The 72,089-nt window shown below is 43.5% G+C and overlaps 2 protein-coding genes across 2 annotated transcripts in view; both read left to right on the top strand.

Annotated features, from left to right (window-relative positions):
- LOC115641516 (butyrophilin-like protein 2) overlaps window positions 1-2,445 on the top strand; it is an 11,101-nt gene extending 8,656 nt beyond the window's left edge. The window contains exons 4-5 of the mRNA XM_030544721.1: window positions 1,560-1,988; window positions 2,396-2,445. Of these exons, the coding sequence (XP_030400581.1) occupies window positions 1,560-1,988; window positions 2,396-2,445 (479 nt within the window). The remainder of the gene's footprint in view (window positions 1-1,559; window positions 1,989-2,395) is intronic.
- A 3,505-nt stretch (window positions 2,446-5,950) lies between these two features.
- LOC115641759 (butyrophilin subfamily 1 member A1-like) lies at window positions 5,951-56,734 on the top strand. Its single transcript, XM_030545125.1, has 24 exons — window positions 5,951-5,963; window positions 10,818-10,838; window positions 15,552-15,617; window positions 19,895-19,951; window positions 23,308-23,328; window positions 23,907-23,927; window positions 27,993-28,013; window positions 29,262-29,282; window positions 29,874-29,894; window positions 32,385-32,405; window positions 35,675-35,695; window positions 36,280-36,300; window positions 38,189-38,209; window positions 38,797-38,817; window positions 40,672-40,692; window positions 41,275-41,295; window positions 43,173-43,193; window positions 43,778-43,798; window positions 45,674-45,694; window positions 46,308-46,328; window positions 48,537-48,557; window positions 52,616-52,636; window positions 53,746-53,772; window positions 56,112-56,734. Exons 5-24 carry the CDS (start codon window positions 23,313-23,315, stop codon window positions 56,636-56,638), a joined length of 927 nt encoding a protein of 308 aa, XP_030400985.1. The 5' UTR covers window positions 5,951-5,963; window positions 10,818-10,838; window positions 15,552-15,617; window positions 19,895-19,951; window positions 23,308-23,312; the 3' UTR covers window positions 56,639-56,734.
- Window positions 56,735-72,089: the final 15,355 nt, after the last annotated feature.

The following is a 72,089-nucleotide window of genomic DNA, read 5'->3' on the forward strand; positions in this document are numbered from 1 at the left end:
CCCTCTGTATACTATCCCTACCCTCCAGAGTATCTACCACTCCTCCCAGTTTAGTGTTGTCTGAAGACTTGCTGAGGGTACAATCCACACCAACTTCTAGATCCTTAATGAAGATATTAAACAAAACCAGCCCCAGGACCGATCCTTGGGGCACTCCACTTGATACGTGGAGCCACTGATCACTACCCATTGAGCCCGACAATCTAGACAGCTTTCTATCCACCTTATAGTCCGTTCATCCAGCCCATACTTCATTAACTTGCTGGCAAAAATACTGTGGGAGACCGTATCAAAAGCTTTGCTAAAGTCAAGGAATAACACGTCCACTGCTTTCTCCTTTTCATTGTGGCTAGTTCTCTGAAATCATCCACTCAATATGCAGCGGCAGTCAAAAAAGTGAACAGAATGTTGGAAATCCTCAAGAAAAGGATGCATAATAAGAAAGAAAATATTCTATTGCCTCCATATACATCCATGTTACCCCCACACCTTGAATACTGCATTAAGATGTGGTCGCTCCATCTCAAAAAAAAGATATATTGGAATTGGAAAAAGTTCCAAAAAAGGCAGTAAAAATGAAAAGGCATATAGAATGGCTTCTATATGAGAAGAGATTAATAAGACTGGGACTCTTCAGCTTGGAAAAGAGGCAACTAAGGGGAGATATGATAGAGGTCTGTAAGATTATGACTGGTGTAGAGAAAGTAAATAAGGAAGTGTTATTTACTCCTTCTCATAATACAAAAACAAGGGATTACCAAATGAAATTAATTGGCAGCACGTTTAAAACAAACACAAGTACGTATTTTTTCACGCAACACACTTTCAACCTCTGGAACTCCTTGCCAGAGGGTTTTGTGATGGCAAATACTGTAACGGGGTTCAAATACTATAACGGGAGCCAGATAAATTCATGGAGGATAGGTCCATCAATGGCTATTAGCCAGGATGGGCAATAATGGTGTCCCTAGCCTCTGTTTGTGAGAAGCTGAGATTGGGTGACAGGGTATTGATCATTTGATGAGAACCTGTCTGTTCATTCCCTTTGGGGCACCTGGCATTGACTATTGTCAGAGGACAGGAAATTAGGCTTGATGGACCTTTGGTCTGACCCACTATGGTTGTTCTTATGTTAACAGTAATGCAGAAAAGCACACTAGGGATCTTTTAGTGTGCATTGTCAAGGTCTACACAGACCAATTAATGTACAACACACTGGTGCATTTTATTAATCACTCTCCCATAGTGCACATTACCCCACTGTGTAGACAAGCCTTTGGTGCAGCATAGTGAAGACTTGTACCACTCAGCATTTCTTTTCAAATACTATTTTTTAGATCACCATAGATGTAAAAGATAGTATAGCTCTGATTCTTTTTTTCTTATCTGTGTGTATATTAGGAGTGAATCCCCTGAAGCTATTGAATTTACACTATTATAAAAAGAGTATAAATAAAGGAGAATTAGGTCTATTCTCTTTTTCACTCACTCTTCCTTACACATTAATATGAGTCATTATGTGCTGCTTGTGCAATTATAACCCTCTGAACATTTTTCAGGTTTCTTTGATGTGGAGGCAGAACATGACGTCATTACCACTGTAATTGGAGAGAATGCCATTCTTCCCTGCCGGCTGATTACGAAACATCTGCCCCCCAGCATGGAGCTGCAATGGAGGAAAGTTGGACCTGGGAAGGATAAGACAATCTATCTCTACCTCTATGATGAAAGCAGCCCCCTGGTTAATTCTTATCCACAGGATGACAAATGCTCAGTGGGTTATTTGTCTCCAAATGGAGTCAACAGCAGAGAATGGGTCAGGAAGAAATATGAAAAAAGAGCAGAAGTTTTTAAAGGAAAGGAGTTTGGGAAAGGAAATATTTCTCTGAAACTGAACAATGTTCAGATGGAAGATGCAGGGAAATATGAATGTTCTGTCACAGCCAACTCATTTCACAGAGAGATCATCACTGAAGTCTTGGTTAAAGGTAAGAAAGGTCTAGAATTGGGAAAAAGCCAATTTATCAAACTCTTATTCTGTCTCCCCAGGAGCCAGCACAGGCTTGTCCCTTCTCCACAGCACATTTTATTGCTTTATCTATTATTGTTTTAAAACTCCCAAATGATGGAATCTCCACTTCTTCCATTGGGTAGCTATTAGATAGTCTAATGCATGTCACTGTGAGATCAGTTTCTTGATTTCAGAAGTGATTTCAGACTGTCTGCTGTTAGAAAAGATACCAATAATAATCACTTTCCCCTTCATTTGCTTTTAAAATACCAATTTTTGGAGCTGTATTATTAAATCTATCTTCTAAAAATTAAAGTGATGTTAGAATGTAATTGAAACTACTTTTTAATATGCCCTTTTGAAGCATTCTTAATTTTATAACAGAATTTGTTAGCATCCTAAGAACAGGACATTCTTCAGCCATAATGACATAGAATCAAAGAAATGTGGGACTGGAAGGGACCTCAAAAACTTTGTGAGAGTTATTATGGCAGCAATTTGTTTACAACAGAGAACAGATATTTTTCTTTCCACACTCAGATTGAAAAAAATACATTTTATTCCACAAGGATAACATTTTCAAAAGTAATAAAATGATTTAGGATCTTGACTCCCATTTTCAAAAGTTACTGAGTTGTTGTCTACACAGAAAAACTCTGGAAAATTAATTCGAATTAACTGAAGTTTGAATGTCAAGTGGATTAGTTAAATTTCATTAACCTGCTGAGTGGACTTCCTTATTTAGACTTTAAGTTGCCTGTATTTGATTTCAGAGTAGCAGCCATGTTAGTCTGTATCCGCAAATAGAACAGGAGTACTTGTGGCACCTTAGAGACTAACAAATTTATTTCAGCATGAGCTTTCGTGAAATAAATTTGTTAGTCTCTAAGGTGCCACAAGTACTCCTGGGTTTTTTTTGCATTTGATTTGTTAACTTAGCTAAATGAAATTAAGGCCACTTTGATTCTGAATAAGAATGTCCACATTGTTTACTGTGGTTTAACTAATCTATTTTATAAGTTGATGCAGATTAACTTTCCTGAGTATCCCCATGGAGACAAGTCCTTAGATCCTTTGGAGACTAAGTCCTGTTAACTTTCCAGGAAATTTAAGATTATGTCTACACTACAGATCTACGTCAGTATAACAACGTCACACAGGGGTATTGAAAATCCACACCCCTGAGCGACGTAGTTATACTGACCTAACACCTAGTGTAGAACGTGGAATGTGGGTGTTTCTTCATTTTGCTAGGGCTCCCAGCTCCCTTAAAAGGGAGGGGTACCTCCGCCTGATTGCAGCCTGGGTTCAGAATCAAATCTAGCAGGGGAATTCCCCATTGCCTGCAGTCCTTGACTTCCTGCCGATTTTGTTGTAGCTCACAGGAGTCAGAGCCTCCTTCAGCCCCTCCCTGATGCACAGGAGTGGCGCTAGGGTTTTTGGTGCCCTAGGCGGGGGTCCTTCCGTGCTCCCAGTCGGCGGCAATTCTGCTGCCGGGGGGGTCCTTCTGCGCTCCCTGTCTTTGGGGCACTTCAGCGGCTGGTCCCGGAGCGAGTGAAGGACCCACCGCAGAATTGCTGCTGAAGACCCGCAGCGCGGGAGGACCCCCCCCCGCCGCCAAATTGCCACTGCGGGCAGCAAAATGCCACCCTCCCAAATCCTGGCACCCTAGGCGACTGCCTAGGTTGCCTAAATGGAAGCGCCGGCCCTGCTGCTGCAGAGACAGCCCTCTGAAGGAAATGCTAATATTGCATATCATGTATTTCATGTAGCGTCCTCCCCCCCTCGCCCCACCTTGTGGCTTAAGCCTCTTCCCTGCTGCTTGCCAATCAGAGTGGCTTGTCTTCCCTCCTAGCATGCATTGGGTCCTGGGTTCTTCATTTCAGCGCCTGTGCTTGGGACATACAGATGCTGTCTCTTTGGAAAATGGCTAATACTACTTATCTATTTACAAGAAATATAACCCGGCACACAAACAACCCAATACTTTAATGTCCCTGCCCCTTTTACTTCCCTGTCGGTGGCCCTGCCAGTATGGACTGCTGATGGGGGGAAGGGGCAGTGACGTTAAAGCGGTCCTTTGCCATGGCAGTGCTTTGAGGATTCGTCCTCTGGCCCCTGTCGGCGGCCCTGCCGGTACGGACCCTACTGGCAGGGCTGCCGACAGGGGATACAAAAGAGGCAGAGACATTAAAGTGCTTATAGACTTCTATCATTTCCCACATTAGTCATCTCTTTTCTATGCTGAACAGTCCCAGTCTTTTTAATCTCTCCTCATATGGAAGCTGTTCCATGCCTCTAATCATTTTCTTTGCCCTTCTCTCTACTTTTTCCAATTCTAATCTATCTTTTTTGAGATAAGGTGACCAGAACTGCACGCAGTATTCAAGGTGTGGGAGTATCATAGGTTTATATAGTGGCATTATGATATTTTCTTCTTCTTATCTATTCCTTGCCTAATGATTCCTAACATTCTGTTAGCTGTTTTGACTGTCACTGCACATTGAGTGGATGTTTTCTGAGAACTATCCACAATAACACTAAAATTTCTTTCTTGAGTGGAAACCCCATCATTTTGTATGTGTATTTGGTATTATGTTTTCCAATGTTCATTGCTTTTCATTTATCAACCTTAAATTTCATCTGCCAATTTGTTTCCGACTCATCCAGCTTTGTCAGATCCCTCTGTAACTGGGCTAATCATTTTCTTTGCCCTTCTCTCTACTTTTTCCAATTCTAATCTATCTTTTTTGAGATAAGGTGACCAGAACTGCACGCAGTATTCAAGGTGTGGGAGTATCATAGGTTTACATAGTGGCATTATGATATTTTCTTCTTCTTATCTATTCCTTGCCTAATGATTCCTAACATTCTGTTAGCTGTTTTGACTGTCACTGCACATTGAGTGGATGTTTTCTGAGAACTATCCACAATAACACTAAAATTTCTTTCTTGAGTGGAAACCCCATCATTTTGTATGTGTATTTGGTATTATGTTTTCCAATGTTCATTGCTTTTCATTTATCAACCTTAAATTTCATCTGCCAATTTGTTTCCGACTCATCCAGCTTTGTCAGATCCCTCTGTAACTGGGCTATGGGGTAACTTGGGACAAGCACACCTCCTTTCTTTCGTGCAGCCCTCAATCTGTTGTCCAACTCTAACCAAGGCTATGAGATCAAGTCCTCTGGCAGGATAGGCAGGGAGACGCCTATTTTGTGAATACCACTTTCTGGCTGCTGGGGATTACACGTGAGTGAGACTCCCAGCTGCTCATTAGCTGTAGAGCTGCATCAAGATTTAGTTGGCTTTGTGCCTGCTGACCAGAGAAATGTAGACACCATGCGGACTTCTGTCACCTATGGGGTCAGTTGGTAAATGAGATTTCGGTTTGAGAATGTCAGTGATGCCTCAATGCTGGATTTAGGCACCTAAAGAGGCACTGAGATGGCTACATTTTTCTGTGAATCTGGTGTCAAGTGACTGATTCAGAATCCAGTGAAGTGAATGGAAAGTCTGCCATTGACTTCAGTGAATTTGGATCTGGTCCTAGGCCTGCACTGATTTTGTATCACTATAACATGTATGAGGGAGGTTTCCTGTGTCTTCCTTGAGGCCTCTCCCTTCTGGGACAGAATCACATGTGCAAACCCTTGTGTCTGTGTCAGAGAACAGAACCAGGGGAAAACACGAACTTTACAATCACACATTTGAAAGTATATCCGGTTGTGCTCTTGCCAGAGAATTATAATTACATAATCGAGGGCCCAGTTCTTCTCCCAATGAAATCAGTGAAAAGATTTACATGAGAAGGAGCAGGATTAGGCTCCTTATCAGATCATACAGTGAATATAAAGAGAAATGTTTGTGTCTTTGCTAACAGGGGCTGCTAACAGGGAGTTTCGAGATGGGGTTCTCCAGGTGAAGGAGGAGCAAATACAGAATCCTTGGGGTAAGTGGCTGTCTGTAGTGTGTGTTTGTGTTTGGGGTTTACTTGTTGTGTGCTGAGCTTGTGTTTCTCTGTCTGTTACTTTGTTTGTTTGTTTGAAGGACCGTGTGCTGTGGCCGGCAGTTGGAAGCTGTGAGCTTCTAACCAAGGTTTGAAATCTAGAAGCCTCTGTTCATTGGCTGAACCTTAGTCAGAGGGTGGGGCTATCAGGAAGGCCAGGGCTTTATAAAGCAGTGAGCAAGTGACCAGGGAGCTTTGCGAATAGGGGCCACTAACAGGGATTTTTGATAGGGAGTTTGGAAGGGGAGTGGGAAGGGGGCGGGGTATACTTGCAATTCTTTAAAACCTTTAACTTAAACTATAATCAAACTTTGTGATTTAAACAATAACCCTGTCATTAACCTAGGCAGCTGTAGGAGAGAATGCAGGCAGAAGCCCGGCAGCAGAGTGGGGGCTATCCAGTTTATTTCGCTCAGTATAGCATGTATGATTACCTGCCCTGTGGGTGGGTGGCATGTGTGTTCATTTGGTGAAAGGAGCTCCTGGCCCTCAGAGACCATGTACGGCCTTTGGAGGCCAGGGTGGCAGAACTGGAGGAGCTAAGGGAGGTAGAGAGGTATGTTGATGAGGCTTTCTGGGACACTGTAGAATTGTCCCACTTCTGGACAGACAGTCCCTGCATTGTTAAGGAGGATGAAAGGCCCAGGGAAGCAGAGCAGTCAACGGGAGCAGAAGGAAACCTTCCCATAGTTGGGACCCTCATTCCTGATGATGTTGGGGTATCCTCTTGCACTGAGGTTACCTGTCTGGGGGAGGGAAGTCCAGTCATTAGGAAAAGGCAGGTGTTAGTAATGGGAGATTCGATCATTAGAAACATAGATAGCTGAGTTTGTGATCACCGGGAGAACTGTATGGTGACTTGCCTGCCTGGTGCAAAGTCTGTGGATCTCTCGAGGCATCTAGATAGACTTATGTGTAGTGCTGGGGTAGAGCTGGTGGTCATGGTACATGTAGGTACCAGTGAAATAGGGAAGGGTAGGAGAGACGTCCTGGAGGCCAAATTTAGGCTGCCAGAAAAGAGACTGAAATCCAGGACTTCTATGGTGGCATTCTCAGAAATGCTTCCAGTTCCATGCACAGGGCCAGGTAGGCAGGCAGAGCTTCAGAGTCTCAATGCATGGATGAGATGATGGTGTAGAGAGGAGGGGTTTAGATTTATTAGGAAATGGGGAAACTTTTGGGATGGGGGAACCTATACAGGAAGGATGGGCTCCACCTAAACCAAAGTGGATCCAGACTGCTGGCACTTAACTAATGTTGCACAGCAGTTTTTAACAGATGGAGGGAAGCTGATTTCTGCAGCGGAGCACGTGGATCAGACAGAGACTTCTCTTAGAGGAAAGTCTATTGACAGAGATTCTCTAGGTTCTAATCAGGAGGAGAGGATAGAAGAGGATACAGTATGGGCCACATCAGACAAGAAACAGTCACATAAAAAAGAATCTGACACGTCAGAAAAGGGCAGACAATTAAACAGTGACAAGTTTTTAAAGTGCTTGTATACAAATGCTAGAAACCTAAATAATAAGATGGGTGAACTACAGTGCCTTGTGTTAAAGGAGAATATTGATATAATAAGCATCACAGAAATCTGGTGAAGTGGGGACAATCAATGGGACACAATCATTCCGGGGTATAAAATATATTGGAAGGACAGAACATGTTGTGCGGGATGGGGGAGTAGCACTATATATGAAAGAAAATGTAGTATCAAATGAAGTAAAAATTTGAAATGAATCCATATGTTCCATAGAATCTCTATGGATAGAAATTCCATGCTCTAATAAGAATATAACAATAGGGATCTATTATCAGCCACCTGACCAGGACAGTGATAGTAACAATGAAATGACAAGGAAGATTAGAGAGGCTATCAAATTAAGAACTCAATAATAGTGCGGGATTTCAATTATCCCCATATTGACTGGGAGCATGTCACCTCAAGACGAAATGCAGAGACAACATTTCTTGATACTTTAAATGACTGCTTCTTGGAGCACACAGGAACCCACAAGGGGAGAGGCAATTCTTGATTTAGTCCTGAGTGGAGTTCAGGAGCTGGTCCAAGATGTAACTATAACAGGATTGCTTGGAAATAGTGACCATAATATAATAACATTTAACATTGACTGGGAGCATGTCACCTCAAGACGAAATGCAGAGACAACATTTCTTGATACTTTAAATGACTGCTTCTTGGAGCACACAGGAACCCACAAGGGGAGAGGCAATTCTTAATTTAGTCCTGAGTGGAGTTCAGGAGCTGGTCCAAGATGTAACTATAACAGGATTGCTTGGAAATAGTGACCATAATATAATAACATTTAACATCCCTGTGGTGGGAAGAACACCTCAACAGCCCAACACTGTGGCATTTAATTTCAGAAAGGGGAACTATGCAAAAATGAGGGAGTTAGTTAAACATAAATCAAAGGGTACAGTGACTAGAGTGAAATCCCTGCAAGCTGCATGGACACTTTTCAAAGACACCATAATAGAGGATCAACTTAAATGTATACCCCAAATTAAAAAACACAGTAAAAGAACTAAAAAAGAGCCACCATGGCTTAACAGCCATGTAAAAGAAGCAGTGAGAAATAAAAAGGCTTTTTTTTAAAAAGTGGAATTCAAATTCTAGAAAGGTAAATAGAAAGGAGCATAAACCCTGCCAAATTAAGTGTAAAAATGTAATAAGAAATGCCAAAAAGGAGTTTGAAGAACAGCTAGCTAAAAAGTCAAAAGGTAATAACAAAATGTTTTTTAAGTACATCAGAAGCAGGAAGCCTGCTAAACAACCAATGGAGCCCCTGGATGATCGAGATACAAAAGGAGCTCTTAAAGACAATAGTGTTTGCAAAGAAACTAAATGAATTCTTTGCTTCAGTCTTCACAACTGAGGATGTTAGGGAGATTCCCAAACCTGAGCTATCTTTTGTAGGTGACAAATCTGAAGAATTCTCACAGATTGAAGTGTTAGTAGAGGAGGTTTTGGAATTAATTGATAAACTTAACAGTAACAAGTCACTGGGACCAGATGGCATTCACCCAAAAGTTCTGAAAGAACTCAAATGTGAAATTGAGGAACTATTTTAACTATGGTTTGTAACCTGTCCTTTAAATCGGCTTCTGTAACCAATGACTGAAAGATAGCTAATGTAATGCCAATATTTACAAACGGCTCTAGAGGTGATCCCGGCAATTACAGATCGGTAAATCTAACGTTGGTACTGGGCAAATTAGTTGAAAAAATAGTAAAGAATAAAAGTGTCAGACACATAGGGGAACATAACTTGTTGGGCAAAAGTCAACATAGTTTCTGTAAAGGGAAATCATTTCTTACTAATCTATTAGAGTTCTTTGAAGGAGTCAACAAACGTGGACAAGGGGGATCCAGTGGACATAGTGTATTTAGATTTTCAGAAAGCCTTTGACAAGGTCCCTTACCAAAGGCACTTATGTAAATTAAGTTGTCATGGGATAAGAGGGAAGATTCTTTCATGGACTAAGAACTGGTTAAAAGACAGGGAACAAAGGATAGGAATAAATGGTAAATTTTCAGAATGGAGAGCGGTAACTAGTGGTGTTCCGCAAGGGTCAGTCCTAGGACCAATCCTATTCAACTTACTCATAAATGAGCTAGAGAAAGGGGTAAATAGCGAGGTGGCAAAGTTTGCAGACTATACTAAAGTGCTCAAGATAGTTAAGACCAAAGCAGACTGAAGAACTTCAAAAAGATCTCACAAAACTAAGTGATTGGGCAACAAAATGGCAAATGAAATTTAATGTTGATAAATGTAAAGTAATGCACATTGGAAAAAAATAACCCCAACTATGCATACGATATGATGAGGGCTAATTTAGCTACGCATAATCAGGAAAGAGATCTTGGAGTCATAGCGGACCGTTCTCTGAAGACGTTCATGCAGTGTGCAGAGGCGGTCAAAAAAGCAAACAGGATGTTAGGATTCATTAAAAAAGGGATAGAGAATAAGATGGAAATTATTTTAGTGCCTTTATATAAATCCATGGTACTCCCGCATCTTGAATACTGTGTACAGATGTGGTGTCCTCATCTCAAAAAAGATATATTGGCATAAGAAAAGGTTCAGAGAAAGGCAACTAAAATCATTAGCAAAAATAACAGGAGTACTTGTGGCACCTTAGAGACTAACAAATCTAAGGTGCCACAAATACTCCTGTTCTTTTTGCGGATACAGACTAACACGGCTGCTACTCTGAGACCTAAAATGATTAGGGGTTTGGAAAGGGTCCCATATGAGGAGAGATTAAAGAGGCTAGGACTTTTCAGCTTGGAAAAGAGGAGACTAAGGGTGGATATGATAGAGGTGTATAAAATCATAAGTGGTGTGGAGAAAATGAACAAGGAAAAGTTATTTACTTGTTCCCATAATATAAGAACTAGAGGCCACCAAATGAGCAGCAGGTTTAAAACAAATAAAACACACAGCACACAATCAATCTGTGGAACTGCTTGCTTGAGGAGGTTTTGAATGCTAGGTTTATAACAGGGTTTAAAAGAGAACTAGATAAATTCATGGAGGTTAAGTCCATTAATGACTATTAGCCAGGATGGGTAAGGAATAGTGTCCCTAGCCTCTGTTTGTCAGAGGGTGGAGATGGATGGCAGGAGAGAGATCACTTGATCATTACTTGTTAGGTTTACTCCCTCTAGAGCACCTGGCATTGGCTACTGTCGATAGACAGGATACTGGGCTGGATGAACCTTTGATGTGATGAGTAGGGCCATTCTTATGTTCTTATGCTTTTTTTCCCCAGATCATCCAGGGGATGACAAACGTAAGTTTTCTCCGATGGCTGCAGTTTGAAGGGGAAGGGCCTGACATTTCCTCAGTGAGGGAAGCGTGGTAGGCAGGGTCCCTTCAACTGAGTGAGGGATCAGGACCTTTGAGCTTTTGCTGCGAGGGGGAGGAAGGTACATATTTGCTGTTGGGACTCGAGACAGTTTGGACATTTTCACTGGCAGGTTGTTTCTCTACTCGGGCAGGGTCAGGGTTTCAGACCAGGACTTCTCAGAGGAAAGATGTGTTTGTTAAGCCAATCTGAAGAAAAAACAAAGACAAAAGGAGTGACACATTGAGAAGTGTCTGCCTTTGCTAAACAATGGCTGGAAGGCATGGCTGAAGTTGCTTTGATTGCAGAGACAATCACACAGAGTGAGATTTCATTATAGAAATGTTCAGCAGTGAGGTCTAGCTTCCACAACACAACTTCCTATACAACTTTAGTATAAATACCTTCTTTCTGACAAGGAGAATAATTTCTACTGAAGGGCCCAATCATCCCCTTTTATGGGAAATCTCTGCTGGGAGCTCCAGGAACCTCTCCCAGGGATGTTTCCTTGGTATCCAGAGAGTTCTCACCCCACAAAGTGGAGAGTAAAGCAGACAGAAATTTCCATAGAGCCAAAGATTGATGGGAAATGAGGCCTCATGCTCATGAGTCTTGGGCTTTGTATACAAGGAGGCTCTTTTTCCAGAGCAGTTTCCTATCCTCCCTCGTCTCTGGCAGCCTCCTATTCTTGAGTTCTACAACCAAAAGTTCATATTCTGTGCGCCTCTCTGCTTCTTCACCATACACCACTCACGGTGGTTGTCCTTGGTCAGTGAGGACCCAGGGTTGAGAGGTGCATCTGTGTGAGTTCACCTCCCATCCGGGAAAAAAGGCACCTTGCTTGCTCCGCTATCTGAGCACTTGCTCTGGCTGGCTGTCCCACCTGTCGCTGTTCCTTCCCCGCTGGCCTCCCTACCAGCCGCTGTTCCTCCCCTGCTGGCCACCTCACCAGCTGCTTGTTCTGCTCGCCAGTCACCTTCTGCCACCTGCCTCTCTGCTGTGACCTCTGCTGGTCAGTGTCTTGAGTCTCTTAGCAGGCTGGGCAGAAAGGCTGTCCCACCACAAGTGATTTCATCTCTTATTGAGCACTTAAAATAACAAAAGACTCCTAATGGAGTGGGGAGGAACAGATTAAGCCAGACTGAGGTAGCCACTGACAGACCACGTCTGAAAGTGCAGCCAGATATTTCTTCTGCTAGCTGCAAAAGGTTGCCACTGCCAGGAAATGTTAACTTTTAATTGTGTGCTCCTCTGTCAGCTCAGTTAATTCTCAGGTCTTCAAAAATGTATCCTCTGCTGACAGGTTTTTTCAGAAGATTTTGATATATTTCCTTGCACACATGTGTGGGTGAGATGGCATGTAAGAAATGGGTGAGATGGCATGTAATCTGTGATATAAGGTGCGAGCAGCAGAGACAGCAGGATGTGGTGAAATACACAAATAGATAACTGTGTCCAATTCTGATGTGCCAACTTGAAGAACAAAGTTGATATATTGGAGATGGGGTCAGAGAAGAACCACGAGAATGATTAAGGTAGCAGAAAACGTACTTTATATTGATAGACTCCAGAGCTCAATCTGTTTAGTTTCCCAAAGCAAAGGAGTGACTTAATCACACTTTATAAGTACATACCTGGAGGGAGCCTTGACCAAGGACATATTAGTAGAGGAGCAGCATGTGTCATATTTGCCTCTTACAGTCCAAACTAACAGCCCCGACTGCAGCAGGGATTCTCTCATTGCATGGCTTTTGAGTCTCGGAAGAGGAGGGTTCATATAGGGGACTCTGGACTCATGTATGTCATGGAGCTGAGACCTCACCAGCAATTTTCAATGAAGGTCCGAACAAGACAGGTTGAAGGAGAGTCAGAAATGAGCAGAAACATGTACAAGCTCCAGGACTTTAACATATTTCCTGTCGGACTAAGCTGTGAATGTAGGGAGCAGCAGGACAGTGTTGCTAAAGCTGGTCTGAGCTGTTGCTGAGGCCATGCTGACACCCTACCGGCTGCCTCAGAGATTGGAGGAGAAATGTGTTCCACAAAAAGCTTCCTGCAAACTCAGAACCCACGCCCTGTGCAGAACACAGAGGAGGCATGTTGAATTCGCCTGAAAAGGAAGTGGTGATAGTTACACAGGAATGTTTTCTAGAGCAAGTCATAGAACCCAGATATTCTGGTCTCTGGCCCAGTGTATTCACTACCAAATGAAAGGATTTTCAGAAACTTTCCAAAAACTTTTGTATTTTGATAAAAAAAATTATTTAGAGGTTTGTTGTTAAGTGCTGAAGGGTGTAATGTTGTTGCATCGGTAACGCTGTTCAGGCTGCTCAGTGCTTCTGTCCATGGAGCTCTGGTGTTAGGAGCATTAGCAGATAATGTAGCCTGCTAATTCTGCATACCTCAGAGTTAACCATACACAGGTACAGTTCAGTGACTAAGGCACTCAGCCAAGTTTATTGCCCTGAAGGCACAGTCTCAGCACCCTGGCTCCATGGTTACTGGTACACTAACAGATGAATGTCCAGTGGCAAGGAGCCACTCAGTCAATAGCGGGACTTTGTGCTGTTCCCCAGGCTACACAAAGGGTTAAGGCGAGGTACCTTGATATTAATAAACTGAGACAAACAACTGGTAAAACAACTTATGTGTTTCATGACATCTTCTTCCTGGTATCTTGAACAAAACATCCCCATTTATTGTTCTCTGAAACCATCTTATTGTATATTAAATTGCGATGTATCTATAGTAAGTTGAATGTATTTACATAAATATTTTGTGCATACAAGCAACAACTGTGCCAAGTTCATGTAGTGGACAGTGAACGTGTAAACATCTACATTAATACATGGCCTGACTTGGGTCACAGTCTCTGGTTCAGGCCTCAGGAATGGCACCAAGCCCCATGCTCCAGGCTCGCTCTGTCTACTACTGGGTGTGGGAAGGAGTCGAGGGGGGAGAAAAAGAAAGCAACAAATTGTTCAGTGAAGTCAAAACCTTTTGTTTCCATCATGATAAAATGGAACATTTTGATTTTTTTTTTCATTTTGAAATTACTTTTTATTTATTTTTTGAGACAATGACCCTCACTGACACCTATGCTCCACTGGAGCCTGGACATTGTGAGCCAATAGGGGAGTGCTTGTGAGACAGACCATTAAACTGCATGGAAGCTGGATTCAGACTACAGATCTCAATTCTGCACAAAACCAGAATGGTCCAAACCTCTCAGGTTTCCCAGCTACATTCAAAACCCACCTCTTTGATTCTACTTTTTCCAATTGCTCCCAACCCCAGTATATTTAGTGTCACGTACCTTATAATGTCCTGAAAGTTTTAGTCTAAAAAATAAAGTACAATTATTTCCTGAAAAATAAGCATTTTGAGGTCATAGTAACATTTCATGTTCAGAAGCAAATGAAGAAGTCTGCACTGACTTTGTGTCCTTTACACTCACATACATGAGTAACCCGTTCATGAAACATATGCTGACCCTGTGCCTCTTTCACAGAACAAATTCCTGAAGAAATTGTTAAGGTTCCATTTAAGTACACAATCACGTGGGGGCAGAGAGGTGATTAGTTCAATTAGGGAGGATGAGGCCCTCTTCTAGCATATGAGGTGTGAACACCCAGGGAGGAGAAACTGCTTTTGTAGTTGGCTAGCCATTCACAGTCTTTGTGTAATCCTGAGTTGATGGTGTCAAATTTGCAAATGAGCTGAAGTTCAGCAATTTCCTCCCTGATTGAACTAACCTCATTATCTCTAGACTGATTCTTGGCTGCATATTTATACCTGCCTCTAGAAATTTCCACTGCATGTGTCTGATGAAGTGGGTGTTCACTCATGAAAGTTTATGCTCCAATATATCTGTTAGGCTATAAGGCACCACAGGAACCTCTGTCGCTTTTTACAAATAGGTGATATGTAAGGCTTTATCTCTTTATGCAAACAATGGCAGGAGAGCAAGAATGAGTTCTGTGCCCCACTTTGCTCCTTCACCATACCCCACTCACAGTGATTGCCCTAGATGAGGATCCAGGGTTCATAGCTCCCCCTGCCTGAGTTCACCTCCCATCTGGGGAAGAAGGCACCTTGCTTGCTCCACCATCTGAGCACTTGATCTGGCTAGCTGCCCCACCAGTCGCTGTTCTTCCCTACTGCCCTGTCTGCCAGTCGTGATTTCTCCCCTGATGGCTGCCCTACCAGCCTTTATTCCTTGCCCTCTTGTTCCACTCGCCGGTCACCTATTGCCACCTGCCTCTCTGCTATGACCTCTGCAGATCAGTCTCTTGAGAGTCCCCCCAACTCTTAGTGATTGTCAGCTCTTAGTGACTTTTAGCTCTTAGCAGGCTGGGCAGAAACGCTGTCCCACCACAACTGATTTCAGCTCTTATTGAGCACTTGAAATAACAAAAGACTCCTAATGGAGCCTATTTTGCTCTGTCTTTGAACAGTGGGGAGGAACAGGTAAAACCAGACTCTGGACCCTTAGACAGAGTCCACACCTCCTGGCAGGGACATTGGTTCATATGGCATCATTGTTCATAGCCCATCAAAAGTCCAGCATTCTTTAGATCCAAAACTGTAACAATTAGAAATACCTCCCATGTCTGAGGCTACATGGTGGTGATAGTAACATGTTCTATCTTTCCGTAGGTGCCTTAAACAATTTCTTGCAGACTATTGATGAGACCGTCATCCTTTTTCTTGGAAAATACAAAAGTAAGTTGACTTAATTTTCTTTCGTTTAATTTACATAAGGTGTACATTTTTAATAATAAGGGTGATTAACCATTGGAACAATTTACCAAGGGTTGCAGTGGTGTCTCCAAACCTGACAATTTCTAAATCAAGATTGGATATTTTTTGTAAAAAAAAAAAACCTAGGAATTATTTTGGGGCAGTTCTCTGGCTTGTGTTCTAGAGGCGATTAGACTAAATGAATAGACAAGTGTATTCTTTCACATCTTGTTCACATATCAAAAACCTCCCTAAAATAGAGCTTCTTTGCGTCTCCTCTAGGAAAGAAAAAAGAGCATTCTGAAGAATGTATGTTTTCCCATATACCCGTTAAGCCATCAGCAAGGGGTACATTTCACCCAGTCATAAAGCTAGAGCACACATGAAAATATGATTCATTATTTCATTCACCAAGAAACACTCTAGGAGTGTATGAAGCTTTTGCTCTTCCCACAGTAGTTAACTGGATAAAGAGTATGATTGCTTCCATTGATTTCAGTGGGAATTAGATAGGACTGAATTAGACCTTCTGCCTGCCTTTCTCTCAGTGCTATGAACACTGAGAGCTAGATTAGCTAAGAGGAGTGTATTTCCATATATTTCTAGTAAATGCAGTAATTCACTGATCTTAAAACTATTGTACATCACAGCTCATATGGCAGTCACCTTTCTCGAGAAAGAGGATATGGCCTTTCCATGATAAAACTCTACTATTATCAGTTCCTCATAATTTAGTGAAATAACCACAGTTGGAGTTGCACGTGTTCAGTCACTGCCTTTCCTGAAATGCAATGATTTTGTTTTTCTTCTGGAAAGTTTAAACAAAAACTTGTCTTCCATTTTTAACAAAAGTATGAATAATGAGTGTTTCTTCATTGTGCTAGGGCTCCAAGCTCCCTTAAAAGGGAGAGGCATCTCTGTCTGATTGCAGCCTGGGTTCAGAATCAAACCTGTCTGTCCCCGAGAGCAGGGGAATTCCCCATTCCCTGCAGTCCCTGACTCCCTGCCAATTTTGTTGTGCCTCACAGGAGTCAGAGGCTACTGCAGCCCTCACTGCAGCGGAGACAGCTCTCTGAGGGAAATGCTAACATTGAATTTAATGTACCCCCTTCCCTCCCACTCCACATGTGGCTTAAGCCTCCTCCCTGCTGCTTGCTAATCAGAGTGTCTTGTCTTCCCTCTTGTCATGCATTGGGTCCTGGGTTCTTTATTTCAGCACCTGGTGCCTCCACCCAAGGTAATTCCTGTCTCTGCTTCGGACACTGGGGTGCTGTCCTTGGGATAATGATTAATGCTACTTATCTATTTACAAGAAATATAACCCAGCACATTAACAACACAATACACCAATACAAGTCCCAACAAATGAAAGGCCACACTCAAAAATAACACTATAACACAGGGCACTTTACTGGGGACACGGAACAAAGGCTCTAGGGAAGCAACATAAGAACAGCCATACTGTGTCAGACCAACAATCCATCCAGCCCAGTATCCTGTCTTCTGACACTGGCCAGTGCCTGATGCATCAGAGGGAATGAACAGAAGGGGAATTTCTCTAATGATCCATTCCCTGTCATCCAGTCCCACCTTCTGATAGTCAAAGGCTTAGGGACACCAAAAGCACTGGCTTGCATCCCTGACCATCTTGGGTAATAACCATTGAAGGAGCTATCCTCCATAAACGAATCTTATTTATTATTATTTGTTTGAACCCCATTAACTTTTTGGCCTTCACAACATCCTATGGGAACAAGTTTCCCCTACTATACCCATTCCCCCAAGACCTGACCCCTGCCCAAACTCTTCCCGTTCCCACTCTGCTTCTTCATAGCCCGTTACACCCCCTCTCCTATGAACAATGTTGTTCCGCCTCTTCCTTCCCCTACTCCTCCCCCCTCAGTGTCTCTTGCCCTCGGCAGAAGAGCTGATCAGTGGTGGGCAGGAGACGCAAGGTTGGAGGGAGAGGAGTTGATTGGTGGGGTCTGCTGGTGAGTACAATTTCTGTACCCCGTTCACTGAAGCTCCCACAAGCCCTTCAGTAGGAAAATGTTCAATTTTCAGAAAAGAATGACGCCAAATAGGTGATATGTATCAGAGGGGTAGTCATGTTAGTCGGGATCTGTAAAAAGCAACAAAGGTTCCTGTGGCACCTTATAGCCTAACAGATGTATTGGAGCATAAGTATTGGTGGGTGAGTACGCACTTAGTCAGACGCATGTAATGGAAATTTCTAAAGGCAAGTATAAATATGCAGGCAAGAATCAGTCTAGAGATAATGAGGTTAGTTCATTCAGGGAGAATGAGGCCCTCTTCTAGCAGATGAGGTGTGAACACCCAGGGAGGAGAAACTGCTTTTTTAGTTGGCTAGCCATTCACAGTCTTTGTTTAATCTTGAGCTGATGGTGTCAAATTTGCAAATGAACTGAAGTTCAGCAATTTCCTCCCTGATTGAACTAACCTCATTATCACTAGACTGATTCTTACCTGCATATTTATACCTGCCTCTGGACATTTCCACTACATGCGTCTGACTAAGTGGGTACTCACCCACGAAAGCTTATGCTTCAATACGTCTGTTAGGTTATAAGGCACCACAGGAACCTCTGTTGCTTTTTACAGATAGGTGATATGTAAGGCTTTATCTCTTTATGCAAACAGTGGCAGGAGAGCAAGAATGAGCTTGTGCTGATTTCTGTGGTGATCACACAGAGTGGCATTTTATCATGGAAATATTTAGCAGCCAGCTCTAGAATGCACCCAGCATATCATGGTAAGTCTTCAACATCTCTGTAGGGATACATATAGTGCCCCGAGGGGGAACTCTTGATATTGAAAGGCAAGAGCACTACCATCCCCTTGGATGAGAAACTTCAGGGGCCTTTAACTGCATCTCGCTTCATGAGAAGGAGCAGGATAACAGTTAAAGGTTAAAGTTGTGCGGTATTGTCCTGTCTGTGCAATCATAGGGTGTAGGAAGGGGAACAATGTACATTATCCCCACTTCCCCCACACCAGTCCCTCCAGCATTTGCAGTTGTATGGATCCCAGGACCAGCTAAAGGGTTTTCTGACATCCTGGTGAAAGGCCATAGCATAGTGGTCAGTCTGAACCCTCCTCTTCCCTGGGGGAGAAAAACTTAGTGTGGAGGGGTTTAGTTTAGCCGAGGCTCACTGGAGCATGTAAGAGACACTCAACAGGAAGAGGAGATCACCAGCATGGCTAATATTTATTCTATTGTAACCCTTCTGCCAGGTGGAGTTGGCAGCAGCCAGGGCTGGGTTCAATATCTAGGTGTTTCTTTTCAACAATACAACACAAAACTGGCTTGAGCCCATGCCCAGTAACACACCCTGGAGTGCCTCTGAGAGGCAATACTTCCCCATTCACAAGCACAGAGTCTGAGTGTAGGAAAGAAACTTTTAATGAAAAGAGAGAAGTGACCCAGCATTAACTGGGGAAAATGCCACAAGCAGGTTTGATAAAGATAAAGTTATGAGCAGGACACCAACTCTAGAGTGCATGGGTCAGAGTCTTCTGCCTCCTGTTCTTGAGTTCTACAACCAAAACTTCCTTTTCTATGCTACACTCTGCTCCTTCACCATACCCCACTCACAGTGATTGCCCTTGGTGAGGACCCAAGGTTCACAGGTGTATATGTGTGAGTTCAGCTCCCTTCTGGGAAAGAAGGCACCTTGCTTACTCCGCCGTCTGAGCACTTGCTCTGGCTGGCTGCCCCACCAGTCGCTGTTCCTCCCCTGCTGGCCTCCCTGCCAGCCGCAGTTTCTCCCCTGCTGGCCTCCCTACCAGATATTATTTCTCCACCACTTGTTCCAGTTGCCGGTCACTTCTACCACCTGCCTCCCTGCTGTGACCTCTGCCGGTCAGTATCTTAAGAGTCCACCCAGCTCTTAGTGATTATCAGCTCGTAGTGACTTTTAGCTCTTAGCAGGCTGGGCAGAAACGCTGTCCCACCACACATGATGTCATCTCTTATTGAGCAATTAAAATAACAAAAGACTCCTAATGGAGCCTATTTCACGCTGTCTTTGAATGCTGGGGAGGAACAGGTAAAACCAGACAGGGGACCCTTAGGTAGAGTCCCCACCTCCTGGCAGGTACATCTGTTCTTATCCCATCATTGTTCATATTCCATCAAAAGTCCATCATTGTTTAGGTCCAAAACTGTAACTCATAGAAATACCTCCCATGTTTGAGGCTACATGGTGGTGATAGTAACATGTTCTATCTTTCCATAGGTGCCTTAATCTGTTTATTGCTGTTTATTGCTGTGATTTTTCTTGGAAAATGCAAAAGTAAGTTAACTTAATTTTCTTTTGTTTAATTTGCGTAAGTTGTATATTTTTAATAGTGAGGGTGATTAACCATTGGAACAATTTACCAAGGGTTGCAGTGGTGTCTCCAACCCTGGCAATTTCTAAATCAAGATTGAATTAAAAAAAAACAAAAAACAAACAAACAATCTCTACTCTAGGAATTATTTTAGGGCATATCTCTGCCCTGTGTTTTCGAGGTGATCAGACTAGATGATCACAATGGTCCCTTTTGGCCTGAGAATGATTGAAAAAACTGTTATATTGCAAGTGAATGAGGTTAATTTTGCTTCAAAGAAATGATGGAGAAGCTGACTGACAGCAGCAGAGAGAACACAATACTGGTCAAATTTACTGATAGCCAGGGGTGAAAGTAACTTACACGACTTACCAGTACTGCTGGAGTCTTGAGGGGGCGTGGCCTCATCTGGAAAAGGCGTGGCCTCAACCAGAAGAGGTGGGGCCTCTCAAGATTTAAAGGCCCTGAGGCACCGACTGTGGCTGGGAGCCCCAGGGCCTTTAAATCTACCCGGGGCTCCCAGCTGCAGGGGTGGCTGGGAGCCCCTGAGCAAATTAAAGAACCCGGGCCCCGGCCACTGCGGAGCTCTGGGCCCTTTAAAGCCCCACCACAGCTCCAGTCGCGGGGAGCCCCAAGCCTTGCCGGGCTGGGGCTGGGATTTAAAGGACCCGGAGCTCACGCGGCCGTGGAAAGCCCAGAGCCCTTTAAATCCTGGCCCCAGTCTGGCCGCCAAAGCTGCAGGGGGGATTTAAAGAGCTCTGGGCTCCCTGCAGTGGTGGGAGCTCTGGGCCCTTTTAATCCTGGCCGCTGAAGCCGGTGCTGTCCAGCACGGCATACTGGCTCTTGCTGGTACACCGTACCGGACCATACCGGCTTACTTTCACTTCTGCTAATAGCAAATGTATCGGATTCAAATATTTGTCCACATGAACCTCACTGAAGTTGGCTAATTTATGATGTTGAAGCTCTTTAAAATACAATTAGCGAATTTTAATGTCTCCTAGCAATGAATTCCATAGGTTGTCTGTGTGTTGTGTGAAAAATACTTTCTGTTATTTGTTTGCTTGTTTTAAACCTATTAATTTAATCAAGTAACCCCTAGTTCTTGTGTTATGCAAATAGGTAAATAATGTTTCCTTTTTTCCTTTTCTCTTCCTCCACAGCATTCATATTTTCATAGATCTCAGTCATATTCCCCCTTTGTCATTTCTTTTCCAAGCTGAACAGTCCTAGTATTTTAAATCTCTTCTCGTATGGGAGCTGTTCCATACCCTTAATAATTTTTGTTGCCCTTCTCTATACTTTTGCCAATTCTAACATACATTTTTTTTAGATGGGGTGTCCTGAGCTGCACACAGTATTCAAGTTGTGGGCACACCATGGATTCATAAAGTGGAATTATGTTATTTTCTATCTTATTATCTATCTCTGTCCTAGTGGTTCCTAACATTGTGTTAGCGTTTTTGACTGCTGATGCACGTTGAGTGGATGTTTTCCGAGAACTATCTACACTTTTGAGAATTTTACCTGAGTTACATCTGAATAAGATTTACGGATTTGGCTAAATTTGAATTGAGGATGCTCAGTACTTCACAGAAGCAGGCAGCCTGGGTTCAGAATCAAACCTGTCTGTCACTGGCAGCAGGAGAATTCCTCATCCCCTGCAGTCCCTGACTCCCTGCCAATTTTATTGTGCCTCACAAGAGTCAGAGGCTCCTTTACCCTTTGGCAGAGACAGCTCTCTGAGGGAAATGCTAACATTATGTTTCATGTAACCCATTTCCCACCCACCTTGTGGCTTAAGCCTCTTCCCTGCTGCTTGCTAATCAGAGTGGCTTGTTTTGCCTCATGGCATGCATTGGGTCCTGGGTTCTTTATTTCAGGAGGAAGATAATATTCAACAAATGAAAGGCCGCACTCAAAAATAACAGTATAACACAGGAAACTTTACTGGGGACAGGGATTAAAGGCTCTAGGGAAATAACATAAGAACAGCCAAATTGTGTCAGAACAATAATCCAGCCAGCCCAGTATCCTGTATTCTGACAGTGGCCAGTGCCTGATTCATCACCGGGAATGAACAGAACGGGAATTTTTCTAATGATCCATTTCCTCACATCCAGTCCCAGCTTCTGATAGTCAGAGGCTTAGCACATCCAGTGCACTGGCTTGCATCTCTGCCCACCTTGGTTAATAATTACTGAAGGAGACATCTTCCATGAATTTATATTCTTTTTTTTTTTGAAGCCCATTATATTTATGGCCTTCACACACAACATCCTTTGGAAACAAATTACCCCTAATATATCCCTTCCCCTAAGGCCCCACCCATACCCTGCCTCTTCCCATTCCCATTTTGCCTCTTCCTGCCCTGTTCCCCCTCTCCAAGATTGCCCCACCCTTGTTCCACATCTTCCTTCCTCAGCTCCTCCCCCCACTCAATGCCTTCTGCCCTCTCCAGAAGAGCTGGTCAGTGGTGAGCAAGAAGCACTGCGGTGGAGGGAGAGGAGCTGATTGGTGGGGCCTGACTGTGAGTGTAATTTCTGTCTCAGAAAAAGGGGACCTCTTTCACTGGAGCTCACACAAGCCCTTCAGTAGGAAAGTGTTCTCTAGGCCCCAAACCAGAGGGCATGGGGATGATTTTAATTAGGACTCTAGAAGTTATATTAGCTCAGTACCTGGCTCGGTTGCAGGAAAATGGAGTGAAGTTCCGGTGTCCCCAGCAGAAGAAAGAAGTTGTCAAACTGAAGAGGGTTTTTAGAAAAGGACCAGAATGATTAAAGGATTAGATAACATGTGCTCTAGTGATAGACTCAAAGAGCTCAATCTATTTAGCTCACCAAAGAAAAGGGGTGACTTGGTTACACTCTAGCTGTATGTAGACAGAGAACATACAGTGACAATGGGCTCTTTACTCTAGCAGAGAGTAGTCTACCAAAATTCAATGGCTGGAAACTGAAACTAGGAAAGTCAGACTAGAGGTAAGGTATACATTTTGAAGAGTGAGGGTGACTAGCCTTTCTAACAATTTACAGAGGGTTGTGGTGGATCCTCCATCACTGGACATTTTTTTTCTAAAGGTGCTGCTCTAATTCAAACATGAATTGTTTGGGGGAAGTTCTCTGACGCACTCAATAGATGATGAGAGTGTCTCCTTCTGGCCTTCGACAGTATGATGTTCATTGTGTCACTTGCTCCCTCACAGATATTCTACAATAAATACAGCTTTTGTTATTTTAACTATTAGTTACCTTTGTTCTTCGTCATATATTACAAAAGGTGCTATTGTTATATTTAAATATATGTCTCTCTTTTTTAGGAGAAATGGGAAAGACAATAAGTAAGTCTGTGTCCTTTCTCTTCCATGTGCTCTACTCTTCTTTTTGATAGAGCGGATGACTTGGCTAATTTTATCAACAACAGATAAGAGCACATGCTGGTTCTGATCAGTGCTGCTCATAAATTGCTGAAATTTAAATAGACTCACCCACTATTTGTTTGTATTCTCCAAGAACCATAACACTCTTGCAGAGGCCCACTATGAAAGGCAATGTACACATTGAAAGGACTCTGCATAGAAATAAGCAAATGGAATTCATCTCATGATGTATATGGTGTTACTGCTCCTTTCATAGCAGAACCCGTATTAGCAGAGGAGCGTAGTGTTTCATACTCACCTTTTGCTAGTTACCTGTGGCCATGAAGCTTCTTTTTAAATTGATTAAAACAAGAATATAATCTCCTCTATCTACTATATAGTGGGATAGGAATGGGGCTAAGATTGAACTGCTAGTTCTCTACCCCTGGCCAATATTTATGCTTATCAGCAAAGAAACCATCTCATTCACCCTCTTCAATTCATATGTCAATGGACATACACTGAACTGTTTCCATCTCCTCTCCATTGTTCCCTTGCAGAGGAACTCCAGGAAGAAAAGGGTGAGTTTGCCTACTTTACTAAATAGTTACAGTCAACGGACCAAACTTTGTGTGCCCTGTATTGTTGCAACAACTTCAATGCAGTAGGGACACTGTCATTGCATGCCCCTTAGATTTGGGAAGTGGGGGGGTCTGTGTAGATTACTATTGAATTGTGGTATGTCATTGAGCCGAGACCTCAACAGCACTTTTCAAAGAAAGTCAGAGGAGCAGAGGTTCAAGAGCAGCCGGACATGTGAGAAAAAACATCCACATGCTACAAGAACTGAATATATCCATTTAATGAAAAAGATCTGGAGAGGGGGTGAGGCAGGACCGAACTGCTAGTGTTGTGCTTGACATTGTAGTAACTGGGACCAGGGAGACACTCCACCCTGTGGTCAGGGATGGAGGAAGAAGTGTCTTCCCCAAAGAGCTTCCCCCAAACTGGGAACCCACATCCCTTGCAGAGCACCCAGGGTAGGCTCTTTACAATCCTCCTGCAAAGGAAGTGCTGATAGTCACACAGGAATGTTTACTAGAATAGGAAATAGAATCTAGATATTCCGTCTTCTGGTCCCATTTATTCCTTAGGAGAGCAATGTGTTGGCAGAAATTTTCATCGGAGTATGTTTATTTCAGGAAAAAAACTACTGTTTGGAATAAAAAAAAATAACGAGAAAGATGTAAAACCATCTCATTAGAGTCAAAAGTTTCTATTTCCTTCATATTAAAAAGGAATATTCTGATTTTTCACTTCAAAATGAAGGAGACTTTGTTAAAGTTTGATTCTGTTATGAAATAATTTGAGGGTAGTGAAGGCACAGGTGCCACCTTTTTGATTTCCTCACAGGTACTTGAGCATCTCTCTGCCCAAGACCCTACCCATATTATACCCCTTCCCTGAAGGCCCCACCCCTGCCATACCTGTTCCTGCTCCCACTCTTCCTCTTCTGGCCCTGCTCCACCCCCTCTCCCAAGAGTGCCCCGCCCTCATTCCACCTCTTCCTTCCTTGTCTCCTCCCCCCAGTGCCTCCTGCCCTCTGCAGAAGAGCTGATCAGTGGCGGGTAGGAGATGCTAGGGTGGAGGGGGAGGAGCTGATTGATGGTGTCTGCTGGCGAGTGCAAATTTCTGTCTGAGAAAAACTGTACCCCGTTCACTGGAGCTCACACAAGCCCTTCAGGAGGAAAGTGTTCACTAGGATCCAAACCAAAGGGCATGAGGATGATGTTAATACAGACTGTCTAGGAAAGAAAATGGCAGAAAGGGATCTAGGGGTTATAGTGGACCACAAGCTAAATATGAGTCAACAGTGTGATGCTGTTGTAAAAAAAGCAGACGTGATTCTGGGATGGATTAAGAGGCGTGTTGTGAGCAAGACACGAGAAGTCATTCTTCCACTATACTCTGCATTGGTCAGCCTCAGCTGGAGTATTGTGTCCAGTTCTGAGCACCGCATTTCAAGAAAGATGTGGAGAAATTGGAGCAGGTCCAGAGAAGAGCAACAAGGTATATTAAAGGTCTAGAGAACATGACCTATGAAGGAAGGCTGAAGGAATTGGGTTTGTTTAGTTTGGAAAAGAGAAGACTGAGAGGGGACATGATAACAGTTTTCAGTTATCTAAAAGGGTGTCATCAGGAGGTGAGAGAAAACTTGTTCTTCTTTGCCTCTAAGGATAGAACAAGAAGAAATGGGCTTAAACTGCAGTAAGGGAAGTTTAGGTTGGACATTAGGAAAAAGTTCCTAACTGTCAGAGTGGTTAAACACTGGAATAAATTGCCTAGGGAGATTGTGGAATCACCATCTCTAGAGATATATAAGAGTAGGTTAGATAAATGTCTATCAGTGATGGTCTAGACAGGATTTGCTCCTGCCATGAAGGCAGGAGTCTGGACTCGATGACCTCTCGAAGTCCCTTCCAGTCCTAGTGTCTATGAATCTATAATGGGCTCTTTAATCTAGAAGAGAATGGGCTAGCAAAATCCAATGGCTGAAAGGTGAAACAAGGAAAGTCAGACTAAAAATAAAGTATAAATTTTTAAGAGAGAGGATGATTATCCATTCTTACAATTGACGGGGGATTGTGGTGCATCCTCCATCACTGGAAACATGAATTGTTTTGGGGAAGTACTCAGGACTATATTATAGACAATGAGAGTGCTTCCTTCCAGCCTTAGACACCATGGAGTTCATTGTGTCACTTGCTCCCTTGCAGATATTCTCCAATAAATACAGCGTATGATATTTTAACTATTAGTTATCTTTGTTCTTGGCCATTAATTACAAAAGGTGCTATTGTTATCTTTATTTTATTTTTTTTTTCAGGAGATTTCGAAAAGAGAATGAGTAAGTCTGTGTCCTTTTTCTTCCGTGTGTTCTACTGCTGTGTAGGAGTCTTCTAGAATGAAAAGAAAAAATCATTGAGTTATTAGACCTCATCCCACATTCCTGTTTTATTAGAGCAGGAACTGAGACACTGTTAAGATTTGATTCAGTAATGAAATAATGTGGGATCAGTGTAGGAAGAGATGCCAACTTTTTGATTTCCTCATGAGTATTTGACAACCTCTCTGCCCCAGGCCCTACCCCTACAATACTCCTTCCCTCAAGGCCCCGTCCTTGCCTGCTCTAACACTGCCTCTTTCTGCCCTGTTCTTCACCCATTTAAAGTGCCCGACCCTCATTCCACCACTTCCTTACTCACGTCTTCCCCTCAGCGCCTTCTGACTTCTCCAGAGGAGCTGATCAGTGGTGAGCAGGATGTGCTGCAGTGGAGGGAGATGAGCAGATTGGTGGGTCCTCCCTATGAGTGGAATTTCTGTCTCAGAAAAAGGGGATCACTTTCACTGGAGCTCACATAAGCCTTTCAGTAGGAAAGTGTTCGCTTGACCTCAAACCAGAGGGCATGGGGATGATTTTAATTAGGACTTTAGGGGTTATATTAGCTCATTATTTGTATGATATTAGCATAAATATCAGCTGTTCAATCTGTCAGCTAGCCCCATTCCTATCACAGTGCATAATATGGTCTTGCTTTAATCAATTTTAAAAGAAGCTTCATGGCCACAAGTAACTAGCAAAAGGTGAATATGAAACGCTACACTCCTTTGCTTATGTGGGTTCTGCTATGAAAGGAGCAGTAACACCATTTACATCATGAGCTGAATTTCATTTGCTTTTCAGTGCAGAGTCCTTTCAATGTGGTACATTGCCTTTCATACTGGGTCTCTGCAAGAGTGTTATGGTTCTTGGAGAATACAAACAAATAGTGGGTGAGTCTATTTCAATTTCAACAACGTATGAGCAGCACTACTCAGAACCAGAAAGTGCTCTAATATGTTATTGACAAAATAAGCCAAGTCATCCGCTCTATCAAAAAGAGGAGTAGAGCACATGGAAGAAAAAGGACACAGACTTACTTATTGTCCTTTCCATTTCTCCTAAAAAAGAAAGAAAGATATCAATAGTTCCTAACTGTCAGAGTGGTTAAACACTGGAATAAATTGCCTAGGGAGGTTGTGGAATCACCATCTCTAGAGATATTTAAGAGTAGGTTAGATAAATGTCTATCAGTGATGGTCTAGACAGTATTTGCTCCTGCCATGAAGGCAGGGGACTGGACTCGATGACCTCTCGAAGTCCCTTCCAGTCCTAGTGTCTATGAATCTATAATGGGCTCTTTAATATAGGAGAGAATGGTCTAGCAAAATCCAGTGGCTGGAAAGTGAAACTAGGAAAGTCAGACTAGAAATAAAGTATAAATTTTTAAGAGAGAGGATGATTATCCATTGTTACAATTGACGGGGGGTTGTGGTGCATCCTCCATCACTGGAATTTTTTTTCTAAAGGCATTACTCTACTGCAAACATGAATTGTTTGGGAGAAGTTTTCTGGACCACATTATAGATGATGAGAGTGCTTCCTTCCAGCCTTAGACACCATGGTGTTCATTGTGTCACTTGCTCCATCACAGCTATTCTCCAATAAATACAGCTTTTGATATTTTAACTATTAGTTATCTTTCTTCTTGGCCATATTATTACAAAAGGTGGTATTGTTATCTCTATTTTTTTTTCTTTTTCAGGAGATTCTGAAAAGAGAATGAGTAAGTCTGTGTATTTTTTCCTCCATGTGCTCTACTGCTGTGTAGGAGTCTTGTAGAATGAAAAGAAAAATCACTGAGTTATTAGACCTCTCCCCAGTTTCCTGTTTTGATAGAGCAGGAACTGATAAATTGTAAAGATTTGATTCAGTTATGAAATAATATGGGGTCAATGTAGGCACATTTGCAAACTTATTGATTTCCTAGGGGGTCCTTGTCCACCTCTCTGCCCCCGGCCCTACCCCTACTATACCCCTGCCCTCACAGCTCCGTCCTTGCTCGCTCTAACTCTGCCTCTTCCTGCCCTGTTCTTCCGCCACTTAGAGTACCCCACCCTCATTCCACCACTTCTTTACTCAGCTCCTCCCGTCAGCGCCTTCTGACCTCTCCAGAGGAGCTGATCAGTGGTGAGCAGAAGGTGCTGCAGTGGAGGGAGAGGAGCAGACTAGTGGGGCCTGCCTGTGAGTGCAATTTCTGTCTCAGAAAAAGGGGACCACTTTCACTAGAGCCAACAGACGCCCTTCAGTAGGAAAGTGTTTGCTAGGCCCCAAACCAGAGGGCATGGAGATGATGTTGATTAGGACTATAGAGGTTATATTAGCTCAATATATGGCTCGGTTACTGGAATACTGAGTGCAGTTCTGGTGTCCCCAACTGAAGAAGGAAGTCATCAAACTGAAGAGGGTTCATAGAAGAGCACTAGAATGATTAAAGGATTAGATTACATGTGTTATAGTGATAGACTCAAAGAGCTCAATCTATTTAGGTCACCAAAGAAAAGAGGTGACTTGGTTACACTCTAGCTGTATGTAGACAGAGAACATATATGTGATACTGGGCTCTTTTGCCTAGCAGAGAATCGTCTAGCAAAATCCAATGCCTGGAAAGTGAAACTAAGAAAGTCAGACTAGAAATAAAATATACATTTTTTAAAAGTGAGGGTGATCAGCCATTGTTACAATTGATGAGAGATTGTGGTGCATCCTCCATCATTGGACATTTTTTTCTAAAGGTACTGCTCTACTGCAAACATGAATTGTTTCGAGGAAGTACTCTGGTGCATGTAAAATATTTTGAGAGTGTTTCCTTATGGCCTTAGATAGTATGCTGTTCATTGTGTCACTTGCTCCCTCACAGCTATTCTCCAATAAACACAGCTTTTGTTATTTTAACTATTAGTTACCTTTGAACATGGCCATATATTACAAAAGGTTCTACTGTTATCTTTACATACATTTTTCTGTTTTTTAGGAGAAATGGAAAAGACAATAAGTAAGTCTGTGGCCTTTTTCTTCCATGTGCTTTACTCATCTTTTTGAAAGAGCGGATGACTTGGCTAATTATGTCAATAACATGTAAGAGCACTTGCTGTTTCTGAGAAGTGCTGCTTATACATTGTTGAAATTTAATCAGACTCATCTAGTACTTGCTTGTATTCTCCAAGGACCACAACAGTCTTGCAGAGACACATTACGAAAGGCAATGTACACATTGAAAGGACTCTGTGTTGAAATAAGCAAGTGAAATACAGCACATGATATAAATGGTGTTACCGCTCCTGTCATAGCCGAACCCATATTAGCAGAGGAGCGTAGTGTTTCATATTCACCTTTTGCTAGTTACTTGTGGCCATGAAGTTTCTTTTAAAAGGGATTAAAGCAAGAATATACTCTCCTCTGTCTACTACGTAGTGGGATTGGAATGGGGCTAGACAACAGATTGAATGGCTAGTTCACTACCCATAGCCAATATTTATGCTAATCAAGAAAGAAATGATCTCATTCACACTTTTCAATTAATAAGTCAATGGACATACACTGAACTGTTTTCCTCTCCTCCCCATTGTTTTGGTTTTTTTTGCAGAAGATCTCCAAGGGGTAAAGGGTGAGTTTGCCTATCTTACTCAATGGTTACAATCGACTGACCAAACTTCGTGTGGCCTGTATTGGTTGCAACCACTTCAAGGGCAAGAGGGATGCTATCATTGCATGCCCCTTCTATTTGGGAGGTGGGGGGCCTGTGCAGATTACTATTGAATCTTGGCATTTCATCGAGCCGGGACCTCATCAGCACTTTTCAAAGAAAGTCAGACGGGCAGGGGTTCAAGGACAGTCAGACATGTGAGAAAAAACATCCATATGCTACAAGAACTGAACATACCCATTGAATGAAAAAGATCTCGATAGAGGCTGAGGCAGAAGAAAATTGCCAGTATTGTGCTTGACTTTGTAGTAACTGAGGCCAGGGAGACACTCCACCCTGTGCCTAAGGGATGCAGGGAGGAGTGTCTTCCCGGAGAGTTTCCATCAAACTGGGAACCCACATCCTTTGCAGAGCACTCAGTGTAGGCTCCTTGACAATACGTCTGCAAAAAAAGTACTGATAGTCACACAGGAATGTTTGCTAGAGTAGGAAATAGAAGCTATATATTCTGTCTTCTGGTCCCAGGTATTCGCTATGAGAGCAAGGTGTTGGCAGAAACTTTCCATGGGAATATGTTTATTTCAGGCCAAAAACTACTGTTTGGAATAAAAAAAAGGACAAGAAAGATGCAAAAGCATCTCATTAGAGTCAAAAGTATCTTTTTCCTCCATACTAAAAGGAATATTCTGATTTTTGACTTAAAAAGGAAGGAGAATTGTTAAGGTTTGATTCAGTTATGAAATAATGTAGGTGCAGTGTAGGAATAGGTGCCAACTTTTTGATTTCCTCACGAGTTCTTGAGCACCTCTCTGCCACAGGCCCTACCCCTACTATACCCCTTCCCTGAAGGCCCCACCCCTGCCCCACCTGTTCCTGCTCCCACTCTTCCTCTTCTGGCCCTGCTCCACCCCCTCTCCCAAGAGTGCACCGCCCTCCTTCCACCTCTTCCTTCCTTGGCTCCGCCCCCACAGCGCCTCCTGCCCTCTGCAGAAGAGCTGATCAACAGCAGGTTGGAGACGCTAGGGTGGAGGGGGAGGAGCTGTTTGACGGTGTCTGCTGGTGAGTACAATTTCTGTCTGAGAAAAACTGTACCCTGTTCACTAGAGCTCACACAAGCCCTTCAGTAGGTAAGTGTTCACTAGGCCCCAAACCAAAGGGCATGGGAATTATGTTAATTAGGACTATAGGGGTTATATTAGCTCATAATATGGCTAGTTTGCTTGTATACTGAATGCAGTTCTGATGTCCCTAACTGAAGAAGGAAGTTGTCAAACTGGAGAGGGTTCATAGAAAAGCACCAGAATGATAAAAGGATTAGATAACGTGTTATACTGGTAAACTCAAAGACTTCAATCTATTTAGCTCATCAAAGAAGAGGGGTGGCTTTTTTACAATCTTGCCGTATGTAGACAGAGAACATATATGTGATAATGGGCTCTTTAGCCTAGCGGAGAATGGTCTAGCAAAACCCAATGTCTGGAAAGTGAAACTAGTAAAGTCAGACTAGAAATAAGGTATAAATTTTTAAGAGTGAGGGTGATTAGCCATTGTCACAATTGACGAGGGGTTGTGGTGCATCCTCCATCACTGGACATTTTTTTCGAAAGGTACTTCTCCAATGCAAATATGAATTGCTTGGTGGAATTTCTCTGAAGCATTCAATAGATGATGAGAGTGTCTCCTTCTCGCCTTAGACAGCATGATGTTCATTGTGTCACTTGCTCCCTCACAGATATTCTCCAATAAGTAAAGCTTTTGTTATTTAAACTATTAGTTACCTTTGTTCATGGTCATATATTATAAAAGGTGCTATTGTTATCTTTAAATACATTTTTCTCTTTTTCACTAGAAATGGAAAAGACAATAAGTAAGACTGTGGCCTTTTCCTTCCATATGCTCTACTCTTCTTTTTGAAAGAGTGGATGACTTGGCTAATTTTGTCAATATCATATATGAGGACTTACTGATTCTGAGCAGTGCTGCTCATACATTGCTGAAATTTAAATATACTCCCCCCCTTATATGTTTGTATTCTCCAAGAACCATAAGACTCTTGTAGAGACACATTACGAAAAGCAGTGTACACAGTGAAGGGACTCTGCACTGAAATTAGCAAATAGAATTCAGCTCATGATATAAATGGTGTTACTGCGCCTTTCATAGCAGAACCCATATTAGCAGACGAGCGTAGTGTATCATATTTACCTTTGGCTAAATACTTGTGGTCATGAAGCGTCTTCTTAAATTTATTAAAGCAAGAATATAATCTCCTCTATCTACTAAGTAGGGGAATAGGAATGAGATAGCCCACAGATTAAACAGCTAGTTCACTATCCATATCCAATATTTATGCTAATCAACAAAGAAAGGATCTCATTCACCTTCTTCAATTCATAAGTCATTGGACATACACTGAACTGTTTTCTTCTCCTCCCCATTGTTCTTTTGCAGAGGAACCCCAGGAGCAAATGGGTGAGTTTGCCTATTTTAATGAATAGTTATAGTCCAGTAACCAAATTTTTTGTGCCCTGTATTGGTTGCAACAACTTCAACGGTAGTAGAGACACTGTAATTGCATGCCCCATGGATCTGGGAAGTGGCGGGGTCTGAGTAGATTACTCTGGAATCATGTAATGCCATCAAGCTGAGACCTCACTTTGCAAAGAATGTCAGAGGGGCAGAGGTTGAGGGGCAGACAGGTATGATAGGAAAAATATCCACACGCGCGCGCTACAGGAACTGAACATATCCATTCAATGAGAAGCTCTGTCTGGGGAGTGTGGCAGGACTGAATTTCTAGTGCTGTGCCTGCCCTTGTAGTAACCAAGGCTATGCAGACACTCCACCCTGTGCCTCAGGGATGGAGGGAAAATTGTCCTCCCCAAAGAGCTTCCCCCAAACTGGGAAACCACATCCTGTGCAGAGCACCCAGTGTAGGTCCTTTGACAATTTCCCTTCAAAGGAAGTTCTAATATTGACACAGGAATGTGTGCTAGAGCAGGAAATAGAACCTAGATACTCTGTCTTCTTGACCGGTGTATTCACTATGAGAGGAAGGTGTTGGCAGAGATTTCCATGGAAATGTGTTTATTTCATGCCAAAAACTACTGTTTGGAATAACAAAAAAAACAAGGAAGAATCAAAGCATCTCAGGAGAGTCAGAAGTTTCTATATCCTCCGAGCTGAAAAGGAATATTCTGGTTTTTTACTTCAAAATGAAGGAGAGATTGTTAAGTTTCAATTCAGTTACCCAATCATGTGGGGGTAGTGTAGGCACAGGCACCAACTTTTTGATTTCCACAGGGACGCTTGACAACCTCTCTGCCCCAGGCCCTGCCTCTCCTAATCCCCTTCACTTAATGCCCCACCCTTGCCCGCTCCCACTCTGCCTCTTCCTGCCCTGTTCCCTCTCTCCAAGAATGCCCCAGCCTTGTTCCACCTTTTCCTTACTCAGCTCCTCCCGGCCCCCATGTGCCTTCTGCCCTCTCCAGGAGAAGGGATCAGTAGTGAGCAGGAGGCGCTACAGCAGAGGGGGAGGAGCTGATTGGTGAAGCCTGCCTGTGAGTACAATTTCTGTCTTAGAAAAAGGGTACCCCTTTCACTGACGCTCACACCAGCCCTTCAGTGGGAAAATGTTTGCTAGGCCCCAAATCAGAGGGCATGGGGATGGCTTTAGGACTTTAGGAGTTATATTAGCTCAGTATTTGGCTTGGTTGCTGGAATACTGAGTGCAGTTCCGGTGTCTCCAACAGAAGAAAGAAGTTGTCAATCTGGAGAGAGTTCATAGAAGAGCACCAGAATGATTAAAGGATTATATAACATGTGTTATAGTGATAGACTCAAAGAGCTCAATCTATTTAGCTCGCCAAAGAGAAGGGGTGACTTCATTACACTCTAGCCGTATGTAGATAGAGAACATATATGTGATAATGGGCTCTTTAGTCTATCAGGGAATGGTCTAGCAAAATCCAATGGGTACAAACTGAAACTAGGGTGGTCAGACTAGAAATAAGGTATACATTTTTAAAAGTGAAGGTGATTAGCCATTTTCACAATAGACGAGGGTTTGTGGTGCATCCTCCATCACTGGACATTCTTTTCTAAAGGTGCTGCTCTAACGCATTCAATAGATGATGAGAGTGTCTCCTTCTGGCCTTAGACTCATAGCCCTCGTCCAGACTAACCCGCGGCATCGGCGGGTTAAAATCGATAGCTCGGGGATCGATATATCGCGTCTAGTCTGGACGCGATGTATCGATCCCCGAGCGCGCTTACATCGATTCCGGAACTCCATCAATCCGAATGGAGTTCCGGAATCGACACGGAGAGCCGCGGACATCGATGCAGCGCCGTCCAGACTGGTGAGTACCTCGATTTTAGAAATTCGACTTCAGCTACGTTATTCTCGTAGCTGAAGTTGCGTATCTAAAATCGATTTTAATACCTAGTCTGGACGTGGCCATAGACTCATAGACTCATAGGTCAGAAGGGACCAATCTGATCATCTAGTCTGACCTCCTGCACAAGCCAGGCCACAGAACCCCACCCATCCAATTTTATAACAACCCCTAACCCAGGACCGAGTTATTGAAATACTCAAAATTGGTTTGAAGACCTCAAGCTGCAGAGAAACCACCAGCAAGCGACCCGTGCCCCACGCTGCAGGGGAAGGCGAAAAACCTCCAGGGCCCCTGCCAATCCACCCTGGAGGAAAATTCCTTCCCGACCCCAAATATGGCGATCAGCTAAACCCTGAGCATGTGGGCAAGAGTCACCAGCCAGCACCCAAGAAGGAATTCTCTGCAGTAACTCAGTTCCCATTCCATCCAACATCTCCCCGCAGACCATTGAGCAGATCTATCTGGTGGTAATCCAAGATCAATTGCCCAAATTAACAATCCTATCATAATATCCCCTCCATATACTTATCAAGCTTTGTCTTAAAGCCAGGAAAGTCTTTTGCCCCCACTACTTCCCTTGGAAGGCTGTTCCAGAACTTCACTCCCCTAATGGTTAGAAATCTTCGTCTAATTTCAAGTCTAAACTTCCTAATATCCAGTTTATACCCATTCGTCCTCGTGCCTACATTAGTACTAAACTTAAATAATTCCTCTCCCTCCCTAACGTTAACCCCCCTGATATATTTATATAGAGCAAGCATATCCCCCCGCAGCCTTCTTTTGGCCAGGCTAAACAAGCCAAGCTCTTTGAGTCTCCTTTCATAAGGCAGTTTTTCCATTCCTCGGATCATCCTTGTAGCCCGTCTCTGAACCTGTTCCAGTTTGAATTCATCCTTCTTGAACATGGGACACCAGAACTGCACACAGTATTCCAGATGGGGTCTCACCAACGCCTTGTATAACGGTACTAACACTTCCTTATCCTTGCAGGAAAAACCCCGCCTGATGCATCCCAAAATCGCATTTGCTTTTTTAACAGCCGTATCACATTGGCGACTCATAGTCATCCTGCTATCAACCAGTACCCCAAGGTCCTTCTCCTCCTCCGTCGCTTCCAACTGATGCGCCCCAACATATATCCAAAATTCTTATTATTAATTCCTAAATGCATAACCTTGCACTTTTCACTATTGTGTGATGTTCATTGTGTTACTTGCTCCCTCACAGCTATTCTCCAATAAATACAGCTTTTGTTATTTTAACTATTAGTTATCTTTGTTCTTGACTATATATTACAAAAGGTGCTATTGTTATCTTTAAATATATTTTTCTCTTTTTTAGGAGAAATGGAAAAGACAATAAGTAAGTGTGTGGCCTTTTTCTTCCATGAGCTCTACTCCTCTTTTTGATTGAGTGGATGACTTTGCTAATTTTGTCAATACCATATATGAAAACATGCTAGCTCTGTGAAGTGCTGCTCATACATCGTTGAAATATAAATAGACTCACCCACTACTTGTTTGTATTCTCCAAGAACCATAACACTCTTGCAGAGACCCACTATGAAAGGCAATGTACACATTGAAAGGGTTCTGCATTGAAATAAGCAAATGGAATTCAGCTCATGATGTAAATTTGGTTACTGCTCCTTTCATAGGGGAACCCATAATAGCAGAGGAGCGTAGTGTTTCATATTCACCTTTTGCTAGTTACTTGTGGCCATGAAGCTTCTTTTTAAATGAGTTAAAGAAATAATATAATCTCCTTTATCTACTATGAAGTGGGATGGGAATGGGGATAGCCCACAGTTTGAATGGCTAGTTCACTGCCCATGGCCAATATTTATGCAAATCAAGAAAGAAACGATCTCATTCACACTTTTCAATTCATAATTCAATGGACATACACTGAACTGTTTTCATCTCCTCCCCATTGCTCTCTTACAGAGGAACTCCAGGAGGAAATAGGTGAGTTTGCCTACTTTCCTCATTAGTTACAGTCGACTGACCAAACTTCATGTGCCCTGTATTGGTTGCCACAACTTCAACCGCAGGAGGGATGCTATCATTGCATGCCCCTTGGATTTTTGAAGTAGGGGTTCTGTGTAGATTACTATTGAATCGTGGTATGTCATCGAACCGAGACCTCATCAGGACTTTTCAAAGAAAGTCAGAGGGGCAGGGGTTCAAGGGCAGTCGGACATGTGAGAAAACACCTCCACATGCTAGAAGAACTGAACTTATCCATTGAATGAAAAAGATCGGGATAGGGGGCGAGGCAGGACCGAGTTGCGAGTGTTGTGCTTGATTTTGTAGTAACTGAGGCCAGGGAGACACTCAACCCTGTGCTTCAGGGATAAAGGCAGAAGGGCCTTCACCAAAGAGCTTCCCCTAAACTGGGAACACCCATCCTTTGCAGAGCACCCAGTGTAGGCTTTTTGACAATCTCCCTGCAAAGGAAGTGTTGATAGTCACACAGGAATGTTTGCTAGAGTAAGAAATAGAACCTAGATATTCTGTCTTCTGGTCCCATGTATTATCTATGAGAGCAAGGTGTTGGCAGAAACTTTCCATGGGAATATGTTTATTTCAAGCTAAAAACTACTGTTTAGAATAAAAAAAAGAACAAGAAAGATGCAAAACATCTCAGTAGAGTCAGAAGTTTCGATTCCCTTCATATTAAATTAGGAATATTCTGATTTATCTTTTCAAAATGATAGAGACATTGTAAAGGTTTGATTCAGTTACAAAATAATGTAGGTGCAGTGTAGGCACAGGTGCCAACTTTTTGATTTCCTCACGGGTGCTTGAGCACCTCTTTGCCACAGGCCCTATCCCTACTATACCCCTTCCCTGAAGGCCCCACCCCTGCCCCCCTGTTCATGCTCCCATTCTTCCTCTTCTGGTCCTGCTCCACCCCCTCTCCCAAGAGCACCCCACTCTCTATCCACATCGTCCTTCCTTGGCTCCTCCCCCCCAGCACCTCCTGCCCTCTGCAGAAGAGCTGATTAGCGGCAGGTAGGAGACGCTACGGTGGAAGGGGAGGAGCTGATTGATGGTGTCTGCTGGTGAGTACAATTTTGTCTGAGAAAAACTGTACCCCGTCCACTGGAGCTCACACAAGCCCTTTAGTAGGAAAGTGTTCACTAGGCCCCAAACCAAAGGGCATGGGGATGATGTTAATTAGGACTATAGGGGTTATATGAGCTCAATATATGGCTCGGTTGCTGGAATACTGAATGCAGTTCTGATGTCCCCACCTGAAGAAGGAAGTTGTCAAACTGGAGAAGGTTCATAGAAGAGCACCAGAATGATTAAAGGATTAGATAACATGTGTTATAGTGATAGATACAAAGAGCTCAATCCATTTAGCTAGCCAAAGAAAAGGAGTGGCTTCTTTCCACTCTAGCCGTATGTAGACAGAGAACGTATATGTGGCAGTGGGCTCTTTAGCCTAACAGAGAATGGTCTAGCAAAATCCAATGGGTAGAAACTGAAACTAGGAAAGTCAGACTAGAAATAATGTATACATTTTTAAGAGTGTGGGTGATTAACCAATGTTACAATTGACGAGGGTTTGTGGTGCATCCTCCATCACTGGACATTTTTTTGTAAAGATACTGCTGTAATGGAAACATGAATTGCTTCGGGGAAGTACTCTGGCACATGTAATAGATTTTGAGAGTGCTTCCCTCCAACCTTAGACAGTATTATGTTCATTGTGTCACTTGCTCCCTCACAGCTACTCTCCAATAACAAAAGCTTTTTATATTTTAACTATTAGTTACCTTTGTTCATGGCCCTTTATTACAAAAGGTGCTATTGTTATCTTTAAATATATTTTTCTCTTTTTTAGGAGAAATGGAAAAGACAATAAGTAAGTATTTGGCCATTTTCTTCCATGTGCTCTACACCTCTTTTTGATATAGCAGATTACTTTGCTAATTTTGTCAATATCGTATATGAGGACTTGCTGGATCTGAGCAGTGCGGCTCATACATTGTTGAAATATAGATAGACTCACCCACTACTTGTTTGTATTCTCCAAGAACCATAACACTCTTGCAGAGACACATTATGAAAGGCAATGTACACAGTGAAAAGACTCTGCATTGAAATAAGCAAATGGAATACAGCACGTGATGTAAATGGTGTTACTGCTCCTTTCATAGCCGAACCCATATTAGCAGAGGAGTGTAGTGTTTCATATTCACCTTTTCCTAATTACTTGTGGCCATGAAGCTTCTTTTAAAATTGATTAAAGCAAAAATATACTCTCCTCTATCTACTACATAGTGGGATGGGAATGGTGTAGCCCACGGATTGAATGGCTAGTTCACTACCCATGGCCAATATTTATGCTAGTCAAGAAAGAAGCGATCTCATTCACCCTTTTCAATTCATAAGTCAAAATACATACACTGAACTTTTTTCTTCTCCTCCCCATTGTTTTTTTTTTTGCAGAAGATCTCCAGGAGGAAAAGGGTGAGTTTGCCTACCTTACTCAATGGTTACAGTTGACTGACCAACTATGTGTGCCTTTAATGGTTCCAACAATTTCAACTGCAGGAGGGATGCTTTCATTGCTTGCCCCGTGGATATGGGAACTGGAGGGTCTTTGTAGATTACTCTGGAATTGTGGAATGCCATCCAGCTGAGACCTCACTTTGCAAAGAAAGTCACAGGGGCAGGAGTTAAAGGGCAATCGAGTATGATGGGAAGAACATCCAGCGCTACAGGAACTGAACATTTCCATTCAATGAAGAAACTCTGGCTGGGGATTTTGGCAGGACCGAGTTTCTAGTGCTGTGCCTGACGCTGTAGATGTTTTAGTCTGAGGCCATGCAGACACTCCATCCTGTGCCTCAGGGATGGAGGGAGCATTGTCCTCCCCAAAGAGCTTCCTCCATCCTGTACAGAGCACCCAGTGAAGGCTCTTTGACAATTTCCCTTCAAAGGAAGTGCTAATATTGACACAGGAATGTGTGCTAGTACAGGAAATAGAACCTAGATACTCTGTCTTCTCGACCGGTGTATTCACTATGAGGAGAAGGTGTTGGCAGAGACTTTCCATGAGAACGTATTTAATTCACACCAAAAACTACTGTTTGGAATAAAACGAAGAACAAGGAAGAACCAAAAGCATCTCAGGAGAGTCAGAAGTTTCTATTTCCTCCGAGCTGAAAAGGAATATTCTGGTTTTTGACTTCAAAATGAAGGAGAGATTGCTAAGTTTCGATTGAGTTTCCCAATCATGTGGGGATAGTGTAGGCACAGTCACCAACGTTTTAATTTCCACAGGGGTGCTTGACAACCTCTCTGCCCCAGCCCCTGCCTCTCCTAACCACTAAATGCCCCACCCTTGCCTGCTCCCACTCTGCCTCTTCCTGCCCTGTTTCCCCTCTCCAAAAATGTCCCACCCTTGTTCCATCTCTTCCTTCCTCAGCTCCTCCCGGCCCCCAAGTGCCTTCTGCCCTCTCCATAAAAACAGATCAGTGGTGAGCAGGAGGCGCTGCATCGGAGGGGGAGGACCTGATTGGTGGGGCCTGCCTGTGAGTGCAATTTCTGTCTTAGAAAAAGGGTACCCCTTTCACTGGAGCTCACACAAGCCTTTCAGTAGGTAAGTGTTTGCTAGGCCCCAAACCAGAGGGCATGGGGATGATGTTAATTAGGACTCTAGGAGTTATATTAGCTCAGTATTTGGCTGGGTTGCTGGAATACTGAGTGCAGTTCTGGTGTCCCCAACAGAAGAAAGAAGTTGTCAAACTGGAGAAGGTTCACAGAAAAGCACCAGAATGATTAAAGGATTAGATAACGTGTTATAGTGATAGACTCAAAGAGCTCAATCTATTTAGCTTGCCAAGGAAAAGGGGTGACTTGATTACACTCTAGCTGTATGTAGATAGAAAACATATATGTGATAATGGACTCTTTAGTCTAGAAGAGAATGGTCTAGCAAAATCTAATGGGTAGAAACTGAAGGTAGGAGTGTCAGACCAGAAATAAGATATCCATTTTTAAGAGTGAGGGTGATGAACCATTGTCACAATAAACAAGAGGTTTTGATGCATCCTCCATCACTGGACATTTTTTTCTAAAGGTACTGCTCTACTGCAAACATGAATTGTTTGGGAGAAGTTCTCTGATGCATTCAATAGATGATGAGAGTGTCTCCTTCTGGCCTTAGACAGTATGATGTTCATTGTGTTACTTGCTCCCTCACAGATATTCTACAATAAATACAGCTTTTTGTATTTTAACTATTTGTTACCTTTGTTCTTGGCCACATGTTACAAAAGGTGCTATTGTTATCTTTAAATATATTTTTCTCTTTTTTAGGAGAAATGGAAAAGACAATAAGTAAGTCTGTGGCCTTTTTCTTCCACATGCTCTACTCCTCTTTTTGATAGAGCAGATTACTTGGCTAATTTTGTCAATTTTGTATATGAGGACTTGCTGGTTCTGATCAGTGCTGCACATACATTGTTGAAATTTAAATAGACTCACCCACTACTTGTTTGTATTCTCCAAGAACCATAACACTCTTGCAGAGACACATTACGAAAGGCAGTGTACACACTGAAAGGACTCTGCTTTCAAATAAGCAAATGAATTCAGCTCAAGATGTAAATGCTGTTACTGCTCCTGTCATAGCAGAACCCATATTAGCAGAGGAGCTTAGTGTATCATATTCACCTTTTACTAATTACTTGTTGTCATGAAGCTAATTTTAAATTGATAAAAGCAAGAATATATTCTTCTCTATCTACTACATAGTGGGATGGGAAAGGGGCTAGCCCATGGATTGAATGGCTAATTCACTACCCATGGCCATTACTGATGCTAATCAAGAAATAAACGATTTCATTCACACTTTTCAATTCATAAGTCAATGGACATACACTGAACTGTTTTCTTCTGCTCCCCATTGTTTTTTTGCAGAATATCTCCAGGAGGAAAAGCGTGAGTTTGCCTACTTTACTCAATGGTTACATTTGACTGACCAAACTATGTGTGCCTTTAATGGTTCCATCAATTTGAACTGCAGAAGGGATGCTATCATTGCATTCCCCGTGGATCTGGGAAGTGCGGGGGTCTGTGCAGATTACTCTGAAATCGTGGAATGCCATCCAGCTGAGACCTCACTTTGCAAAGAAAGTCAGAGGGAGAGGGGCAGGGGCTGATGGGCAGTCGGGTATGTTAGGAAAAAACACCCACACACTACAGGAACTGAACAAATCCGTTCAATGAAGAATCTATGTCTGGAGAGTGTGACAGAACCGAGTTCCTAGTGCTGTGCCTGACATTGTAGTAACTGAGGCCATGCAGACACTCCACCCTGTGTCTCAGGGATAGAGGGAGAATTGTCCTCCCCAAAGAGCTTCCCCCAAACTGGGAAACCACATCCTGTGCAGAGAATTCAGTGTAGGCTATTTGACAATTTTGCTTCAAAGGAAGTGCTAATAATGACTCAGGAATGTGTGCTAGAGCAGGAAATAGAACGTAGATTGTCTGTCTTCTCGACCGGTATATTCACTATGAGAGGAAGGTATTAGCACAGACTTTCCATGGGAGTGTGTCTATTTCAGGTGGGGAAAAAAACAATCTGGATGACAATAAGGACAAGGAAGAATCAAAAGCATCTCAGTAGAGTCAGATGTTTCTGTTTCCTCCAAGCTGAAAAGGAATATTCTGTTTTTTTACTTCAAAATGAAGGAGAGATTGCTAAGTTTCGATTCAGTTACCCAATCATGTGGGGGTAGTGTAGGCACAGTCACCAATTTTTTGATTTCCACAGGGCTGCTTGACAACCTCTCTGCCCCAGGCCTTTCCTCTGTTAACTCCATTCACTTAATGCCCCATCCTTGCCCGCTCCCATTCTGCCTCTTCCTGCCTGGCTCCCTCTCTCCAAGAATGCCCAACCCTTGTTCCACCTCTTCCTCCCTCAGCTCCTGCCCACTCCCAAGTGCCTTCTGCCTTCTCCAGAAAAACAGATCAGTGGTGAGCAGGAGGCGCTGCAGCGGAAGGGGAGGAGCTAATTGGTGGGGCCTGCCTGTGAGTGCAATTCCTATCTCAGGAAAAGGGTACCCTTTTCTCTGAAGCTCACACAAACCCCTCAGTAGGAAAGTGTTTGCTAGGCCCCAAGCCAGAGGGCATGGAGATGATGTTAATTAGGACTTTAGGAGTTATATTAGCTCATTATTTGGCTGGGTTGCTGGAATACCGAGTGCAGTTCCGATGTCCCCAACAGAAGAAAGAAGTTGTCAGACTGGAGAAGGTTCACAGAAAAGCACCAGAATGATTAAAGGATTAGATAACGTGTTATAGTGATAGACTCAAGGAGCTCAATCTATATAGCTAGCCACAGAAAAGGGATGGCTTGATTACACTATAGCCGTATGTAAATAGAGAACATGTGTGATAATGGGCTCTTTAGCCTAGCAGAGAATGGTCTAGCAAAATCCAATGGCTGGAAAATGAAACTAGGAATGTCAGACTAGAAATAAGGTATACATTTTTAAGAGTGAGGGTGATTAGCCGTCTTCACAATAGACTAGGGGTTGTGGTGCATTCTCCATCACTGGACATTTATTTCTAAAGGTACTACTCTAATGCAAACATGAATTGTTTGGGCGAAGTTTTCTGACACATTCAATAGATGATGAGTGTGTCTCCCTCTAGCCTTAAACAGAATGGTTTTCATTGTGTCACTTGTTCCCTCACACCTATTCTCCAATAAGTACAGCTTTTGTTATTTTAACTATTAGTTACCTTTGTTCTTGGCCATATATTACGAAAGGTGCTATTGTTATCTCTATATATATTTCTCTCTTTTTTAGGAGAAATGGAAAAGACAATAAGTAAGTCTGTGTCCTTTTTCTTCCATGTGCTCTACTCCTCTTTTTGATAGAGTGGATGACTTGGCTGATTTTATCAATAACGTATATGAGGACTTGCTGGTTCTGAGCCGTGCTGCTCACATATTGCTGAAATTTAAATAGATTCACCCACTACTTGTTTGTATTCTCCAAGAACCATAACACTCTTGCAGAGACCCACTATGAAAGGCAATGTACACATTGAAAGGACTCTGCATTGAAATAAGTAAATTGAATTCAGCTCATGATATCAATAGTGTTACTGCTCCTTTCATAGTAGAACCCATATTAGCAAAGGAGCGTAGTGTTTCATATTCACCTTTTGCTAGTTACTTGTGGCCATGAAGCTTCTTTTTAAATTGATTAAAGCAAGAATATAACACCCTATATCTACTACGAAGTAGGATAGGAATGGGGCTAGCCCACAGATTGAACAGGTAGTTCACTACCCATGGCCAATATTTATGCTAGTCATCAAAGAAACGATCTCATTCACCCTCTTCAATTCATAAGTCAACGGACATACACTGAACTGTTTTCCTCTCCTCCCCATTGTTCTCTTGCAGAGGAGCTCCAGGAGGAAAAGGGTGAGTTTGCTTACTTTCCTCAATAGTTACAGTCGACTGACCAAACTTTGTGTGTCCTGTATTGGTTGCAACAACTTCAATGGCAGGAGGGACACTATCATTGCATGGCCTTTGGATTTGCGAGGTGGAGGTTCTGTGTAGATTACTATTGAATCGTGTATGTCATCGAGCCGAGACCTCACCAGGACTTTTCCAAGAAAACCAGGGGGGCAGGGGTTCAAGGGCTGTGGGATATATGAGAAAAAACATCCACATGCTAGAAGAACTGAACTTATCCATTGAATGAAAAAGATCTGGATAGGGGTGAGGCAGGACCGAGTTGCCAGTGTTGTGCTTGACTTTGTAGTAACTGAGGCCAGGGAGACACTCAACCCTGTGCCTCGGGGATGGAGGGAGAAGTGCCTTCCCCAAAGAGCTTCCCCCAAACTGGGAACCCACATCCTTTGCAGAGCACCCAGTGTAGGTTCTTTGACAATCCTCTTGCAAAGGAAGTGCTGATAATCACACAGGAATGTTTTCTAGAGTAGGAAATAGAACCTAAATATTCTGTCTTCCGGTCCCATGTATTCCCTGTGAGAACAAGGTGATGACAGAACTTTCCATGGGAATATGTTTATTTCAAGCTAAATACTACTGTTTGAAATAAAACAAAGGAACAAGAAAGATGCAAAACATCTCCTTAGAATCAAAGGTTTCTATTCCTCTGAGCTTAAAAGGAATATTCTGATTTTTCACTTCAAAATGAAAGAGATATTATTAAGGTTTGATTCAGTTACGAAATAATGTGGGGGCAGTGTAGGCATAGGTGCCAACTTTTTGATTTCCTCACAGGTACCTGAGTACCTCTTTGCCACAGGCCCTACCCCTTATATACCCCTTATCTGAAGGCCCCACCCCTGCCCCACCTGTTCCTGCTCCCACTCATCCTCTTCTGGCCCTGCTCCACCCCCTCTCCCAAGAGCGCCCTGGCCTCATTCCACCACTTTCTTCCTTGTCTCCTCCCCCCCCAGCACCTCCTGCCCTCTGCAGAAAAGCTGATCAGCGGTGGGTAGGAGACACTAGGGTGGAGGGGGAGGAGCTGACTGATGGTGTCTGTTGGTGAGTGCAATTTCTCTCTGAGAAAAACTGTATCCCATTCACTGGAGCTCACACAAGCCCTTCAGCAGAAAAGTGTTCACTTGGCCGCAAATGAGAGGTCATGGGGATAATGTTAATTAGGACTATAGGGGTTATATTAGCTCAATATATGGCTCGGTTGCTGAAATACTGAGTGCAGTTCCGGTGTCCCCAAGTGAAGAAGGAAGTTGTCAAACTGGAGAAGGTTCATAGAAAAGCATCAGAATGATTAAAGGATTAGATGACATCTGTTCTAGTGATAGACTCAAAGAGCTCAATCTATTTATCTCGCCAAAGAAAAAGGGGTGGCTTGGTTACACTCTAGCCAAATGTAGACAGAGAACATATATGTGACAATGGGCTCTTTAGCCTAGCAGAGAATGGTCTAGCAAAGTCCAGTGGCTGGAAACTAAAACTAGGAAAGTCAGACTAGAAATAAGGTATACGTTTTTAAGAGTGCGGGTGATTAGTCATTGTTACAATTGTGCAGCCTCCATCCTTGGACATTTTTTTCTAAAGGTACTGATCTAATGCAAACATGAATTGTTTGGGGGAAGTACTCTGGCACACGTAATAGATTTTGAGAGTGTTTCCTTCTGACCTTAGACAGTATAATGTTCATTGTGTCACTTGCTCCCTCACCACTCCTCTCCAATAAACACAGCTTATGATATTTTAACTATTAGTTACATTTGTTCATGGCCATATATTACAAAAGATGCTATTATTATCTTTAAATATATTTTTCTCTTTTTTTAGGAGAAATGGAAAAGACAATAAGTAAGTCTGTGTCCTTTTTCTTCCATGTGCTCTACTTTTTTTGATAGAGCAGATGACTTGGCTAATTTTGTCAATACTATATATGAAGACTTGCTGGTTCTGAGCAGTGCTGCTCATAGATTGCTAAAATTTAAACAGACTCACCCACTGCTTGTTTGTATTCTCCAAGAACCATAACACTCTTGTAGAGACACATTACAAAAGGCAGTGTACACAGTGAAAGGACTCTGCATTGAAATAAGCAAATGGAATTCAGCTCCAAGTGTTCTGCCCATGAATCAGAATTCAGCTCATGATGTAAATGGTGTTACTGCTCCTTTCATAGCAGAACCCATATTAGCAGAGGAGCGAATTGTATCATATTTTCGTTTTGCTAATTACCTGTGGTCATGAAACTTCTTCTTAAATTGATTAAAGCAAGAATATATTCTCCTCTATCTACTACGTAGAGAATAGGAATGGGGCTAACCCACGGATTAAACAACTAGTTCACTACCGATGGCCAATATTTATGCTAATCAACAAAGAAAGGTGCTCATTCACCTTCGTCAATTCATAAGTCATTAGACATACACTGATCTGTTTTCTTCTCCTCCTCATTGTTCTTTTGCAGAGGAACCCCATGAGCAAATGGGTGAGTTTGCCTATTTTAATGAATAGTTACAGTCAAGTAACCAAATTTTGTGTGCCCTCTACTGGTTGCAACAACTTCAACGGCAGGACAGACGCTATCATTGCATGCCCCGTGGATCTGGGAAGTGCGGGGGTCTGTGTAGATTACTCTGGAATCATGGAATGCCATCAAGCTGAGACCTCACTTTGCAAAGAAACTCAGAGAGGCAGAGGTTTAAGGGCAGTCGAGTATGATAGGAAAAACATCCACGCGCTACAGGAACTGAACATATGCATTCAATGAAGAAGCTCTGTCTGGAGAGTGTGGCAGGACCGAATTACTAGTGCTGTACCTGACCTTTTAGTAAATGAGGCCATGCAGACAGTCCACCTTGTGCCTCAGGGATGGAGGGAGAATTGTCCTCCCCAAAGAGCTTCCCCCAAACTGGGAAACCACATCCTGTGCAGAGCACCCAGTGTAGGTTCTTTGACAATTTCCCTGCAAAGGAAGTGCTTATATTGACACAGGAATGTGTGCTAGAGCAGGCAATAGAACCTAGATACTCTTTCTTGGACCGGTGTATTCACTATGAGAGGAATTTGTTGGCAGAAGAACTGATCAGTGGTGAGCAGGAGGTGCTGTGGCAGAGAGGGAGGAGCTGATTTGTGGGGCCTGCCTGTGGGAGGAATTTCTGTCTCAGAAAAACAGTACCCCCTTCACTGGAGCTCACGCAAGCCCTTCAGCAAGTAAGTGTTCACTAGGCCCCACACCATAGGGCATGGGGATGATGTTAATTAGGACTATAAGGGTTATATTAGCTCAGTATTTGGCTCGGTTGCTGGAATGCTGAGTGCAGTTCCAGTGTCCTCAACAGAAGAAAGAAATTGTCAAACTGGAGAGTATTCACAGAGGAGCATCAGAATGATTAAAGGATTAGATAGCATGTGTTCTAGTGATAGACTCAAAGAGCTCAATCTATTTAACTCGCCAAAGAAAAGGCGTGTCAAGGTTTTTTCCCCACTTTGAACTTTAGTGTCCAAAAAGTGGGGACCTGCATGATCACTTTTAAGCTGAATTACTAGCTTAAATCTGGTATGCTGCCACCAGCCAGAAGTCTGTGTCTGGCATACTTCCTGTTCCCCCAAAACCTTCCCTGGGGAACCCAAGACCCAAACCCCTTGGGTCTTAAAACAAAGAGGAAATAACCATCCATTTTTTCCCCCCACCAATCCCTGGTGAGTTCACACTCAATCCCTTGGATTCTAAAACAAGGTAAAAACAATCAGGTTCTTAAAAAGAAAGCTTTTAATTAAAGAAAGAAAAGGTAAAAAATATCTCTGTAAAATCAAGATGGAAAATGCTTTACAGGGTACTCAGATTCAAATAGACTAGAGGGACCCTCCCCCCCAGCCTGAGATTCAAAGTTACAGCAAACAGAGGTAAAAATCCTTTCAGCAAAAAGACACATTTACAAGTTAAGAAAACAAACATAAGACTAATCTGCCTTGCCTGGCTATTACTTACTATTTTGAAACATGAGAGACTGATTCAGAAAGATTGGGAAGCCTGGATGTACGTCTTGTCTCTCTCAGTCCCGAGAGCAAACAGTGAACAAAAACAAACAGCACAAACAAAGACTTCCCTCCACCAGATCTGAAAATATCTTGTCCCCCTATTGGTCCTCTGGTCAGGTGTCAGCCAGGTTCACTGAGCTTCTTAACCCTTTACAGGTAAAAGAGACATTAACCCTTAATTATCCATTTATGACAAGGAGTAACTTGATTACTCTCTAGCCATATGTAGATATAGAACATATATGTGATAATGGTCTCTTTAGTCTAGGAGAGAATGGTCTAGCAAAATCCAATGGGTAGAAACTGAAAGTTGGAAAGTCAGACTAGAAATAAGATGTACATTTTTAAGTGTGAGGGTGATTAGCCATTGTTACAATAGACGAGGAGTTGTGGTGCATGCTCCATCATTGGACATTTTTTTCTAAAGGCACTGCTCTAATGGAAACAGGGGAAGTTCTCTGATGCATTCAATGGATGATGAGGGTGTCTCCTTCTGGCCTTAGACAGTATGATGTTCATGGTGTCACTTACTCCCTCACAGTTATTCTCCAATAAATAAAGCTTATGTTATTTTAACTATTAGCAACCTTTGTTCTTGGCAATATATTACAAAAGGTGCTATTGTTATCTTTAAATATATTTTTCTCTTTTTCAGGAGAAATGGAAAAGACAATAAGTAAGTCTGTGACCTTTTTCTTCCATATGCTCTATTCTTCATTTTGATAGAGTGGATGACTTGACTAATTTTGTCAATATCGTATATGAGCACTTGCTGGTTCAGAGTAGTGCTGCTCATACATTGTTGAAATTTAAATAGACTCACCCACTACTTGTTTGTATTCTCCAAGAACCGTAACACCCTTGCAGAGACCCGCTATGAAAGGCAATGTACACATTGAAAGGACTCTGCATTGAAATAAGTGATAGGTTTGTATCATTTCAGATACTTTTTCAGAATCCGGTTTACTCGCTTGGTCTCACTCTCTGTCATGAGAGGGAACCAACAAAGAGAGCACAAACAAAACCTTCCCCCACCCCATATTTGAAAGGATCTTCTTTCCCCATTAGTCCTTCTAGTCAGGAGGGATTTATGTTACTGCGTACATAAAGGTTGTTACCCTTCAGTTTATATTTATGACAAGAACATAGAAGGGAGCATAAACTCTGACAAATGTTAAAGTACAATTAAGCAGGCCAAAAAAATATTTTGAACGGCAGCTAGCTGAAGGTTTAAAAACTAAACAAAGAAAACTTAAGTACATCAAAAGAAGGAAACAGGTTTGGGAGGAAAATAGTCTTTCCAAAATAGCTTCCCCCAACTGGAAACCCATGCCCTATGCAGAACACCCAGAGGAGACTTCTGAAAATTCTCCTGCACAATCTCACAGGAATGTTTGCTAGAGCAGGAAATACAACCGAGATATTCTGGCTTCCAGCCCAGTATATTCACTACTAGAACAAGAACTGTTAAAAACTTTCCATTGGAACGTGTGTGTTTCAAAAAAAGAAAATTGTTTGGGGGAAAAATAAAAACAAAACATTTCAGTAAGGTAAAAACTTTCCTTTTTGAAGGCACTGAAATGGATTTATATATATATATATATATTTTTTTTTTCATTTAAAAGGGGAACAAAATGTTTCAATTTTATCAAAACAGAATGTTTTGGTTGACCTGATCATTTTGGAGAAAATTTCAAAATTCTTTGTTTTTGTTCTTTTTAGAAGAAAAAAACTAGTTTTACAATAATGGAATTTCCCACGAAATGGAAATTCTGGTTTCTGCCCAACTCTAACTAAACCGTGTTCTCACCCTCTTTCTTATAAGGTCATTTTTTATATCTGTACCTCAGTGTGTGATGTCAGTTTCCATAACTCTAACTTTCTATTGAAATCAATATGAATTTTAAGTGAACTGTCATTATGAGGCCTTGTGAATGAAATCTGGTCCAACACTTGTTCATTTTTCTACCTACTCTGATTTCTCTGTTATTTATTCTGTGCTCATCTCCATGGGTTCTGAACACACTGCAATTTCTAATAGTAAACATATCAAAGTTACTTTGTCTTTCTCCCTAGCTATGACATCTTGCCTTATTTGGTTATTGGTTTTGATTGGCTGGTTTGGTTTTCCCTTTTTTTAACTGATGAAATGCACAGATCAGAGCAGTGGTTCATATATTTCAGTCTGAAGATGATGAGCTCCAGGGGGATATTTTTGTAAACAGTCTGGACTCAATCTTGCTCCCACTGAAGTCAAAAGGTGCTTGTCATGAATCATAAAAGATCAGTATTGGAAAAGATCTCAGGAGGTTATGTAGTCCAACCCCCTGCTCAAAGCTTCAGTGCTTGTGGGACTGGGTCATGGTAAACCCAGGATCCGGCTCCAGGGCTCTCCAACCCGCGCTAATCAGGATCTTTCTCTTTTGCAGTGAGAGGAAGGTGGGTAAGTTTTGAAGTTGAGATTCAGAGCTGTAGAATATTTTCCACTGGCAGGTGGTCTCTCAGACGCTATAGCATGGAAACTGGGGCAGTTTCTTTTGTGCAACATTTTCAGACCCTCTCCCTCCTAAGAGTGTATTTCATGAGCTTCTGTGCCAGAACAAAAGTGAGGGGGGGGGTTGAGGAGGGAGTTGTGACCCCCTCCCCCTACATGGAAGGAGGGTTCAACACACACTGCTCTTCTGTTGCCCCTTTTCTTGGTATTCAAAACTCCTTCTTCAGATCCATGGACTTTTATGTAGAGAAAGAGTGAGCCGGGAACTGGGCTGGATATGTGTGAGGATAATGCACCTTTTCTCCTTCATCAAAAGAGTCTCCATAAAACAGAATCCTGTTCACAGAATCTTTAGTTTTGTAACTATTAGTTCTGCTTGGGGTGGTTGGAGACGTGTATTCCACTCAGGTGTGTTTGTGTTCAGTGCACTGGGACAGGAGATTTTTCCCCTAGCAGTATTCATCAGGGCAGCGCATGTGCTTAACACTTCCTTTTAGGCCCTCCAGAGGCTATATAAGGGCGGCATTGCCACAACCCCCCTCAGTTCCTTCTTGATGCCAGGGCCCTTACTTGGAGTTCCCCATGCACGTTTTCTCTTTCTTTTTTTTCGCTCTGCATCAGGCTGTTTGCTGAGTTTTTCACTTTCAAAATAGCTTTTAATAGTTGTCCGTGGTAGAACCTACAGTCTAATTAGATTTAGTGCAGTTTTTAGAGTTAGTCATTTTTAATGTTTTGTGTTGCCCAGCAACAAGGGTTATGCAGTGTTCTCTGGGCTTCAGCATTGCCCGTCATATGGGGCCTCTGTCCACTTCAGTGACTCACACACTTGCTGTCTGCTCCACCCAGGAGTGGGTCACATTTCAGGGAGTTGTTGTTCTTTTCAAAAGAGAACACAGATGTCAGGTAAACTTTATCTGAAGCAGCAGTTAGTGGAGCAAGCCATAAGGCCTGTGTCGGTATCATTACCCTCCACCGCCTGTGGGTGTGACCACCCTCAGCTGCGTTCCACCCCTGACGTGGTAAAGGACAGATCCTGGGACTCTGATTCTCCCTCAAAGGGGGAAGTTGCTCTATGTCTAGGAACTGCCTTGAAAGAGAATCCATGAGACAGATTGCGGAAAGGAAGGATTCATCATCTTCCTCCTCAAAGACAGCCTTGAAATGTCCAGATGGTAACCAGGATTGTACTGGGACAGGACTTTTCCTGTACTGTATTGTTGACTCTGGATCCATCTGGGGACGGCTGTGAAATCCAGCACCTACAGACACAGGTGTAGCAGCAATGGGCTTGTTTTGTTTGTCATGCCAACCTCGGCACTACCTCAGGAGTCAGCGGGACTATCAATACCATCTGCTATTACAGAGCCTTCAACTTCTTCAGCATTGGAGCCAATGTGGATTCCATCAACATCCTTATTACTGGTGATGAAACAGAATATTTTCAGCACAGGGATAGGGAGAGGTTTAGGATGGATATTAGGAAAAAAAATTTCACTAGCAGAGTGGTGAAACCCTGGAATGTGTTACCTAGGGAGATGGTGGAATCTCCTTCCTTAGAGGTTTTTAAGGTTAGTCTTGACAAAGCCCTGGCTGGGATGATTTAGTTGGGAATTGGTCCTGCTTTGAGCAGGGTGTTGGATTAGATGACCTCTTGAGGTCCCTTCCAACCCTGATATTCTATGATTCTATAAAAAAATTGGGGCACCCATATCCTCTGCAGAGCACCCAAGATTCCTCTCTCTCTATGTGGAAGAAGGAGTCAGCCAGCTCTGCAGAGCTGCAGTCCCTTACCTGGATCTCAAAGCCCCTCAAACTCCACACTTTTCCCCATTCAACATAAATATCTGTGAGATTAATCATCCAAACCATAAACCATCATCACAGTAAATTCTTTCAGCTGTCTGCTCCACCCAGGAGTGGGTCACATTTCAGAGAGTTGTTGTTCTTTTAGAAAGAGAACACAGATATCAGGTAAACTTTATCTGAAGCAGCAGTTGGTGGAGCAAGCCATAAGGCCTGTGTCGGTACTGGACTGGACTGGACTTGATGATCTCTCGAGATCCCTTCCAGTCCTAGAGTCTATGAGTCTATGAATCTGGCTATAAGTTTCTCTAGCTCTTTTTAATTTAACTCATCATGGGTTTTGAACAATTTAATTCATTTACCGGGTAATCTTTGATGCATGATACCAAGGGAAACACTGAACAAGAGTTTAAAAGGCTATAATAATTTTTTTTCAGATGAAATGAAGAAGGAATTAGGTGAGTGAAGACCTATTGCTGGTGTCTGCACTCCCATTGCTTGGATATTTGGAGAGAGGGCCCATTTCTCCTGTCTCTCCTCCATCTCCCTGGCTGCTTCTGATGGAGAAGGGGATCCTGACAGTCCATGTTCTTCCCCATCCATAGCAGGGAATACAGCAGCTTCAGGCAGACACATTGCATCTCCCCACACTGCTCACACATACCAGGCGCATGGAAGACGTGGCCTGATCCCTGTTGTCTCTCTCAGCCTGAGGGGTGGGACAGACCAACAGTCTCCTTGACAGCCACATATGGAGCACAAAACACTTCAGTAGCCACAGCTGGAGTGTCACTGATTTAGAGAATGTCTGCACAGCAGCTGGGGTATGTAATTCCCAGTGCAAGCAGACACTTGCCAGCTCTCCTCGAGCTAGCATGCTAAAAATAGCAGTGTAAGTGCAGAGAGACAAGCAGCAGCTCAGACTAGCTGCCTGAATACGTACCCAGGTTTCAGGTGGATTGAACTCATGTGGCTAACCCTAGCCAGTGTGGTCACTCTGCTGTTGTTAGTGCACTAGCTCAAACAGAGCTGGCACGTTTGTCTACTCACGCTGGGTATTATACCTCCCCTGCTGCAATGTAGACACACATTGGAGGGAATTGTCCTTCTATGTCCTGTCTAGTAGGAGCTGGGTTGCTTTGAACACAGCCTCTGGTGGTTGGAAACAGTGTGTGTGTGGACGGGAAGGTTCATTTTTTGTTTGAGTGAGGGGGGAACTGTAAGAAGGAGTTAGATCAAAGCCAGTGAGATCAGGTAACATGGGGAGGTGACGCATTGGCTGGAGGTGCAGAACTGACAGAGCAGATCTTAGCCAGAGCATGACCCCTGCCCTGGTTTCTAATCTTAGCTCAGGACAGCCCACATGTGTGTGACAGAGAGAGAGAGAGTATGAGGCCATTCAAGGGCCATTTTTGTCTATATTAATTCTTGCAAAGGAATCGCCCTCTAATGCATCTGGCATCCTCCCTTGCCTTCAGTCTGCAACTTCCCTGCTGCTGGAGGGAGGAAATTTGCAGTCAATGCCTCTCTTAATTCAATGTCTGTTGTTTTCTTACTTTCGTTTCAGAATGGAGAACAGCTCGGAACAATTCAGGTAAGAGAATACACAGCACATGGATAGAGGTGCTGATACTATGGTGATAGAGGCAGCCTGAGAACCTCAATACATTAGAATCTATTCCATTGCTAAAGAAATCAGCAGGTTTGATACTATTATCAAACTAGTAACACAGCCTGTTCTTATCAGAGACACAGCTCCTAAGGTCCTTCCCAGCTCCTAAACTAATTTCAAGGCCTAATTCTGACTTTATTTACATCAATTTCACACCATTGTAACTCCACTGACGTGCATGGAGTTACTGCTGAATTAGTTCAGAATCAGCCTCCAGTGAGAGATTTCCCTGAGTGAGGACTGATGGTGTGATAGTCAAAAAACCCAAGTGATTGCAGAGCACAAATTTCTTTGCAACTCAGTGGGGCCTTGTATATGGGGCCTATATCTGTTAACACCCCACTGTGGCAGGATGGAGAGATACACCACCTGACTCCATCCCCCTTATGCCTCCACCCTCAATTCTGTATTTGTCAAGTTCATTGTCTAGCCCTTTTGCTGGGTCCTTAATAGACTCAGTCCCCTTCAGGATCATGAGGAATTGGAAGTTCCTTGACTCGAGTGGAGTAGAGAGCCCTAGATCTCCATGTTTTGGAGCCTTCTTCTCCAAATGTCTTGGCTGGAGTAGGTAGAGGAACCTGGGCCCATCCACTCCACTGGGTTCCATCTCAGGGTCCTTGTTTGGAACAGCTAGAATCAGTCCTTCTCTCTCCCTTGCGGCTCCCTGAGCTGCCTCCTACCGCTCCTGCTCTGGAGGCTTCCCCAGCCTTTTGCTCTGTTCTCTCTCTTTGGCATGTTGGCTTCTCAGGCAGCTTCTCCCCAGTGTGCTGGAGGGATCCTCTCTCTGCAATCCCTCTGCCTCTCTGGCTGCTGCCTTTCTCCCCAGGAGCACCCCCTCTCACTCAGACCCTTAACCTTATATCAATACCTAGTTCTGCCCTGCGTAATTCCCTTCCGCCAGTTACTCACTGAGGTAACTGCTCTGAGGTGAACTTGAGCTTCCTCCTGTCCCCTTGTGGAGCTTGTCAGGGGAAGGCTGGGCCCCTGACCCCTTCAGAGGGCCAGCTACTCTCTAACAGACCTGCGCTCCCAAGTCACTTCGACCCAGCTCCTCCACGGTAATGACCCAAATGGGAGTTAGGCACCTAAATACATTTGAGGAGCTGGGCCTCAGTGTTTACTTGGAGCAGGGTTTTAAAAAGTGCCTATGGAAGAACTTTGGGATTTTGGCCACAGTGAAGGCACAGATGATTTAGTGGCAGGAATGGGGAACTCTGATGAGAATCCTAATTCAGTGGTTGGTTGATCATGAAGGGGACTGCAGCGGTGACAGGCCTGGTCAGGAGCGAGTCAGTGAGGTTTATAAGGGCACCATGATGAAGACAGTGGTGGGATCATTGGCTCTGGTGATAACGGAGACTGACTGTGATGTTGCTGATTATAATTATAGTGAGAGAAAATTAAAATTATGCTGAGGCAAGGAAGGACACGATGACCGTTATCTGACAGTGAAGATAGTGTAGATAATAATTTGCTTGTTACAGCAGTTTTTTGTTGACTATCTCAGAGCTCTTTACAAACAATTATAAAACACCTGATTAGGTTGGCACCGTACTGAGCTTACTGAGGAGTAAACTAACTATCAGAGAGCTTATGTAACCTGACCAACGTCATGCAGCAGCAGCGTTGGGAACAGAACCTAGAATTATTACGCAGAACTTTAGTTTAATGAACAATTATAATTTTTTTTATATTCATCATATTTATTAACAATGATGGTAATAGGAGTATCTTGACATGACCAGTGTTTGAGATCTTCATAATCCAAGTCTGTGTTTTATGATGAACTTTCTCATCATAGTTAGCTGTCACAGGAAACATTTTTTCCATTCATCCCACACAAAGCATCCCATAATGCTGGACACATAGTGGCCTGATTCAGCTCTCCGTTATGATGGTGATGGTGCACTTTACTGGCCATTAGTTTAAGTGAAGTTACTCTAGATTCACACATGTATAACTCAGCGCAGAATCTGGCCCAATTTGAGTACTCATGTGATAAACAATTCTGGATCACTTTCATTTTTGTGCAAATATCACGCAAGTCTCATTTCCGACAGAGTTCAATGCAACGCTGAATTGGCAAGTGTGCAGCGCTGCTCAAGTGCTTCAGTCCTTACTCAGGCAAAACTCCCACTGAAATCATTGGGAGCTTTGCATGAAAGGCAGCAGGAGAAGGCTCATAATGTATATTTCCCTCCTAGTCCAGTGTATACTGGCATTATAGGAGTGGTTCTCAAAAAGAAAACTCTCTTCTATAGATGACATCACTCTTAATGGAGTCACAGCCCACCCCAACCTCTCCATTTCTGGGGATAAGAAGAGTTTTACACATGAAGCCCAACCTCAAAAAGTTCCACCAAATCCAGAGAGGTTCGATTCGACCGTCTGTGTGTTGGGCTCTGAAGAATTCTCCTCTGGAAAGCACTACTGGGAGGTGGAGGTTGTGAGCAGCACTGACTGGGACCTGGGGGTGGCCAGAAAGTCAACACAGAGAAAAGGAAAACTGTCCTTGTCCCCTAGAGAGGGATTCTGGGCTCTGGGTCTGAGTGGGAGAGATTATTGGGCAAAAACAGACCCATGGACCCGGGTCATAGTGCAGAAAAAGCCCAAGAAAATTGGAATTTACCTTAGTTACCAAGAGGGGCAGGTGATTTTTTTCAATGTAACTGACATGTCTGTGTTGTTCACATTTAACAATTGCTCATTCTCAGGAGAGGTTTATCCATTCTTTAAAAATTCCCACAAAGAAACAACAATGAGAATTTGTTCAACTAAAGAGGAGTAAATATAACATGACTCTGAGGCTGATTTTATACTGATGTAACTGAAATCAAGGTTTTCATGAATGTATTTTGATGTAAAAAATCTTTGTTTTTTTAAGTGTACATCGTGATGCTGTCTTCATTACATGTGTTTTGCAATAAAATGTTTTCATTTCTTATTTGTTTTTTGCTTGTGACTTTTGTCTAATACAATATTTGACTAGCACAGTGGTTTGAGGGAATTTGATGCAGATGTTAAAAACAAGAAAACACTATCTATCCTCTCTATAATAATAATTGGAGATATACCTATTGCCTAGAACTGGAAGGGACCTTGAAAGGTCATTGAGTCCAGCCCCCTGCCTTCACTAGCAGGAGTAAGAACTGATTTTTTGCCCCAGATCCCTAAGCATCCCCCTCAAGGATTGAGCTCATAACCTGGGGTTTAGCAGGTCATTTCTCAAACCACTCAGCTATCCCTCCCCCCTTTTGTTATTGATAGCTTCACCTTGGTGACAAAATAAAAAGAGTTTCATTGCTCATTTCAGCATTTTCCTCTGTAATAAAAGATAGATAACATGAATATGGTCTAGACTGTATTTGGTCCTGCCATGAGGGCAGGGGACTGGACTCGATGATCTCTTGAGGTCCCGTCCAGTCCTAGAATCTAAGAATCTATGAATATTTTCACTAATAACCATATTTTGGGATGATATCATGCTGTATTATGAAGTTACAGTGGCTGGAACAAAATTTAGACTGAAGATAGATTTCCACTATAGACACAATTTTTACGCACCCACCTCCCCCGTAAAGTTATCCAATCTTCCTGACACTTCCCACCAAGGTAGGATTCTTCTGGGAATTCACTCAAAGTGAATTAAGCTAAACTGATTTACCTCTGTGGTCTGGTCTACACAACAGACCTATGTCTGTCCAGCTATGTCACACGGGTGTGAAAATTCCATACCCTGGAGCCAGGAAGTTATACTGACCTTAACATCCCTTTGTAGACAGAGCTATGTTGATGGGAAAGCTTCTCCCGCTGACATAGCTACCACCTGTCCGTGTTTTAAATGCAGATGTACCCTTAACAAGAGTGTCCACACAGGGGTTTAATGCAGTTTAGCTAATCCACTTTTAATTCACATCTTTAGGGCATGTCTACATTTTGAAACAGTGCAGCTGCAAGGCTGGAGTGGTGCTGCCGTAGTGCTACAGCGTAGACTCTACCTTGCTGACAGCAGGGGTTTTCCCCTGGGCATCATAGATAATGCACCTCCCCAAGAGGCAGTCGCTAGGTTGACGGAAGAATTCTTTCTTTGACGTAGCACTGGCTACACTGAGGGTGGTTCAGTCAGTAAAGCCACATCGCTCAGGCGTGTGGATTTTGAGAGACACAGCTCTGCCAATGTAAATTCCCAGTGTAGACCAGCCCTTAGTGTCTCTTGTACAAACCCATTGGGTTTAATGGGGTTGCACACTTGAAAGAAGCTGGTCTACGGTAGTGGGTTTCTTTTCACAAGCAAGGTACAAAGAAACTAACTTCTAAAAGAGCCCAAACACAGCTCAGCAATGCAAAGGGCTCCCATAAAACACCTCTTAAAACTGCAGTACCACAGGCCAGATTCACCAGTACTGTTTGGTTGCTTTGCACCATTCTGTGATGATGAACAGCTGTGCAATCAGTTTAACTGACTAGTTGATTACAGCTGCTTTGGGACATGGGTGCAGTGTGAAGCAGCCTGAGTGTACTAGGAATTGTGGCCTGATTTAAAGCAGGACTAGGGATGGCTTCACTTTTCCCCATTATTTGATCACAGACTCTTGGAGTTTTCTATGAATTTGCTCCCATTTGCTCCCAGATTATCCCCTTTTTTCTAGCCTTAATCCCATTACATGGGACTGGCTCCCAGATTCACAGAGTGGATTTTTTCCTCTGAAAGGCAGAGTTAGCAGCTGCAGCCTTGGAGCTAATTATGATCTTCCTCATCCCTAAACTCTTCATCACTTCACAAAAGATGTCACAGAATCGCAGCGCCTGTCTCTGTTGGGTGGAATGCTTCATCCCTGCACCGCTCTGCCTCTGCTTCCTCATGTCTAACCTTTGTTCAAACAGTGAGAGGATGTTTTCCTAAAGATATTTCATGGTTTCTACAAACAAATCAAGGTCAGTGTTGCATTAACTCCTCTCAGAGTCTGTTTGTGCTAAAGTGGATGTTTTTATTAGTCATTTTCAGAGAGTTATTATCAGTGTTCCCTCTAAGCTGCACTTCTGCATGGCCGCACAAGAGTCAATCAAGTCCTGCACACTTTGATTAGCAGAGCCACAGACATCTGGCAGTTTGTGTTTAGGTGCCCCTCGCCCTGCTGCTCTGCTGCCGCACTGCTCCTGCTCTCTGCCTTGGAGTCCCTGGCCACTGCTCTCAGGATCCTTCCTTGGCTGTGCCCCTGGCCTGCTGATGTCAGGGTGTCCCCCCTCACCTCCCTCCCATCATCTCCACAGAGCAGGGGAGGGGGACAGAGCTCTGGAGTTAGATGGAGCTGCTGGCAGCTGCTGTGGTCTGAAGGAGCCTTCAGACTCATGAGTGCCCCGGCTGAGCTTAGAGACAGCTCATGTTCTCTTAGGCAGTTCCTCAGCAGCCAGCACACACACACACACACACACACTCTGTCTTTGTGTCTCTCTCTCGCTCGCTCTCACACACACACACACACACACAATCCGTCTCTTACTCTGTCTCTTTCACAGTCACACTGTCTCTTTTACACTCACCTCCCAACACATACTTGTGTTGCTGTTGTTGTTGTTACTTCCTGCAATGCACATATATTCTCTGTAATTTTATTCTTTCAAAGTGCTGTTGTTTTAATTTTTTGACTGCTCTGTGCATTTCATAATTTTATTTCTCTTTTATGCTTAAATATAATTATTTAAGTAGTGAGTTCTAAAAGGCCTAAACTGTCCTGTCTGGCACCAGTGACTGTGTTATTCCTATGTTAACTTTTTATGATGTAAGCAGAGTCAGGATGAGCACTACCCTGACATCTGGTGGTGAATTATGGGGAATGTGGAAAGAAATTTTAGGTATTTGCATTGGCACACCCACCCCATCTAGCATAGCGCATGGCAGCCTGGGATGGTTATTTTGACAGCTCTGGGATCCCCAATTTCTTTGTTACTAGGGCAAGAGGAATATAGTGTTGTCAAACGATTATGTGAATGAGGAACTACGAGGCTGCTTTATGACAGAGATGTCTCAATATATATTAAGTGTCCCTTGCTAGACAAGGGACATGGGTTCCAAAACCCAGTGAATTGAGAGAGAGGTTGGGGACTGGTGTGTGTATCTTATGGTATGGATCCCTTTTGAGGGCCTGGAACACCAATTGCACATCCTCCTCTCTTTGCTGTAAAAAAGTAGAGCTCATTTTGATTCTATTAGGAGTCCATCTAAAGGCTGCTGAGCTGAATTCATGTTGGGCCAATAGTGCACCAGCACTGGGGCTCCCTGACTATGAGCTGCAATTGCTAAGAGTTGAAATCTCTAAAGAGCTGCAATTACCGAGCTAAGAGCACTGAGTGCTATGCTAACTAGTGGGGGAGCCTGAAGACCTATCGCTAAGCGGCTGGCAGAACGGAGCAGTTTGCAGCATGTAGGAGCAGCCCATGGAACAGTGAGCAGAGTGGAGTGGTTTGCGGGGACAGCTGGAGCGGCTTGCGGGTTGGCTGGAGGAGCGGCATGGCTGGTGAAGTGGAGCTGGTCGTGGTGAAGGCTGCAGCAGAACTCCACAGAGAGGCAGAGCAGTTGGCCTTGGCCCATGTAAGGTGCCCCTTACCACTCTGTGTGGGTCCCCACACAGGCTGAGGTGGGTAAAACTCTGTAGATAAACTTTTGGGGTGGCACTGACCAGAGACTTTTGGGTTGTTGGACTTAAGACCCTAAGGAGGAAAGGACATTGCCAAATGTACTTGGAGGTAGATTTTTTGCTTATGGTTTGTGTTATAATCCTGTTTGTGGTGTTTCTCCAATGTGATGCCGCATTGTTTCCCTCCTTTATTAAAAGGATTTTGTTACACTCAGACTCTGTGCTTGCCAATGGGGAAGTATTGCCTCTTAGAGGCATCCAGGGGGGTGGTATGTAATTGTCCCAGGTCACTGGGTGGGGGCTCGAGCCGGTTATGCATTGTGTTATTGAAACGGAACCCCTGGATACTGAACCCAGTCCTTGTTGCTGCCAACTCAGAGGGGCAGAAGGGTTACATAATATAAACCAGGGATCGGCAACCTTTAGCACGCGGTCCCACAGGGTAAGCACCCTGGCAGACCGGGATGGTTTGTTTACCTGCCACATCTACAAGTTCGACCAATCAGGGCTCCCACTGGTCACAGTTTGCTCCTCCAGTCCAATGGGGACTGCGGGAAGCAAGGTGGGCCAAGGGATATACTAGTGCTTACCCTGGCGAGCTGTGTTCCAAAGGTTGCCGATTCCTGATATAAACTATATTTAGGTTTTGTGTTTCTACTGATGGCTCATATCTACACATTACTTCGATACTGGTGCACATAACAAAATTCATTCCACACATGAATGGGAAAAAAAATAAATAAAGGAAAGATTGGAATCATTCCCACAAACATGATGTGTGCGTCCATTAGCCTATTAGTGATCTGGGTAGGATCAGAAAACGAATGTTGCATGCCTACAAATACCCAAGCCGCGCACCAAAAGCAGAGCTGGCTGGAAAGTAGATTTCCATCCCACAAAAAATTGTGGGGGATTGTAATTTGTTCCACAGTGGGGTGAATCAGAGCCCTTTCAAAATGTTTCATGGAAAATGAGACTGACGCCCCCCACAATAGCTCGTGGTGGGATCAAGCCCTTGCTCTGCCTGTTTTGGACCTGGGTCTCCTGGGACAAGTGCCATGACCAGGTGGTTACTCTGGGACACACGTACCCTGAAAAAATATTCCAGTGGTGTTTCCTGCAGAATTAACCCTTTCCCATAAAAAGTTTTGGGTCTGATGAATCCGAATCTTCTGATTAAAAAAATATTTTTTTGGAAAATCCCTGACCATGAGCCAATGAATTCACTCTCAGGTCATGGGTTATTCTTAGTAGAGTTTGGCACATGAATTTTATTTCTGAAATTTATTATTTTTTTTAATCATGCAACTGATCCTTCCACTAGGAAAAAAGGTTCCCATGAGAAAAATAAAAAAAAAGTTATAAATAAATTTTCCCACTTATTTTGAACGTAAGAATTGTTGAGTTATTTTTTAACCTTTTTTCTATATTTAGAGATTAGGTTAATTAGATTCCTAATTAGACAGCACTGATGTACTAACAAGATGCTGATTAGCCTATTACCCTTTAGCTGATTCCTCTGCAGAGTGAAATACAACAATCAGTTTGAACTCATTTGCCTATAAAAGCTGTGGGCTGGTATGTCCCAGTTGCTGTGGTGAGGCAAAGCGGCCATAAATCCTTCTCTTTATTTTTGTTTTCCCTGATTTACACTCATGGAAGTCAGAGCAGACTCAGATCTATATTTTTTTAGGAGTGATAGACCCAGATCCTGAGCTGGGGGCAAGGAGTGATGTGTGTGACTCAGAGAGGGGACTTGCCAAGGGGGTGTTAAAAACGCCTATGTAATCCCCCAACCCTGGGGCCATCTTGGTACAATTTAGAGCAATGTGGAGGCTGCTATAAGTTGTGCTGCTCAACGGGGACATTTCAGTAATTGGGGATCACCAGGGCATAAGGCAGCCCCAGCCTCTCCCCCTCTCCGGTCATAGCCCTTACACCAACTATTGGGAAGGGTGTGGCACAAGGGCTGCTAAGGTGGTTCTGCATCATGCAGGTTCCACTAGAGAGATGGAATCCTCCAGTGGCCAGATCTGCTGGCTTTAGAGGAGCTCTGTGCTGCTGGCATGGAGACCAGCAGGGCGGGATCTAGGCCATAATGACTGAGCCCAGCTTTAGACCAAGGGCCAAATTTCAGTGAGTTTTAGGCAACCCCCGTGCTTTTGAACATCCCACAAGGCACCTAAATTCCTTTAAAAATCCGGCCCCAAATCTGTAGCAGATGCAAAACTGGATCTTCAGTGGGGATATTAACCCCAGGCCAAAACCCTAATAGAAGGAATCCATCAACTATATGAGATAACCACATGGGGAAGGTCTTTGTGTGCCAGAAGGAGACACAGTTGGCTTTCAGTTTGGAAAATTCAGCTTGCACAGAATCAGGGCGGTCATTTCTGGAATGGGAAAGAATGAAATCAACCGGCCGCCTGCCAGTGTGACAAACAAAAGGCAGTTTCCTCCTCAGAACCACTGATGTTCTGTTCTTTGCAACAATTCAATAACACAAAGTCTGAAAAATGTCTTTAAAATCTTCCTTGTCCTTGGTCAGAAAGGTTCAATGTAGGTTCCAAAACCCTAAGAACCTGGCCTTGTCAGAGACAAGCACTTGGACCACATGCACCAGGGAGTTTAGGTGAATACAGCCTAGATGCAGCTATAAAGTTAATTCAGGTTTGAGAGATACATGCGGCTCCTGCAGTGATTCCCCACGTAAGCGCTAAGGTGATATAAATAAGAACAATAGGTCTAATAGCACAAAAACCTTTAAAATGGTCCCTCTGTAACTTACATCCTCATTCAGGGTCCATCCATGCAGCTGATTGGAAAACAGTTCTGGTCTGGAGGTTTCTTCAGCAGAAAATTTCAGATTTAATTGAAAAAAAAAATGAAAAACCCCAATCTCCTCCCTTTTTTTGGAAAACAAAACCTGAAAATGTCACCTGAAGAATGAAACTGTTTTGTTTTCTAAGAAAATCTTGTTATTACACAGATATTGTTTGTCAGAAACAAAAGTTCTGATGGGAAATTTTTGACCAATCCTCCCCACTCTAGCCATGGCAGTGACACCAACTAGATGACCTTTGACCCACTCAGAACCACTTAGATGCAACCCCAGACATGTAACTTGGCCCCTGGACCTGTAACCACTGCCTCCGTCCCTTAATGTATTAACCACTGTGAAGAGAAACACCAAAAGCCAGTTTGGGCCTAGACATATTGGAGGTTTGCGACAAAATAAATCTGATGAGGTTCAACAAGGACAAGTGCAGAGTCCTGCACTTAGGACGGAAGAATCCCATGCACTGTTACAGGCTGGGGACCAACTGGCTAAGCAGTAATTCTGCAAGAAAAGACTTAAGTATTACAGTGGACAAGAAGCTGGATATGAGTCAGCAGTGTGTCCTTGTTGCTAGGAAGGCTAATGACATATCAGTCTGCATTAGTAGGAGCATTGCCAACAGATCGAGGGAAGTGATTATTCCACTCTATTCGGCATTGGTGAGGTCTCATCTGGAGTATTGTGTGCAGTTTGCCCCCCCCCACACACTACAGAAGGGATGTGGACAAATTGGAGAGAGTCCAGTGGAGGGCAACAAAAACTATTATGGTGCTGGGGCACATGATTTACGAGGAGAGGCTGGGGAAACTGGGGTTATTTAGTCTGGATAAGAGAAGAGTGAGGGCTGATTTGATAGCAGCCTTCAACTACCTGAAGGGGGGTTCCAAAGAGAATGGAACTAGGTTGTTTTCAGTGGTAGCAGATTACAGAACGAGAAGCAATGGTCTCAAATTGCAGTGGGGGAGGTTTAGGTTGGATATTAGGAAACACTATTTCACTAGGAGGGTGGTGAAGCACTGGAATGGGTTACCTAGGGAGGTGGTGGAATCTTCATCCTTAGAGGTTTTTAAGGTCACGCTTGACAAAGCCCTGGCTGGGATGATTTAGTTGCTGTTGGTCCTGCTCTGAGCAGGGAATTGGACAAGATGACCTCTTAGAATCATAGACTTTAAGGTCAAAAGGGACCATTATGATCATCTGGTCTGACCCCCTGCACAATGCTGGCCACAGAATCTCACCCATCCACTCCTGTAACAAACCTGTGTCTCAGCCATTGAAGTCCTCAAATCATGGTTTAAAGAGGTCAAGGTGCAGATAATCTTCCAGCAAGTGATCTGTGCCCCACGCTGCAGAGGAAGACGAAACCCCCCCAGGGCCTCTGCCAGTCTGCCCTGGAGGAAAATTCCTTCCTGACCCCAAATAAACCCTGGGCATGTGGGCAAGACTCACCAGCCAGACACCAAGGAAATAATTCTCTGTAGTAACTCAGATCCCATCCCATCTAATATCCCATCACAAGCCATTGGACATATATACCACTAATAGTCAAAGACAATTTAAGTGCCAAAATTAGGCTATCCCATTATATCATTCCCTCCATAAACTTAGCAATCTTAGTCTTGAAGCCAGATATGTCTTTCGTCCTCACTACTCCCCTTGGAAGGCTGTTCCAGAACTTCAGTCCTTTGATGGTTAGAAACCTTTGCCTAATTTCAAGTCTAAACTTCCTGATGGCCAGTTTATATCCATTTGTTCTTGTGTCCACATTGGTCCTGAGCTTAAATAAATCCTCTCCCTCTCTGGTATTTATTCCTCTGATTTATTTATAGAGAGCAATTGTATCTTCCCTCAGCCTTCTTTTGGTTAGGCTAAACAAGCCAAGCTCTTTCATAAGACAAGGTTTCCATTCCTTGGATCATCTTTGTAATCCTGTCCTGAACCTGTTCCAATTTGAATTCATCCTTCTTAAACACGGGAGACAAGAACTGCACAGTATTCCAGGTGAGGTCTCCCCAGTGCCTTGTATAAGGGTACTAACACCTCCTTAGCTCTACTGGAAATACCTCGCCTGGTGCATCCCAAGATCACATTAGCTTTTTTCACGGCCATATCACATTGGCGGCTCATAGTCATCCTGTGATCAACCAATACTCTGTGATCCTTCTCCTCCTCTGTTACTTCCAACTGATGCCTCCCCAGCTTATAACAATAGTTCTTAATATTAATCCGTAAATGCATGACCTTGCATTTTTCACTATTAAATTTCATCCTATTACTATTACTCTAGTTTACAAGGTCATCTAGATCTTGCTGTATGATATCCCGGTCCTTCTCTGTGTTAGCAATACCTCCCACCTTTGTGTCATTCGCAAACTTTATTAGCACATTCCTGCTTTTTGTGCCAAGGTCAGTAATAAAAAGATTAAATAAGACTGGTCCCAAAACCTATCCCTGAGGAACTCCACTAGTAACCTCCTTTCAGCCTGACAGTTCACCTTTCAGTACGACCCGTTGTAGTCTCCTCTTTAACCAGTTCCTTATCCCCATTTCAATTTTCATATTGATCTCCATCTTTTCTAATTTAGCTAATAACTCCCCATATGGAACCGTATCAAATGCCTTACTGAAATCAAGCTAAATTAGATCCACTGCGTTTCCTTTGTCAAAAAAATCTGTTACCTTCTCAAAGAAGATCAGGCACGAGCTACATTTTGTAAAACCATGTTGTATTTTGTCCCAATTACCATTGACCTCAATGTCCAGGACTACTTTTTCCTTCAACATTTTTTCTAAGACCTTGCATACTACAGATGTCAAACTGACGGGCCTGTAGTTGCTCGGATCACGTTTTTTCCCTTTCTTAAAGATAGGAACTATGTTAGCAATTCTCCAGTCATATGGTACAACCCCGGAGTTTACAGATTAATTAAAAACTCTTGCTAATGGGTTTGCAATTTCATGTGCCAGTTCCTTTAATATTCTTGGATGAAGATTATCTGGGCCCCCTGATTTCATCCCATTAAGCTGTTCGAGTTTGGCTTCTACCTCGGATGTGGTAATATCTACCTCCATATCCTTATTCCTATTTGTCATCCTTCCATTATCCCTAAGCTCCTCATTAGCCTCATTAAAGACTGGGGCAAAGTATTTGTTTAGATATTGGGCCATGCCTAGATTACCCTTAACCTCCATTCCATCCTCAGTGTTTAGCGGTCCCACTTCTTCTTTCTTTGTTTTCTTCTTATTTATATGGCTATAGAACATTTTACTGTTGGTTTTAATTCCCTTTGCCAAGTCCAACTCTACATGGCTTTTGGCCTTTCTCACTTTATCCCTACATGTTCTGACCTCAATAAGGTAGCTTTCCTTGCTGATCACTCTCATCTTCCATTCCTTGTAGGCTTTCTGCCTTTTCTTAATCACCTCTCTGAGATGCTTGCCCATCCAGCTTGGTCTACAACTTCTTTTCCAACCCTAACATTTATGTTTCTATGATTCTATGACATATGTATGAAATAAATAAGTAAAATTTCTTTAGTTTTGATAGAAATCATAATGTGAAACATACCTAGTATTAGGGATGGAGCTGCCATTTTATACTAACGTTCTAATGTGTCTTTTTTGTCTATTGTCAAATAGAAAAAATAGAAAATGTTTCAAATAGAAAGCATCAATATTGTTGTAAACAAATGGGAAGATTTGTTCCATTGGTCTAAAATATGGTATGTAAATAGACCTGATATTACCATGTAGGTATGTCAGAAAAAGTTTCTAGAGAAAAAGCTCAGAAAATGAATATTGCTCCAATGTAATTAGAGCACAATTTTTAAGACCCAACAGTAAATTTGGCTATGTATCCAAACTTCATAGTAGTACCAGACTATTTAATAGTGCATTATCATCATACATACAGAAACTGTCATAACTGTAGACAAAACTAGCCGTCCTATGAACCAGTAAAATATAACTAATTATGTACTACTAATATATACCTGGAAATGGTAGCGTAGCTCAATTTTTTCCTTCGTTCCTTCCTTTTTCATTGTTCATTTGAAGAGAAAATATTTCCTGTAACAGTTCCTTTACAACTTCCCTTCCCAGATTTCCAATTTTTCCATACTGGGTCTCAGAAAAAAAAATGGAAAAAGAATGCTTTCTTCCTAGAAGTTACAGGTCTTTTTCCAGACATTGACATATCTAGCGGGCATTAGAAAATTTAGCATTTATTTGTCATAAACTAAGAAGCTAGTTCACTAACCTGTCACATCCAGTTCAATTACCATCTCATCACACCAGTTCCCAGAATTCAGGCTGCAGACATATTCTTCTTTGTCAGAGACCTGGACATGCTTGAGTTTCAGTGACCAGTTTCCCTGAGTCATTTCAATGAGGACATCTCCGTTCGACCCTGATGTCTCTCACCTTGAGTTTCTGTCTGGATTCCTCCATTACAGGAGACCTCATGGATTAATATTGATGGTCTAAACAGCTTCCACTGCACCTTGAAGCTTCCAGTTAACTTAGTGACTGAGAGCTGAAGGATAACATCTGCTCCAATGACTCCAATAACAGGGTTGCTAGGAAGGATTCTATAGGGAGCTGTCAGGAGAGAGCTCACTCTAGAATCCTTAGAATCAGAGAAGAGTGTGGTGGAGGTGCAAGAAACAGCTGCTGCTGAGTTTAGTTCCTCTAAATACCAGCTAATAATTTGCTATTCCTTTGACCAAAGAGCATAAGACTCTCCAGCCTGGAGATAAAGGCACTCAGGAGGTAGGAGATGCTGACTCATATCTTCTCTATTCCTCACTCAGAGGAAGGATTTGAATCCATAGCTCTTTCTGCCCAGGTGAGCTCCTCAATCCACAGCCTATAGAATCGTTCTCACTCGCTCTTTGGCCCTATTAATATTTAAATAGTTATACAAAGTTGAAACAGCCTCCACAAGAGAGCAGCCCACTTCAGAATGGCCTGTGCCCTGGGGAGAGGATGCTCATGCTCAAAACCCTGCTTTGAACCCCAGGGCAAAGGTTGGGATGAGGAGGCACTTTTAGGAAGCTGCCCTGAACGAAACATTTTCTACAACCCGAAACAGACTTTCCAAATTTACTGACAAATTCCAAACACGTTTGGAACTGATGCGACTCCTTGCTCTGATTTTTCAGTTTGCTGCTGGCCCAAAACATCAACTCCCAGCTCCACTCACAGATGTTCCATCCCCTGTTCTCCTCCCCACTCTCCACCCCTTCCCTTCTCCTTCTCCTCAATTCTACCCCCTTCCCAACTGCTGCTCCCTCCCTCCATCTAAGGACTTTTCTTGACCCCCAACCCCAGCCTACTGAGATCCTCTCTCGGTTGAGCTCCCCCCATTTGCCCCCCAGGTGACAGTTGGTCATTCTCCTCCCTTGATGGTCCTGTTGCTGATTCTGCTCACCAGGCCCCTCCCACCACAAGTGTTTCCCAAGTCACTGCAGGCGGCTCCGGCCCATCCCCTGAGCTCGCTGCACCCAGGGCTGGAGGGTTCGGCCCGTCCCAGCAGGGCCCTGACGGGCTCCAGCAAGTCTCCAGCCCACAGAGCAAAGGGCCCAGAGCCAGGAACAGAACCCAGGAGTCCTGGGAAACAACATCCCATTGCCTGGGTAGCAAACCTCAGTCTCATCCACTGCCTTTCAGAGGGGATGTGCTAGATTTATGTGATTGGCTGTGCTGCCTCTAAGACTACCCACAGTCTGCTCCCAGCAGCAGTAGTAGCAGTATCAGGGGTCCCCCCTCCCACTAGGTAAATGATTTTGAAGCATTTCTTTATTCAAGGGACTATATTTGAGGAAAGGTGAGTCCTGGGCTGGGCAACCCCCAGTGTGTATGTGATACTCAGGACAATGGACGTAGAGGAAACACATGATGATGCAACAGGGTGATGGGCTCATCCAGTATAGCGCCCTCTCTCTCTCTGCAGCTCTCCCAGGTTTTAACCAGCTTTTCAGAGCTGGGAAACATCTTTGCAGGGCAGGAAAATGGCTATTTCAAAGGGGGAATCCCAAACCTTTCTGATATACAAGTTTCATCTGGAGTTCACTGACCCCCTCTGCTAAACTGGCAGTCAGTGAATTATTTCCTCCCACTTCACTCACTGTATTTGTTGTTGTTCTGGCAGAAAGCACCAGATGCATCATCACACCTGGGCTCACAAGTTCTTTCTCTCTGTGTAATCAGTTATTTAAGCTCTGTGCTCCAGTCCTGGAACAGAGGAGTCACAAACAGCATGCAGGCAAACCCCTCATTTAGGAATCTCAGGCCAGCACCAGTGCCCAGTTCCCAGACAACAACCGAGCCCCAAGAACAGACCTTAGCAGAGCCCAAACTTGGTGGTTTACTCCAGCTCCCCACAAAGCATCTGCATCAGCAAACCAACCCCTACACAGTATGGCTGCAAAGGCTGTGTACTTTACTCACAGGGCAAGGAAAAGATCATGTAAAACTTTGTGTAACAGCATCACCTAGTGACTCCTGCCAGAGTGACACTAATGATATCATAGAATCATAGAATCTCAGGGTTGGAAGGGACCTCAGGAAGTCATCTAGTCCAACCCCCTGCTCAAAGCAGGACCAATCCCCAACTAAATCATCCCAGCCAGGGCTTTGTCAAGCCTGACCTTAAAAAAGATAAAAAAGTGTAGGACTGGAAGGAACCTTAAAAGGTTCATTGAGTTGAGTCCAGTCCCCTGACTTCACAATGGGACCAAGCACTGTCCCTGACAGATTTTTGCCTGAACCTGAATCCGCACCCCCAAACTCTGGGGAAGGTCAGATTAGGACCCACAGCTGGAGCTAAACTTCAAGGCCCATCTCCAGTTGTTCTGTCCCAGTCCAGCATCTCCCTATCCCTCTGGTCCCCTCTTGCACTGATCAGCCACAGCCATCTCAGTGTTTAGAAATGGGAGCCAGTTTGGAGTCCTTGAACCAAGAGGGGAGTCTCTTTCTACAGGCTCTAGCTCAGCCAGAAGTTGGCAGCTCAATGCAGGGATCTCTGGGGGAGGCTCTCTGGCCTGGGCTGTGCAGATGCTCTGACTAGATGGAACCATTGGTCCATTCTGGCCTTTAAATGTATGACTATGAAAATAAACTGCCCTGGAAACCTCAGAGAACAGACTAACTGGAGAGAGAGAGAATGAGGCAGGTTAATGTGTGAGGACAAAGTAGCACTGTGAGTTGGTTATTCAATCCGACATCACAGCGTGTGATACGCCTCTACCCTGCTGGGCTGCAAGCTCAGGGTCAGGCCTGGGGAGAGCTCACTGCTGGAAGGGGAAGAGGTGTCTGCACAGAGGACTTTACAGATGTTCAGGGCACTGTCAGCTTATCCTGCGGTTCCCTCGCCGCAGACAGCAGCTGGACTGTGTTTGCAGAGAGTCGCTGAGCAGGAGCCGCTGCTCCTGGCACTAACTCCCCTCTCTTTTCCCTCTTCCGAGCAGCAGCCAGTCGCTCTCTAATACTGCAGTGTCTGCAGGGCCGTCCTTAGGCATAGGCAGAATAGGCAACTGCGTAGGGCCTCACACTGCCTGGGGGCACCATTCTCCAGGCAGCCCAGACAGAGTAGAAGCAGGGCTGCTAGGTCCTAGAGAGAGCCGAATGCAGCACAGTCTGAGGGACGGGATTGTCTGCTGGGGTCTCTGGGAAGGGGAGGGGGTGGGGGTTGGGGAAGGAGCTCACCTGTGAGTGTGACTCTTTCCCCCCGGCTGAGGTCAGGTGAGGCTGTGGCTCTGGAACCAGTATCCTTTGTTGCCTCTCATAACATCCATTCTTCTCTCCCCTGCCCCACGGAGCACCCCCTCCTTTCTCCCCCCTCCCCAGGAGCACCCCTCTCTCTCTCCTCCCTCCCCTCCGTCAGGGCTGGGTTGGGTGAAGTGCTGGGAGGGAGGGGAGGCTGGCTGGCTGCTTGCTGAAGAATGAAAGTAACTCCCTACCTGGGCAGGCAGCCAGAATTGAAATGTCACACAGGGTTTGGCTGGGGTTAGCCAGATGTGTGACAAATCAGGATAGGGGATTGGGGTAGGGTGAGCAGATATCCCTATTTTATAGGGACAGTCCCAATTTTGGGGTCTTTTTCTTATATAGGCTCCTTTTACCCCCCACCCCTACCCCCACCCATCCCTGTCCTGATTTTACACACTTTCTGTCTGGTCACTCTAGGTGGGGGTAATTGGTGCCTATATAAGACAAAGCCCCAAATATCGGGACTGGCCCTATAAAATCAGGACATCTGGATCTGGCCACCCTAGCTGGGGAGCTCCTCTCCCCCAGGCTGGCAGCTGCCAGCAATCCATTTCATCCGGGGGGAGCTGCACAGGGCAAGATGAGCTGCTGTGGCTCCATGGGTGCCCTGTCCCTGAGATCAGATGCTGTGTTAACTTCACCATGGTCCATAAGGCTGGTGGTGGTGCCCATTTGGCGTGTGATTGGACCTGAGGGTTTGCTGCTGCTGTTGCCACTCTGCACCCCAAGAGGTGGATTTTGGGATCCTGCCGTTTTCCACCTATCTCCTCCTCTATTGCAGCTGTTGGACCAGCGGGCTGGGGGGTGAGCCAAGCATGAAAGCAGTACTGCGTTGCCATTTAGTTGTCATTTAACAACTTTGTTTGCCAAAAATTCTTGCTAACAATCCTGAATCCAATTTCAATATTTTTTTTTAAAAAAAAATCAATATCTTAGCCAAAAACAGAAAATTAAGTTGTTGACAATTATTAGTGACAGGTTTGGTTTGAGGCAGG

The sequence above is a fragment of the Gopherus evgoodei genome, unplaced genomic scaffold (genome assembly GCF_007399415.2).
Source record: "Gopherus evgoodei ecotype Sinaloan lineage unplaced genomic scaffold, rGopEvg1_v1.p scaffold_35_arrow_ctg1, whole genome shotgun sequence".
NCBI classification, from domain to species: domain Eukaryota; kingdom Metazoa; phylum Chordata; order Testudines; family Testudinidae; genus Gopherus; species Gopherus evgoodei.

Bases quoted from the DNA above. Each gene is read 5' to 3' on its own strand.
- LOC115641759 (XM_030545125.1), top strand. The intron at 29,283-29,873 runs GTAAGTCTGTGG...TTTTTTTTGCAG, and splicing joins AGAAATGGAAAAGACAATAA to AAGATCTCCAAGGGGTAAAG. The intron at 36,301-38,188 runs GTGAGTTTGCCT...TCTCTTTTTTAG, and splicing joins GGAACTCCAGGAGGAAATAG to GAGAAATGGAAAAGACAATA.